Source organism: Miniopterus schreibersii, assembly GCF_964146895.1.
Source record: "Miniopterus schreibersii genome assembly, chromosome: 3".
NCBI classification, from domain to species: Eukaryota; Metazoa; Chordata; class Mammalia; order Chiroptera; family Miniopteridae; genus Miniopterus; species Miniopterus schreibersii.
This window is the reverse complement of record NC_138103.1, coordinates 23,401,048-23,468,804: the sequence shown is the minus strand read 5'-3', so window position 1 is coordinate 23,468,804 and position 67,757 is coordinate 23,401,048. Positions and strand designations below refer to the sequence as shown.

Here is a 67,757-nt window from a genome sequence, read left to right as displayed (position 1 = left end):
CCCAGGGAGCCCTCCTCTGCCCGCAGATGCTGACTAGTGATTCCAGTGCAAGCCAGGAACAGCTGCCAAGCCCAGTGACTTGTCCTGTACCCCACCTTTTAGACAGAGCTTACTCAGCCCCCTGTTACCTGATTCAGAAGAGCAATTTTCTCCAGTGACTTGGTTTCCCTCCCTAGTTAAAGAGACTGCAGAGGCTTCCAGATTCTAGCCACCCTTCCAGGTCCCTGTCCCAGGGCAAGCAGCTTCTATGAAGGATAGGCTACTCCCAGCAGGATCTGGGTGACTCCAGCACGTGAGATTTACCAACGTCCTGAACCAGGTACTATTCTAGGCACTAAGGACACAGCAGTGAACAAGTCAGTCCCTGCTGCACTGATGAGTTTATAGTTTAACGTAGAGCCTTGCATTTAATTACATCTGAAGGGGATCTGAATTCCCCACCTCAAAATATGCCACTGTGGTATAAGCATTCTTTTGAGCTGAAAGCAATTAAGAAATAGAAAACAGCATATATGCATGACCTATGGACACAGACAATAGTGTGGAGAAGGCCTGGGGAGGGGGGAGGGGGGATGCTGGATGGAGGGGATCAGTGGGGGGGGGCACATCTGTAATACTTTCAACAGTAAATAGAAATAAATAGAAATAAATAGAAATAGAAAACACAGGGGTTCTTTGTACCTTTTTCTGCCTGAAGCAAGGAATAAATTTCTCTTTTGTAGAAGACATTTCCATTTGAAAATTGGTGAAAGAAATATCAATAATTTAGATATCCATTCAAGCTGAGACTGCAGCCAAGAAATCAAGGGAAGGCTGAGACATGGAGGAATTAAAAAAGATTACCGAGAGCAAAAATGTGTCATTAGATACCAAAGCCGAAATCATCCACACCCTCATATTCCCAATTATTATGTACAGATGCAAGAGTTGGACAGTGAAGAGAGCCGATAAGAAGAAAAAAAGATTCATTTGAAATACGGAGTTGAAAGAGAGCTCTACAGATACTCTGGAACAACAGAAAGACAAGTAAGTCCTAGAGCAAATTAAGCCTGAAACCTCGCTGTAGGCAAAAATGACAAAACTGATGTGATTTTACTTGAGGCCCATCATAACAAGGCAGGGTTCTTTGGCAAAAACAATAATGCTGGGGAAAATAGGAAGCAGCAGGAAAAGAGGAATACCAAATATGAGATGGGTTGACTCCATAAAAGAAGCCATAGGCTTGAGTCTGCAGAAGCTGAACAGACTGTTGAGGACAGGACACTGTGGACATCGCTCAGACTCACCAGCAGTCACCTCAATGGCAGGTAGCACAGAGGTGCCCCTCCCCACCAGGAAGAGGAGAACAACTTGGAGATAACTTTACCAGCTTAATATGACTTAAATCTGCTTAACAAACTGTGGACAAAAAAAGGGGCCACATACTAAACCTGACAAGCTCCAGGGAGGCCTGCGTGGTGGCCTTACAAACTCAGAGACCTAAAGTAACCACATAGGATGGTCTGAAATTAAAACTTCCTAACTGAAAGCTAGTCATGCCCCAGGCCAGAATCTTCCCTGACAAAAATCAATCTTTACCTTAGTGAGACTGTCTATTGTCTTTTTGCATCTCAATAGCATACCTTTGGAGTGTCAGAATAATCCCCCTTTCAGGCCCCTCACGGCACAACCTCCCACCAGAACTTGAGACCATGAACCCCTCACTGTTACCTTGTTCCCCTGAATACCACCTCTATGCACTGGAAGTGTTAACTGTTAACTATCCTATGCCCACCAATGTAAAAGAAGTGTGTATCTATCCATTTTACTTTTTCTCTAATCTCAGAGATTCGCCCAGTTTCGCTTTCTCCCACCTCTCAAATCTATCACCAAGTGGATTTCATGTAACCGGCTTACGTCTTCCCCTTTGATTCTGATATATAAAATAAGTGGTAAAACCCATTTTTCCAGAGCATTTTCTGAATCTGTTGAGATTTTGCTTCCTGGCAGTTGTCATTATGAAACCAGACACAAGGGGTCCGAGGCCGCCTGTCACTACTTGAGCCAAATTAAGCAGAGGCAGGGTTGAATCATATGTGAGCATTTAGTGCACTACGGCCAGCAAAAATGGGAGAGCAGTCGGTTACCCTAGAAGTTCTGCTCTGACTCCCCTCGCCAGTTGGCTGATTATATATATCAGTGAGGGAGAAGATAACTACATGCAGATGCCAGCTGCAAGTGCAACAGAAAGGGGAGGGGAGGGTCTGCAGTCTGGCCTTCAAGAGCCCAAAGTCCGATAACCAGGTGGCTAACCTTCTATGATGTTACAAACAGCTCAGCCCATTCCTGGGACCAGAGAACGGTCAGTGTTCCTGAGGCAAACTCCTGGAGGGTGTCAGGGTCCAGGCACAGCAACCAAATCAAAGCGTATCCTGTCCTTGGTCTGTTCTCAAAATTTCTTTTCTGAGTAATGGATCCACTGAGGCATCTTATCCTTTTACAGCCTTGTCTCATCCGCCAGTTTCCAGGGGTCTGTAAGAAAACTCCTTATCTATAGTTAGTAATGTGAATAATTATTAAACATCTGTGGCTCTATTCTTACTACATGCCCTTCCCCACTATCAATTAGTTTGGCTCAAATAAACTCATAAACATTCTCTACAGATTTGGGACATTTCTTACATCGACAAAACCTTACTAAATAACCCTTATCTTCCATCAGTTTCCCACATATATTTAATTTACCACACTTTACCACCCCAAGAAGCCCAAAACCTTCCCCTCCCTTTCTCCTATTAAGTTAGGGATATAAACCTTTAACTCTAACCACTTATGGAGCCAGCTACTTCCTTTGTTGGTTCCTTTCTGTGTGCCTGGGCAATAAATCTTTTCTCTGCAAATCTGCTATTTTTCAGTTTCTCAGGCCCGGAATGCTGAACCTAAGGGTAGAAGACAAGTGTTGCCTTCCCTACGTGTACTAAACAAAAACACTTGAGGCAACGAAGACTTGCTCACCGCTCAGTGAGCCCAGCTTTCCACTTCTGTTCCTTGGGGCTTTCCACCTGCCAACTTTCACCTCACACTGCAAATGCCAACTCCACCCAGAAGGATCTCATCTCTGTGACTGTTATGGCCTGTGCCCTGTTCACACCTTTCTTAAGGCACTTCTCCCAATCTACTTCCATTCCCATTCTTTGTGTATCCACCTGTTTTTCGTTCCTCACCCCCAGCAGACAGGAGGCTGCTTAGGTGGGAAGGGCATTTTACTTCCTGCACATTCTTCGAGCACCCAACAGTATTCTGGGCCCATAAGAGGCTTTGGAATGTTCGTTCAGATGGATTCATTTGAATGGTGGGGAAAAAATCATCAGTTCACTTTGTTCTACATCTCTGTATCCCACAGAAAGAAAAAGCCCTATGGGTTTGATTTTTTTAAACTTTATTTTGAAAATTTTTAAATAATAGGAAAAAATGGTGAGAATAGTACAATTAACCTCAATATATGTACCTTTCACCAAGTGTCCAACCATTGATTCAACAATTGTTAACATTTGCTTAATCAATAGATAGATAGATGATAGATGATAGATATAGATAGATAGATGATAGATAGATGATAGATGATAGATAGATATAGATAGATAGATGATAGATAGATAGATAGATAGATAGATAGATAGATAGATAGATAGGTAGATGATAGGTAGATAGATACATAGATGATAGATAGATGATAGATGATAGATGATAGATAGATAGATAGATAGATAGATAGATAGAATTATCATTATTGTTATCAAACCATTTGAGAATAAATTACAGATGTTGTGTCTTTTGTGTCTTTTGTCCCTTTGCCCCTAAATATTTCATTGGTATCTCTTAAAAACAAGGACACTCTTTTATACAATGATCCGATGAAGGCAATTTAACACCGATATGATACTATTGTCTAATATACCATCCGTATTCAAATATCCCAAATTGTCCCAATTGTTCTTTCCAGCTATTTTTTTCCTTTGAAACTGTATGTTGCATTTAGTTGTCATATCCTGTCATTTTAGTCTCTTTCAGTCTGGACTACTTCCTCAATCTTTCTTTCGCTCTTGCGGCATACTTGTCATTGTAAACCAGCCTTCAGCTTGCGTTTGTCTGCTGCCTCAGGGTCTGCATCTGGGAGGCAGTCATGCCCCAGGAGTGATGCTGTGCCTTTCTCAGTGCATCACAGCCGGAGGCACACAGGTCACTTCGACCCATCACCAATAGGCGGTCATTTTGATCATCTGGTTAGGGTTGTGTCCATCAGTTTCTCCACGAAGTTACCATTTTCCCCCTTGTAACTTGTAAGTAATCCGTTGAAAGCACTTAGTATTTTCAGCAGATTACTTATAGGACTGTGGAAACATTCTGTTCCCTATCTGATGATGATTCCTGCCTGGCCCTGCTGCGCTTGCCAGTCAAGGAAAGTGGAGCTGGCCTGCGTCTAGGGGCTGAGGCATGGAGATCCCAGAGCCAGGTTGGACAAAGAAGGAAAAGCAACTGGCACAGAAAACTGCAGAGAGCAGAGAAGTCAGTCTGAATGCCACGCTGGAAGCTGACCTGCAGCTTACTGAGCTGTGGGCAGCAGGCACCCCACACCCCTTCAATGCCACCAGGAACCTCAGGGCTGCCCCAGGAGGGCTGGGCCTTCACCAGGATCATGCTCTGAGGAAGGACCAGTTTGCAGGAAACAGGACTTTCCTTTTCTTCTAATTCCCTGGTTGCCTCTGATGATAGGCGTGGGGTGGAAATTGGGGGATGCCTCAGAGGCACTATTTCCAGAATATTTTTAGGGGTCCCGGAAATCTGAAGGGTTCCAGACCTCAGGGCCTGACTTAGCCCTTCTGGCCAGGCTCCCCCACATTCCTCCTGCCTGTTTGCTCTGCTCCCTGCAAGTATCTTCTGTGCTGTTGGACACACCACCCTGGGCAGGCAATCAAGGTGAAATGTTGAAGGCTCACGCCCACAGGACACGCGCAGCCCTGGGCAAATTGGCCATGAGTTCTTGAATGCCTGACAGAAGGTATATTAGTTTCCTGAGGCTGTCATAACAAATGACCACAAACTGGGTGGCTTAAAATAACATTAATTTCTTCTCTTACATTTCTGGAGGTCAGAGTCTGAAATTGAAGCATCAGCAGGGCCGTGCTCCTTCGGCAGGCTCTAGGGAGAATCCTTTCTCACCTCTCCCAGCTTCTGGTGGCTGCGGCATTTCTTGCCTTCATTGGCAGCATTCTCTAATTTCTGTCACTGTGGTCACACTGCCTCCTCCTCCCTCTTATAAGGAAACGTGTAAGGATCCTGGTGACACCCAGATTATCCAGGATGACCTCATAGTGAGCTCCTTAACTTAATCATATCTGCAAAGGCCCTTTTTCCAAATAAGGTTATATTCGCAGGTTCTGGGGGTTAGTACGTATCCTTTGGGGGACCACCATTCAACCCACTACAGAAAGTCTTCCATTCTGCACAAATGTTCATTGTTCACATATTTCTCTGAATAAATTCTAATTGGATATTTAGAAGTCATTCAAGTAGTCCCTGACGGCTGTTTGGCCCTACCCAGGTATTCTTGTTTTCCCCTGCCACACACACACAAAATATAGCACATCTACACACCACAGAAATGTGCGTGTATGAAATATTCATTCATTCGACACACATTTATTGAGTGCCCACCACATGATAGCATGGCATTATCTACCAAAACTGGCATGCACACTAGTGTGCTGGTTGTGTGGTGTGGTAGCTTGGCCAGGCTACAGACCCCAGAGTTTCCTTCACAGCATGATTCTGTTGGGTTGGCAGCAACGACACCGGGTGTTAGACTAGTAGGGTGAGGCCAGGCCTGGCTTCAGCAACCTCGATACTTGAGTTCCGGCAAAAAAAGAACTCAGAGCTAAGACTCCAACAATAAGAGAACATTTATTTAGAAAACCACCGAGGTAGAAGAAGTAATTTATAGAAGAAATGGGCCTAGGAAACAAGTTGTAGAGGCAAAGGAAGGGCCCTAGGAGCTTAGAAGTGAGGCAGTAAAGGTGACGCACCTGGGGGGCTGAGAAGGGAAAGGTGCAGACGTGCTTCCAGGAGGGACAGCAGCTGGGTCCCCCATCCTAAGAGTTTTAAGGGTGAAGATTTTAGGGAGGTCTAAGGAAAAGACCTCAATAGACTATTCAGCAGCTCTCCAGGTGTGTCCTTTCAGGGTCTAGGTCTCCCCTGATTGATTGGATGGCCTCAGGGCAGGGGGGTCCTTATCCAATGCAGCTGGTCCTGAGGTCAACCTGGGTTCTCTTGCCTGGTTTTGCTGCTTTTTTGGGCCCGGAGCTGAAATACAGCTTAGGCCTAGATGTTACCTCTAGGGAGGAAAGGTCAGGGGGCCCAAACCTCATGACCATCGACATGCGAGGGGAGGAAAGGCCACCCTGGGGACGAGGTCCCCCCCTACAATTGTCCATTGATAGGCACCCAGGGCTTTCCACCCTGGCGGCCTGGCCCATCCTCCCTGCTCCGCTCATGTCTGCCTAACTGGCCACCACAATTCCAGCCAGGGTGGGCTGCAAGAGGTACCCTCTCATGGGAGTGAGAGCATGGGAGGGTGGCAGCAGCGTTTGGTAGCATAGCACAGCTCCCGCCAGTGAGCCATGTGACTGTCCTCTCGTCGCCGGGCCCTTCCTTCCCGAGCGCCTGTGAACAAGCTCCCGCCTGTGCCTGCGGGGCTCCAGTCGGCTTGTGACCTTCCCGCCCTGACTCCCTGCCCCTCTGTGGACTGTTCAGCCAGCCCCCACAATCACACAAAACAATTCCTTATAAATACGTTATTTTTAAACATATGTATATTTTTAGAGAGCGAGAGATAGGCTGAACTATGACAAATACAACTAGTATTTTACAAGCTGTTAGGAAATCAAATGGCTTTTAAAAATCCAACTACATAAATACATTTCAAGTACAGAAGTTTGTAATCATATTACAAAACATCAAATAAAATATCAACAGTAATTATACATTATATTTATTCTGTAAGTTATTAGCAAATTAATGTAATGAAAATTAAGTATTATCTTAAAAGATCAACTTGGTACAAGAGAGAAGATAGAAGTTTAATCATGAAACACTGATCATGAAATAACGCGATTTGTCTTTTAATAGTTTTTATTGATTTTTAGAGAGAAACTTTGATGTGAGAGGAAAACATTGATTAGCTGCCTCCTGCACCACCCCCTACTGGGGACTGAGCCCCAAACCCGGGCATGTGCCCTGGCTGGGAATCTAACCGGCAACCTTTCAGCGCACAGGTTGACATCCAACCAACTGAACCACACTGGCCAGAGCTCTTTCTAACTTTTAAAAAGTGACATCTTGAGTGAGTAAGGAGTGGATCACTTCATAGACCAGAGTTTCCAGTAGAGGCCAGTATCTTAGCGATTCTTGGCCCTTTGCACTTTCATGTAAATTTAGAATCGGCTTGTCAAGATCTTTTAAGAAACATGTTGAGCCCTGGCCGGTGTGGCTCAGCAGTTAGAGCACTGGCCCACTTGCCAAAGTGTATCAGGTCCAATTCCTGTTCAGGGGCAGGTACTTGGGTTGCAGGTTTGATCCCTGGCCCAGGTCGGGGCAAGTGATGGAAGTAACCAATCAGTGTGTCTCTCTCACATGGATGTTTCTCTCTCTCTCTCTCTCTCCATCTCTCCCTCCCTTCCACTCTCTAAAAATCAATGGAAAAATGTCCTCAGGTAAGGATTAAAAAAAAAAAGAAAAAGAAACATTGAGATTTAATAAGAAGTATATATAATCTATAAATAAATTTGGGGACAATTAATCTTTATAATATTGATTTTTCCAATCCATGAACAAAGTATATTTCTCCAGACTCACACATAGATTAATGAATGAAAAAGAAGGCATGGGAATGACTGGCTGGCACTACTCACCTTCTAGCCGCTGCCCTGTGCCTTGCTTCCTGCTTCCAAACTGCCAGGTTATCCTGTGACTTTGGCCCCTGCCCACAGCTGAGTGATTCAAGGGAAGACCCCAAGCTGTTCCAATGAGAACCTTCTCATGGGTTTTTGGACCAGAGGTTGAAAAAGAGTTGAAATAGTCTCTCTTTGGTATCCAAAGTTGTTAAAATATAAAATATAGGAGCTCTCTACAACCATGTTTCAGTTCATATGGACCAGAGGATTGGAAGCAGATGCATTGCTGAGAAAAAGGGGTGAAGCTCAGAGAAGAACCAAGACAAGACAGAGAGGCTGGTGGTGTTTGAGTCTCTGACTCCATATAATTTCTGAGGCTCATGGGTTCCAAGAGACACACAATCCAAGAGACACATGGGTTCCAGGAATTCGTCATTTCTAATAATAAATCCATCTTTAGGCTTAAACTAGTTTGAGTTGGGTTTCTTTTTTTTTTTTCCCCCAACATATGTTTTTATTGATTTTAGAGAGAGAGGAAAGGAGAAAGATAGAGAGATAGAAACATCAACTGACTGCATGGGTCGATGCTCAACCAAGGAGCCACTCAGGCTGGGCTGGAGTTGGATTTCTATCACTCACAACCAAGAGGCCTAACTAATGCAGTTGAGTAGACTTAACACCAGTATTCTCCAATAGATTTTGAGCTTTAGCTGACTCACAGTTTGGATTACACTCCACTCCCTTTGGTGCCCCTAGACAGAGCCTTCCCTAACACGGGCCAGCAGCTGGCAGATCTTTGTTCCCTTTCTCTGCGGGAATTTTATCTGCTTGGGATACATAATGTGAAGTGGTCTCCCTTGTCCTTTTTTTAAATACAGGATTTATCTAATGTAAATACTTGTCTTATTTTTATGTTTGGATTCCAAACTTTGGTTAGAATTTAATTACCATATGTGTCATTAAAATTACCCAAATGATCACTCTAAGGCTGTTAGAGGACTAATTGGCAAGTACTACATATGTCAAGAGCTCCTCAGAATAAGGCGCAAGCACAAGATACTGAAAATCTTCACCACTTCTGCCTCTCTTTAAAAATACCATGAAGCAGGGGATGTTATCGTGATAGGGGGGAATGCTCTGAGTTTTTAGGAGAATAGAAGATTTTTGAAAATACTGTGACACAGACAGTCCTCAGCTTTGCAAACTTCAAGTCTTGAACAGTCTGCACTTTCATACATTTCATAAACTGTACAACGCCAGACCCAGGGCACTTTGCTTGCGTTTGTGTGTCGTTTGTGTGTTTTTTAGTTTTCTTCTAATAGTTGATTTCTAGTTTCATACCATTGTGACCAGAGAAGATGCTCGATATGATTTCAATCTTCTTAAATTTATTGAGACTTGTTTTGGGTCCTAACATGTGGTATATCCTGAAGAATGTTCCATACACACTGGAAAAGAATGTATATTCTGTTGCTTTGAAGTGAAATGTTCTAAAAATATCAACTAACTCCATCTGGTCGAATGTGTCATTTAAGGTCACTGTTTCCTCGTTGATTTTCCGTCTGGATGATCTATTCATTGATGTCAATGGGATGCTAAAGTCTCCCATTATAACTGTATTACTATATCTCCCTTTATGTTAGTCAACATTTGCTTTGTATTTTTAGATGCAAATATTTACAAAGATTACATCCTCCTGTTGAATTAATCCCTTTATCATTAGGTAATGTCTTCTTTGTCTCTTAGTGTAGCCTTTGTTTTAAAGTCTATTTTGTTACTTTCAACAATAAAGATAAATTAAAAAATAAAGTCCCTGAGAAAATTGCTCCCACTCTGAGCATCTGCTGGGCATGTTACGCTTATGGTCATTAGGGACAGGCATGTGACAAAGCTTCTGCTGACTGCTTATAAACACAAACAGTACGTTTCTGTTCTGTACAAGAGGTTTGGATGGTGGGCCCTCCTCTGAGCCGCCTCCCAGGCCTCCCTTAATCATCCGTGCGCGTCTCCTGGTTCCAGGAGCCTGGGTTTCACTCAGCCGCCTGCTCACCAAGCTGCAAAACCCAGACGCAAACAGGAAAGTTAAACTCTGCTGCGTGTTACGCCTTCACTCTATTGATCTAGTCACATAAATTATTTTTGCTATTCACCTGAAATAACCTTTTAAAGGAATGAAAAATAAATAAAGTCTGTTTGGTCTGGCCCTGGCCGGTGTGGCTCAGTTTGTCGGAGCACCGTCCCGGACACCAAAAGGTGGTGGGCCCAGTTCCCTCTGAGGGCACATACCCAGGTTGTGGGTTTGATTCCTGCTCAGGGTGTGTGCTGGAGGCAACCGATCAATGTTTCTCTCTCACATCGAAGTCCCCCCTCTTTTTTTCTTTCTCCCTTCCTCTCTCTAAAATCAGTTTTTTAAAAAAGTCTATTTTGTCTGATATAAGTATTGCTACCCCAGCTTTTTTGTTTCCATTTGCATGAAATGTCTTTTTCCATCCCTTTTCTTTCCCAACGCACTTTTCAAAGACCGAATTTGAACTTTTAACTCTCAGCCAACTCAGGATGATTTCAGGCTAACTCATGGGAGTGCTGTGTAGCTGCCAACGGTCCCACTTGAGTAATCATCAATTGTCATCATTATCAGTATAGCGATTGATGTCATTATTTAAATATTTAATTGAATAGAATATATGCAAATGAAAGTGCTGATCAGTGATAAGAAACAAAGGTCTCATAAACTTAACAAAGTTGAGACAAAAATGGGAATGATTAGCTGGGCACGAAGTGGTGAATCTTTAGCTTTAAGTTAGATATTCATCACACTGAAACTAGTTAATTTTATAGTTCTTTGTGAAGGAAAAAGCAACTTATGTAGGACAATGGAGGCCCCTGTAGATTCTAGGAAAGTGTGTTCCTTTGAACGAGGCCTGAAATGTCTATGGCCTGCCTCCGTGGCCCTGAGAGCATAAGAGAGCCAGTCAAGTTTCCTAAGATTCTACAAGGCAGCCTGTTCTTGGCCTTTTCTATGTTACCCTGACAACTTAAGAATGTCCTCACCACTAAACTTTAACAGGATTGTAAAAGCTTTATTATGTTCCAAACTTTCTAAATCAAGGTTATATTTCTTTGTAATATAAATATCTCTACAACATCTATCTATATCTAGATGATGATAGAGAGGTGATGATGATAAATGATGGATATTAGATGATGATAGATGATAGATAGATAGATAGATAGATAGATAGATAGATAGATAGATAGATAGATAGATGATAGATAGATGATAGATAGATGATAGATAGATAGATAGATAGATAGATAGATAGATAGATAGATAGATAGATAGATAGATGATAGATAGATAGAGAGATAGATATTCTATAGGTCTTATAGAACCCTCTAGTCAGTGGTGCCTGGGTCTGATTCTTCAGGGAAAAAAGGATTTAAACCTCAAGAACTGAGGGAGGAACTATAGAATTTCTGAACATTGAGTTAGAATAGCTTAGGAATGTGCCCTGTTGGGAAATAGCCACACGAGGACACATTTTAATCATTAATGCTGATGCAGGCCAGATTGCTTTCCAAGAAACCCTGCCCTGTCACTTTTTCCAGCCATTCTTGTTTGAGGATACAGAGACAAATAAGCAAGCTTGGGTATTCTTAAAAGGAAAGCCATGACTGAGCCTGGTGATCAGAGCCCCAGCAGGGATGAGTGCAATGCAGGGTGTGAAGCAAGAAAGAGCAGCTCCAGGCGAGAGAGGGGGAGTCAGCAACTGGCCGCTCCCAGAGACCACACTCCTCCAGGTTCGGAGGCCACAGAATAGAATCCACCTCCAGAGTGCAAATATGACTCCATTTCCCCTGGGCTTCTGAAACAGGGCCAGGCTTACTTCTTACTCCAATTACTCTATCAGGAGATTTTACAATTTGAATAATTGATCTGGTATGAGGCAGCTAAGTACCCAGTACTGTTAGATCAAGCGTCCTTAACTGGGAGCACATCACCTTGAGAGACAGTTCAAAATTCATAGGCCCTAGACCCCCATTCTGGACCCACAGAATCAGAAAGACTGAGGCCTAGACCCATGTAGGTTAAGAAAGTTCATGGAGATTCTAGTGCAAGCCCTGAGTTAAGGGCCAGTGCAAAAGAACATGGTGTCAATAAGGCCAGACCATGGCCTTGCTATTTTTTCTTTTTATGTTAAAAGTCCAGTTTTACCTGAATCACCAAAGTACATTTGAGGCTACCTTTTACAGGGGGTGCTAGACCAGGCCTCTCATTTTAATGAGTATACAACTCACATCTTGTGAAAATGCAGATTCTGATTCAGCAGGTCTGGGGTGGAGGCTGACTATTTACATTTCTAACAATTTCCCAGGTGATCCTACGCTGCTGGCCCATTATTCATACTTTGAGTAGCATGGAGGCTAGGTCACTGATACTAACCTGGAGTTCTGCCACCACCACCCGGAGGAAACATTTGGCACGGGGAAAAGTCCGGGAACACATTTGGTTGTCAAGTGGGGAAGGGGAAAGTGTAACCATACAATCAGTAGAGGCCAGCCATCCTACAATGCACAGGAGAGCTGCCCCCACAACAAATAATTATCCAGCCCAAAATGTCTGTGGCCCTGAGGTTGAGAAACCCTGAATTTAGACCAAATGCAGAATTTATAAGTTTTCTGAAAAGTAGTTACTTGTGTCTCAAGTCCTTGCCCCCAACAAAGGTATAAAAAGGCTGGCAACTGGATTTAAGGAGATAGGTTTTGGGAGAGAATTTTATAGAAGGATATGTGCATTTGCAACACCCAGCTCCATACTGAAGCATTCTTTTATCAGCACAGTTCTCCAGCCTCAGAGCTTGGATTGGACTAGTCCACTCAAGGCTCTGGGGGAAGCCAAAGGCCCAACACATAGGAGCAATTGAGCAGAAGTCTCTTCAAGTGGATGCTGAAGACAAGAGATGGACTGGATGCTATTTGTGGCCCTCTGCATATCTAACAACCCAGGAGGGTGCGAGGAAGACGAGAGAAAGAGGCCACTTAGATTTTATTGCACTTCTCAGCTTCACTATTCTGGAAAATTCAATCCCTGGAAAGCAACCAGCCTTCCAGCTGTAGATCAGTTTTAGTTCTTCCTTTCTTCCCTCCCTCCCTTCTTTCTCTCCCCTCTCTCTCTCTCTCTTCCTTCCTTCTTAATTTTTTCCAATGATAAAAATATATATATTTACCATGAACAGTTTAGAACACACAGCAAAGTATTAAAATAAAAAATACCTCAAAGAGAATCACTACTATTAACATTTTTATTTCACTTATATGTGGAATCTAAAGAACAAAATAAATGAACAAACAACATTGAAACAGACTCATGGTTGCCGGAGGGGAGGAGGGTTGGGTGAAAGAGGCGAAGGGATTAAGAAGTACAAATTGGTAGTGACAGAATAGTCCCAGAGACGCAAAGTATAACATAAAGCATATAGTCAATAATATTGTAATAATTTTGTGTGGTGCCAGGTGGGTACAGGAAATATCACGGGGAATACCTTGTAAAGTATGTAATTGTCTAACCACTATGCTGTACACCTGAAACTAATACAAAATAATATTGAAAGTAAACTGTCATTGAAAATAAATAAACATTAATAAAAGAACATTTTGATAGTTCTTTTTGGCCTTATTAATGTAGTTTTTAAAAATCATAAGAATAAACATATTGGAGGTAGATTCCTGCAGCAAAGGCCTCTGGTTTGCTGACCTCTCCTCCATCCCAGCGATTTGCAACCCGTGTGCCACAAGAATTTTTAAAATCTGCAATACCTGGCTATTTAGTCAGGGGCACTGACCTCTTTTCCCTTAGAATATAAAATTTAAAAATGACAACAGCCAACACAACAATAGCCAGCCGTCTGATGTGAATGAATAAAAATTATACCTATATTTTGGTCAGATCAGCAAAAAATGTATTTTTTTAGCGTGCCGCAGGATTTTAGTAATTAGTTTATGTGTGCCATGCGATGGAAAAGGTGGCGAGTTGCTGCTCTCTCCACGCTTCTGTCTAATGCCCTCCGGGCTTGGTCATCCTGACTCGCTTTGGCCAATGTGACATTAGCAAACGTGAGATAAGCACAGGCTTGAAAAACAAGCACCTTAATGCTTGTTTTTGCTGCTCTTTGGAACCATGAAGCTGCTATGAGAAGCCTGGGCTGGCCTTTTGGAGGATGAGAGATCACAGGAAACAGAGATAAACTGTCCCAGATGAGGCCCCTTTAACCAATTAGCCTGGCAATCCACAGACATGTCAGTGAGGACATCCAGGGCCAGCCAGGCCCAGCAGCAAAACATCCAGACACACAGAACGAGGGAAATAATCAGTGCTTATTGCCTAACCGACTAACTTGGGAGTGGTTAGTTACACGGCAAAGCCCACATATGCTAATTTATATAAAATCCTGTGACCTATTTTTTTGCACTCGATATTTTAACATAAGCACTTTGTCATAGATTACAACTCCTTATAAACATCTGTTTTTAACAGCCACGTTAAATCCCATGAGGAATATATCTAGTTTAGAAAATGTTTCCCCTATTAGGTTGTTCTTAATTTTGGCACTCATAATATTGTTGAGATTGATATCTTTATGCTTAAATATTTTCCTGTATTTCAGATTATTTTCTAAGAATGCACCCTTGGGTGTAGAATGACAGAGTCAAAATAGAAGTCTTTCTATTTTATTTAGCTTCTTGCTACAAAAATTTAAACAAACAAAACATTGAAGAGTATAATGCATCTTATGTACCAGCACCCACTCTCAGCAAGTATCATATTTTGCCATTTTTATTTCATGTATCTATTCTCCACCCTCACTTTCTTCCTGAAGCATTTTAATCTATTATTTAACCTACACATTTTTAGTATGTATTTCTAACTGATATGGATTAAAAAACAGCATAAGCACAATTCCATTTTTCACCTAACAGCATTTGTAATAATATATCCATTCTTCCACCATTTAGTCCATATCCATTTTCCCTGATTGTCTGAAATTATATTGATTTATTTAAATTGGGATGCAAAGTAGGTCTTGGTTGATATATGTCTTAACTTATTGCTCCCATAAATGCCTCATAACCTGGGTTTAGTTGATTACATCCTTATGATGACATTTTACACATTCCTCTAGCCTCCGTATTTCCTGATATTCCAGACAGATGCTTGATTAAATTAACACTTGATTTTTTTTTTTTGGAAGGTGGGGACATGTCGGGGCAAGAATATTTCATTGGGGATGGATGCTTCTCATTACATCACATCAAAAGGCTCAGAACATCTGTCTGCCCCTTGGACAGTTGACCAGCGGGTTCAGAAGCTGTCAGCTTGGTTTATCCATGATAAAGCTCCCGTCAACATCTCACCTAACGCTTTCAGCAGCCACTGATGACCACTGACTAAATCTATTATTTCATCGGGGATTGCAAATAGAGATTTTTCTAATCCTATAATTCCTTTGCTGTAATTCTTTTAAAAGGAGAACTTTTCTTGAAAGCATTTGAGAGCTTGCTCCCCGGCATATGTGGTCAGTTTGGCTCAAATAAACTCGTACAAAAATTCAAAAGATAAAAAAAGAAAAGCTTTGTTTCATCAAAACTTTGAGTATCCTAAAATATAGTTAATAAGAAAAGGCAGAATAAATGCCAATATTTTCCTTCCTTTACCAGTTTTCAGAATGCTATGGTATCCAGAAAATTCAAAAGATGACCTTTTACTTTTGTTTCTTAGTATTATTAATGCTTAGATTACTATAGTCTTGATACGTTTCAATCCACTGCAGTCATTCTTTCAAAAGCCCAAACTGTGCCCTCTTTTGCCCCTAGGGCTATTTCATACAAGCAGTGTGTGAAAATATCCATTTCTTTCTTCTCTCGTCAACACTGGACATTCTTGTTAAAAATTTATATCAATCTATCACTAGATTTGTTTTGAATCTTTTAAAAAATTTAGTTTTACTTATAGTTGACATACAAGAATATATTAGTTTCAGGTGTGCAACATAGTGATTCAACATTTATATACCTTACAGAGTGACCACCACAGTAAGTCTAGTAAGCATCTGCCACCGGGCACAGTTATTACGGTCTTATTGACTCTATTCCCTGTGCTGTGCATTATGTCCCCGTGACTTGGTTTACATGTGGAAGTTTGTGCTTCTTAATCCCCTCCCCTCCGGCGACCATCAGTTTGTTTCTGTATCTATGGGTTTGTTTCTGTTTCTATCAATAAATTTTTTTAAAAGTGATATCCGTGTGATTCGCTTTGTTCCCTCATTCCTAATGAGGTGTCCTACATGTCTTTAGTGATTTGTACTTGCCTAGTGATATCTACCCTTTACCTTGTTTATCTGTTGGTTCTTAGCAGTTTTTCAAATCCATTTATGTGAATTTTTATATATTAAAATATTACCTCTGTCTCTGTTGTATTTATTTCACATTTCCCCATTTGACCATCTTTGATTTTACTTAAGTATGTAAAATTCTATGTGTTATGAAAGTAAAGCTGTTTTTTTATTCGTGAATTATTCCAGTGTTGTTAAATTTAGAATGTTCCCTTCCGCCATGACATTTGATAAATATTTTTCTCTATTTTATTATAGTGTTTTAATGGATAAAAAAATCAATGTAACTCCGTAATCTATTGGTTATTAATTTTTATGTAAAGTGTGAGTACTGGATCCTTCCTCCCCCCCCAAAAACATGTATGTATATTTTCCATATAAGCAGGAAAGTCTCTATTATTATTATTTATAGATTTCTAAGCAGTTATTGTTTATTCTCTCATTGAACAGTGTACTGGTCATGTTTTGGAGGTGCCTTTTTGGAGCATTTTCTGCCTTATGACTCCTGTTCCTCCCTCATCCCCCAAGAGAGAAGCCAGAAAAATGCAATTTACCAGCCTCCCTTGCAGCTAAAGAATAGGCATGTGACCTGGGCTCCAGCAACCCAGCATACTTCTGTGAAACTTTAGTTTAGAAAGAAACGTGAGAAAGTGGGCTCCGAAAGGCCTTTGTTTGCCGGGAGGGTGACAAGAGACAACAGCTTTGGGGGCTGGTAACAGCGGCGAGGTTGAGCTCCAGGCACACGCAGAGCATTGGTGTTGGTGGCAGTCGCGGGCACCGCTGGTTTGCATCCCTGGCATCAGCGCGGATGGGCTCAGTGCCTAGCAGCTGGAATACTGGCTCCCTCGTTAGGTCAACTTTACAATGTGGTCTGGTCACTGTTCCTGGGAGCTCAGCTCCAAGAGTTCCTGAGTGTTCCCCAATGCACATTAAGAAACACCTTTTCTGTGCAGAATCGCTAGAGTGTGTTCTGATGTTTGTAACTGAGGATCCTGACTGATACTCCAGGCAAAACTAAATTAGGGAAGACAGGTATTGTATCTAGAATCAATTGTAGGTGTTGCCTGGAGTCTAGACTGACCCTTGGGGCAGTGTGGCCCGTGCAGACCAGCAGCCCCAGCAGCGACTGGGAACTTGTTAGAAACGCTTAATCGCAGCTTCACCCGAGTCCTGCTGAATCCAAACTGCATTTTAACAAGATCCCCAGGAGATTTGTAAACAAACTGAGAAGCACTGGTCTAGTGATTCCCAACCCTGGCTGTGCTTTAAAATCACTTGGGGACCATTTTTAAAAATACTGATGTTCATTTACATCCTCTATGACAACAATTGATTCAGGAAAGAATCACCAAGAGAGCCTAAAACATGAGGGCAAAGGTTGTTGGAAAACAGGTTATTCGTACAGCTCAAAGAATTTCCCCACAGATCACTTATTAATGGCAAAGGGGAAAATGACCTTTACAGCAGAGAAGTTTGGCAGACACCACATAAACGAGTGACAAAACATCACAAATAATTGGGCAAAATGACATCATGAGCCTCCTGATAATCAGAGCACAACATCACCTTTGTAGAATTTTTGCCAGAAATGATTAACCCGAATCTAACACTGAGGGGCAAAACACAGACCAGGCCAAGCTGAGCGGCTGCCCTGGGCTCTTCAAAAATGTTTGTTTCATGAGAGTCTAAAAAGATGAGGAACTGTTCTAAAGTAAAGGCAACTGAAGAGACATGAGAACTAAATACTTTTAAAAGCTTTAATTACATACTGAATTGAAAGGGAAATGGCTATGAAGGACATTTGCAGGGCAATTTGGGGGAAGTCTGATTCTCAGTTAATAGAACTGTATTAATGTTCAGTGCTTTGGGTGTGATCATTATAATGTGATTTATGGAGAAGGGTACACGTTCTTAGGAGATAGACACGTGCTAAAATATATAGAGAAAAAAGTGTCATGATATCTATATTTTAAATTTTAAATCGTTTAGAAAAAATCCATATATAAAAGAGAGAGAAATAAAACGAAAGTGACAAAATGCCAAATGTTAACATTTAGTAGACCTGTATCAAGGGTCAGCAAACTCTGCGGAGCCGGAGAGTAAACACGTTAGCTATTAGTCTCTGTTGCGATACTCGACTCTGCTGTTAGTGCAACAGCGGCTGTAAACAACAAATAACAAGCCTGGCTGTGTTTCGATACAGCTTTATTTATGGAAAATTATGTACTAGTTTTATCACATTAAATTAAGAAAACAGGCATTTCACAAATTCCCTTCTCTGGAAGGATCTGCACCAAAATGTGATCAATGAGGACTCCTGAAGGAGCAGCCAGTTGGTCCAGGGGAACGTTATGTTTTGCTTTATATACTTCTGTACTACTTAAATGTTCAAGAGTGCCTCTTTGGGTTTTTGTCTGCTTTTCATTAAGTTGCTTCTTAAGTTAGCTTTTGTTGCGGTAACAAACAGGCCTAAATCTATCTCAGTGGCTTATAACACAAATATTTGTTTCCCGCGTTACTCGAGGGCTGAGGGCAGGCTGCCCTTTGGCTCCGCGTGTTTTCTCACTCTGAGAAGCAGGCCAAAGGAACAGACCTAGCTGGACATATTGTCCCCATAGCGGAGGGCAGAGCTACTAGAGATCAAGCCGAACCACGCAGTTGCATTTAAAGCGTCTGCTCCGACAGGACTGAGCCACACCTGCTCACATGCCGAAGGCGGAGAAGTCCCACAGCCAAGCCTCACAGGGAAAGGCTCAGTGCTGCTGGGACGTATACCCACCTTATAGGGAAGGAAATGAGTAATCGTAGAACAATGATATACTTTACTACAGTTTTGTTGAAGTAAGTAAATTTACTTTGAGGAAATACAATTTTTGTTCTTATATAATTTTTCTTATTGACTCACTATTTTCCTTTCAGTTTTTAATTCCCTATTTAAGTCCAGAGATACAAGTCTTTAACAGTACTTTTCAAATGTGGGTGGTAACTCATTAGTGAGTCATAAAATTAATTCCGTGGAGACACAATCAGCATTTTTGTTTAAAAGAAATAGAATACAGCCCTGGTCAGTTTGGTTCAGTGGTTAGAGCATCAGCCTGCAGACTAAAGGCTCCTGGGTTCGATTCCTGCCAAGGGCACATACCTCAGTTGCAGGCTCCATCCCCTGCCCTGGTTGGGGTGTGTGGGGGAGGCAACCAATCAATGTCTCTCTCTCCGAAAAGCAATGGAAAAAATATCCTCAGGCGAAGATTAAAACAACAAACCAACAAAAACACACAGAGAAAGAAATAGAGTACAATGAATTAGAATATAATAAAAGATTGTAAGAGAACATTGCACATGGTAAAGATAATGATGTTATGAAACTTTTGTTTCAATTACATATAAATGTTCATATACTGATAGAAGCTGTACTTTTTGCTATGAGTTTCAGTTAAAAAAAAAAAAAAATTAAACCTTGATCTAGAGGACAGGCTAGATTGAGCGAATGACTGCTCTCAATTCCCATTTGGACTCCAGGGTGCTGATGTGACGCGTGAAGGGACGCTGGTTATAGAATCTGATCATTAGCGCATGACTGAATGCTGAGAGCCTGTGGTGCATACGGCATGTACACTGCCTCTCCCTCCTTCCAGTGCCCCACCTCCTATTGCTGCAGAGACTAGAAATCCTAAAATTGCATTTCCCAGGCCTCACTGCAGTGGGGTTCCAGGTGGGTTTAGCTTGCATTCATCAGATGCTGGGGTTGATTAAAGACTGCACACATCTTTGCTACTCCCCCCACTGAAAGTTGGAATCGAATTCCCTCTCCTAGAAACCGATCTAGCTTTGTAGACCTGTTTGTCCAAAAGAATGCAGCAGAAGTTATGCTTTTGAACTTTGAGCGTCGTCCGCAAGAGTCTTGCCGCTTCTGCCTGAGCGTCTTGGAATGCTCACTCTGGAGAAGCCAGTTGCCAAGTGAAGCCTGACAGCCCTTGGGTGAGAAGCCCAAGCATCCTGAAGGCCCCGGAGGGTGAGACCGCGTACAAAGGTGCTGTGCATGGAGAGGAGAAGCTATTGTACAGGTGGGCCCTCCAGCCCCAGCTTCCCCAGCGTGGACTGGGGATGGACCACCCAACCAAGCCCTCTCCTGCCTCACAAAAGCATGATCAAAATAAAATAGCGATTTTAAGCCACCAAGTTTGAAGTACTTTGTTACATAATAAAAGAAGACATGCCTTTTCTTGAGACTTGCATTTGGAACTGAGTGAAGCAGAAAGACAGTGTCACGCAAGGATCCCCAGAGGTAGAAGGCTGCTTCTTTTGGGTATCTTGAAGCAGAGGTTTGATATGCAGGGTACTTTCTTTTTAGGATTCCACCCTTAGCAGGTGTAAGAGTAGGGCAAGCTCTAGGACAGGACATTTGGGAACCAAGAGCCATTGTGCCAAGAATCCAGAGACTAACACGAAGGACCACAGAAAAGACAAGAAGAACTGGGGGTACAGAATCAGAAATGAGCAAGACAGAGTGATAAATTCAGACCGTTAACATTTGTTGGGCACTTACTGTGTACCAGGAATGCATGAGCACTCTATGAACATGATTTCATTTGATCTCCCAGCTATTCCAGGGGGTAGCTACTATTATAATTCACATTTTGTAGATTTTAGAAATAACTCAAGACACAAAGAAGGTAAGTCATTTCAAGGTCCCACAGCTAGTGAATGGCAGAATCTGGACTCATCTGACCTAGGGCTTGTGTTCCTACCAGCCACTCACACTGGTGTGGCTTCCAAAAGCAAGGGCCAAGTCACTCAAATGAGGCTGAAACCACAGCAAACATTAAAGGGCATGTGAGGTGGTTGTATGTTCTTGCACAAAAGCAGACAGGATTTGGCCACACAGAACAGCCCTACTCAGTTGTCCTTTACCCAAGGTAACTCACGGGGGTGCTGCTACCCTTCATTCTCTAAGACATATGTAGCCTCCATCACTGTTCTCGCACTAGTGCCCAGAAAGTTCCTGTTGGGACCCTAAGGCTCTTTCCATTCATGGTAACCAGAGACTGAGTTAGCCTTGGCATTGCTCAGAGCCCCAAACAGTTCAGAATTCTCATCCTGGGCTGGCCAGGACAACTGCTAGGAGGGCTGGGAATTTTAAGATGGCCCCTATAACCTTACTCCCCTGGTGTTACTCCCATGATTATATTGTTATATGGCAAAAGGGACATTATCCAGGAGGGCCTACCCATGCTCTTTGAGCCTCTTCTCAAGAGGGCATTAACCTTGGACTATAAAGACTTGAACAAACACTAACAGTTTCTAACAGCTCAAGGCCACATCCATAGGTTTACCCTGGCCCCCCTTAAAGTGCCTGCCCAAGAAAGCTCAAGGCTGCCAAAAGAATTAACTATTTGTTCCAGCCAATATCTCAGAGTAGAGCCCCTCTCTCCTAGTCTTTCTGGAAGAATAGAATCTTAACTTCAATAATTGCTGCCTGGCCTAACTGCATTTACACTAACCCACCCTTTGCAATTTTTCACTCCCCTGACTCTACCTGAACCCCACTTATCCCTTCACTTCACCATTATTCCAGCTCATTCTCTCTTTAAAAACCAGTCACCTCACCTGGCTGGCGTGGCTCAGTGGGTGAGCATTGACCTAGGATCCAGGAGATCGAGGTTTGATTCCCAGTCAGGGCACATGCCCAGGTTGCAGGCTCCATCCCCAGTCGGGGGCCTACAGGAGGCAGTCAATCAATGACTCTCTCATTATTGATGTTTCTATCTCTCTCTCCCTCTCCCTTCTTCTCTCTCTGAAACAAAAATATATTTAAAAAAAAAAAAAAAGTCATCTCTGCACAAATTGAAGTTGAGTTCAGTTCAGGTTAGAAGAGTCCAACCTATTGCAATAGTTGTTACTGATTAAAATTTGCCCTTAACATAGTTTAACTAGTGTCCACCTTTGTTTATCTTTTTTTTAACTTTTTTTTTTAACATGTCTTTATTGATTTCAGAGAGAGGAAGGAAGGAGAGAGATATAAACATCAAGGATGAGTCATTGATTGGTTGCCTCCTACATGCCCCCTACTGAGGATCAAGCCCACAACCCAGGCATGTGCCCTGACCAGGAAATGAACCGATACCTCCTGGATCACAGGTTGATACTCAACCGCTGAGCCACACCAGCCAGGCGCCTCCTTTGCTCATCTTCGGCAGAAGTTGGAGAGATTTGAAGAGAGGATGATCTGACACACTGTGGCTGGTTTGAAGATGGAGGGTACCATGTGGCAAGGAAAGTGGGGCAGCCACTAGAAGCTGAGAGCCCACACAAAATGGAGACCTCAGTCCTAGGAATTGAATTCTGGCACTGAATTTTCTTGGAAGTGAATTCTTTCCACAGCCTTGCGGTAAGAGCCCAGCCAACATCTTGATTTTGTCCCTATGATATTTTGAGCAGAGAACTGGGAAAAGCCCACCTAGACTCCTGACTTACTAGACTGTGAGCTAGTGGCTATAAATTGGAGGTTCCCATGACCCCCTCCTCAGGTTTGATTAATCTGCTAGAGTAGCTCACAGAACTCAGAGAAACATGCGTTTACCAGTTCATTACAAAGGATATTATAAAGGATACAGACGAAGAGTCAGGTGAGAGGTATATAGAGTGAGGTCCAGAAGGGTTCCAAGCACAGGCACTTAAGTTCCATGGTGTGCAGTGCACCACCCTCCTGGCATGTGGATACATTCACGAACTGCAAGCTCAACAAATCTCAATATTCAAGAGGTCTAATCACTTGGTCTTTCTGGGGACCCATCCTGAGTCTATCTAAGTCACCTCATTAGCATAAACTCGGGTGTGCTAAAGAAGGGGCTCCTATTTTCTGATTTATCCTTTTTATGTTTTATTTTGTAATGTTTAGCAGTTATAATGTGTATTTTTATTTTCCATTCTTTCTCATGCAAAAGATAGCATACTATTATATGCATGGTATAATAAGAAATCTATTTGGTCTTTGTCCCCAGTTCCTGGCCTAGAGCCCCTTGAAACTTTGGAATTTCCTGAGGGATGGGAATGTTTGAGCATCGACCTATGACCCAGGAGACTGAGGTTTGATTTCCAGTCAAGGGCGCATGCCTGGGTTGCAGGCTCGACCCCCAGTAGGGGCATGCAGGAGGCAGCCAATTAATGACTCTCTCATCATTGATGTTCCTCTCTCTCTCTCCCCCTCTCTCTTCCTCTCTGAAATCAATAAAGACATATTTACTTAAAAAAAAAAAACAAAAAAAAACCACATGGCTATCTGTCTTCCACATATGCAAATATAAAATTAAATCAATAAGGATGGAAAGAAGGCCATAGCCGGTTTGGTTCAGTGGTCAGAGCATCGACCCGTGGACTGAAGGGTCCCAGGTTCAATTCCAGCCAAGGGCATGTACCTCGGTCGCAGGCTCGCCCCTGGCCCTGGTCAGGGTGTGTGCAAGAGGCAACCAATCGACGTGTCTCTTTCACATCGGTGTTTTTCTCTCTCTTCCACTCCCTCCGAAAAGCAATGGAAAAATATACTCGGGTGAGAATTAAAAAAAAAAAAGAATGGAAAGGAGGTATATTCAAACGGAAAGCAAACTGAAACAATGAAACCAATTATATTTCAAAGGAAAAAAGAAAGAACTAATCCGAATAAATTTAACACAGTAGTTGATGACACCCTCAGTGGGGGCAGAGCTGTGGTGAGAAGGGGAAGAGTGACAAACAAATCCTGAACTCTTTTTAGTAGGTCTGCTGCTTGTAACGGTGTGGGCAGAACAACTCGGAAACCATTTTAGATATAACCAACTACTTCAATGTACTATGGGACTGAGCAAATATACCAGCATGGTTGGGAGCCGGGATTCTCACTGAGGGAGAAGAGGCATAAAACTGTGGAATGGGGAAGGCAAGAGCTAACACTGTGAGGAGGAATCAGTGTAAATTCAGGGTTTCTAAAAGATGCATATGCCTGTGTATACGCGTTTATGGCACGTCTATTTATGAATATGCAAATACATGTACATATGCATATGTGTGTATTGATGCATATTTCCTAGCTCTGTCCATTGGAAGAGCCAAGAAGCATAGACACTTCAGTAGCAGTAAGGACACCTAGTGCTGCGAACTCGATCTCTAATACCTTCACCACTGAAAGGAATCGGGCTCCTTAGAGGAATGACTGGGTCTGGGGTTGGTACAAGATATGCTTGGAATGCCTTGTTATACCAGAAAGTAAGAAAGTGCTAAAAAGGGAAGGAAGGAGGGAAGGAAGGAAGGAAGGAAGGAAGGAAGGAAGGAAGGGAGGGAGGGAGGGAGGGAGGGAGGGAGGGAGGGAGGGAGGGAGGGAGGGAGGAGGGGAGGGGAGGGGAGGGGAGGGGGGGGAGGGGAGGGGAGGGGAGGGGAGGGGAGGGAGGGGAGGGGAGGGGAGGGAGGGGAGGGGAGGGGAGGGGAGGGAAGGAAGGAAAGGAGAAGGGGAACAGGAAGGGGAAGGAAAAGGGAAAGGGGAAGGGAAGAGAAAGAAAGGTCGCCTGGCTGGTGTGGCTCAGTGGCTGAGTGTCAACCTATGAACCAGGAGGTCACAGTTTGATTCCCAGTCAGGGCACATGCCTGGGTTTCAAGCTCAACCCCCAGTAGGGGGCGTGGAGGAGATAGCTGATCAATGACTCTCTCTCTCCCCCTCTCTCTCTGAAATAAAAAAAAAGAATTTTTTTTAAAAGGAGAAAGGTCAAAGGAGTTCCAACTAGCAAATCTGAGACAATGTGAACACCAAAATAATTATTAAATTGTAAATAGGAATTCATGAGTCCATAAATACATAAATGGGAGACGCTCTCTCGTTCACAGGGGAATGCCGAGGGCAGAATGGAAGGAGTGCTGGAGTTAGCAAATCACTATTTTGCAACCATCACGGTAAAGACTGGCATAGGCAAGAATCATCAGTGGATGCTAAACCTAGGGGGCAATTTTGATGAACATATATTTGCATTGTCTCCCCACATTGCTCATTAGTTGCAAGGGAGAAAAAAATAGCAATAATTAGACAGTGAAGTATTTAGGGGTAAAGAAAGGGCCATGATGTACTTAACCTACTTTTAAGATGGTTCAGGGAAAAATGTGTATTTTTATACTGTGTTGCTTTTATTTTTGCAACTTTTTGTAAGTTTGAAATTATTTCCAGATAGTTTAGAGAAAAGAGCCATTATATGGAAAGTCTCTGAGAGTAGAGCTCTTGAAGAATGCAGTTTTCATCCAAAGAGGGGGGTGGGGCCTGACTAATAATCACAGCGATGAGGCACTGAGCTGGGTGAGTCCAGCTGTTAGGACGCAGAGCTGAACCCCTAGGTAGCTGAGGCGGGTACAGACCTGAGGGGCGTTAGAGATGTCCTATTGTAACTGAAGAGGTGGTGTCCACCACAAAGCCTGAGCCAGGAGGGCATCTGCAACTAGTGCACACTCCTGGCTTTGTACATTCCCAGCCTGGGCCAGTCTCTCAGGCATAGGCCACTGTCAGCCCTGGAGAATAAGCCTCCAGAACTGGAGCTCTCTAGGCACAGGGTCAGAGCCCCCTATAGCAGCCCTCAGTGATCCTGACCTGCTGGAGCTTGTTCCGGACTCCAGTCCTGAGGAGTCCCCTCCTGTGACCTTGCCTGCATCTGGTGACTTCTCCCTCCTCCCAGCATTCAGACCATGGCTTTCATCCAGGTTTTCTGGCTCAGTGTGTCTTGCCCTGGCCCTGACTCTTTGGTCTCCCTATGACTCAGGGCTCTGGCTCCCAGCCCTGGGACCCCACCCTGCCTATGTTCTGGTCCTCTCAGCTAAGGCCCCACAAGAGGGAAGAATGGGGATGTTTAACCCAGAACCTGCCGGGTTACCAAGACCTTCCATCCTCTGCTCTGTGAAAGAACAGCTTGGAGCTTCCAGTTCTGCAAACCCAGCTACTGACCCAGCCATACCTGCAGGGTACTGTCGATACATAGTGACACATGAAGCTGCAAATGGGATCAGTCTGAGTAGCTGGTACTCTACTTGGGGAATTGCCTTCTGACTGCAGAACACACCCAGCATGTCACAGCCCTGAAGTGCGCCTGCCCTACTCCAAGTCAGGGGATGTTTGGAAAGCGCAAGGAACATCAGAAACAGACTTGCTCAATAGTCCTGCTGCTTGGAATCCTGAGTTTCCAGCTAACATTTGGTTCCCAACCTGCAGCATGTGAGCTTGAGACAATCCTGGAGTACACTCCCGTTTCCACAGCTTGCTAGCTGTGAGTCCTTGTGCCAGTTTCACCCCTTAGGCTTCAGTTTCCTAATCTGTGACACAGAAATGATAACATGCTAAGCACCTACAGCAGCAGCTGGAACATTGGTTGGTGCTAAAAAATAGTAGCTGTTGATTTGAGAAAGAATCATCAATAAATGCTTAAACTAGTAAGTGAAAGTTTGATGAGGAAGAGGGTATTTTATAATCAATCAATTCCACTCTGAGATATATACTCAAAAGAAATGAAAGCAGGGACTCAGATATGTGTATACCAATGTTCATAGCAGCATGATTACAGTAGCCAAAACATGGAAGCAACCAAGTGTCCCATGAACAGATGAATGGATTAGCAAAATGTGGTATATACATACAGTGGAATATTATTCAGCCATAACAAGGAATGCAATTCTGATGATGCTACAACACGGATGATCTTGAAAACATGTTTGCCTGGCAGGCGTGGCTCAGCGGTTGAGCATCAACCTATGATCCAGGAGATTGAGGTTCGATTCCCAGTCAGGGCACATGCCCAGGTTGTGGGCTCGATCAATGACTCTCTCATCATTGATGTTTCCTTCTCTCTCTCTCCTTCTCCTTTCCTCTCTCTGAAATCAATAAAGATATATATATTTAAAAAAAAAAAAAACCATAAGTTTTAGGTTATATATACTTTACTACAATTTTTAAAATGTGAGCAAGGAGTGCTAAGGTCTGAAACAATATAATTCCTTGTGAACTCTCCAAATTGACTGGTGGGGGATCACTTCTACAACAGTGCCCCCCACTGAGAAGACACTGCTAGGAGTAAAATCAAAATTGAGCAGGACAGAAAACAGAGACAAAGACAAGAACGGAGACAAAGGGGGAAAAAAGTCTAAATCAGGGGTCATAAAGGGCTAGACAGTAAATATGTTTTGGCTTGTAGACTACATAGTACATGTTGCAACTCTGCTGATTTCGCCTGAGAGAAGCTATAAACAATATGTAAATGAATAGGCAATGCTGTGTCCCAATAAAACATTATTTACAAAAACAGGCAGCCTTTAGTCTAATTCTTGGTTTAAATAAAAGTATGGGAGGGGAACAGTCATTAAGCCACCATATTTTTTAACATTATATGAAAACAACAAAAGAGGGAGCTCTGTAAAGTTAGAAAAACCATCCTTAACCATACAATTCCTTTTAAAAATTCCAGAAAACTAATTTCATATAAAAATAAATACTAGAAAATTATCGAGGTCAAATTCCATATAAAATTATTAGGAAAAAAAGAACAGAATATTTCTATAAGATAACAATAGCACGCCAGAAATATACGGCCACAAACAGCTCAAATTACAATTCTTAAAATCAGCTAAAAATCATTCAAAACATGAAAGACACAGTCAATGAAATTAGAAAAACTCAGAAATGAGTAAAGAATTAGAAATAAAAGGGAAAAAACAAAGACTACATTAGAAGACACACGATAAAATGTCTTCAGGGAAATAGGAGGAAGAAAATTAATGGCACATAAATCATAGAAGTAATTTAAATGAAAATGACAATGTAATTTACCATTTTAACCATTTTTAAGTGTAGAGGTCAGTGTACATTCACACTGTTGTGTAACCATCACCACCATCATCTCCAGAACCTTTTCATCTTCCCAAACTGAAATTCTGTACCCATGAAGCAGTACAGTAACTCCCCATTTCTCTCTCTGCCTAGCCCCTGGCACCCACCATTTTACCCTCTGCCTTTGTGACTTTGACTACTCCTGGTATTTCCTTTAAGTGGAATCACACGTGTCCTTTTTTATCTGCTCATTTCACTTAGCATAATTCAAGGTTCAATAATGTACCATCTGTTAGAACTTCATTCTTTTTAAGGCTCAATAATATTCTGTGTGTACACAAATATCTGTTTGAGTTTTTAATTTCAATTATTTGGGGGTATATACCCAGAAGTAGAATTGCTGGATCATATAATACTCTATGTAACCTTTTGAGGAACTATTGTGTTATTTTCCAGAGTGAATGCACCATTTTATGCTCCCACAAGCAATGCACAAGGATTCCGATTTCTCCACATTCTAAGCAACACTTGTTTACTTTCTGTTTTATTTTATAACAGCCATCCTAATGGGTGTGGATCTCATAGTTGTTTTGATTTGCATTTCCCTAATGACTAGTGATATTCAGCATGTTTTCACAAGCACATGGAACACTTGTATATCTTCTTTGAAAAAATGTTTATTCAAAGTCCTATGCCCATTTCTGAATTAGGTATAGTTTGCATTTTTTTCTTGTTGAGTTGTAGGCATTCTTAATATATAAAGAACTCCTAGAGTTTATTCCACCCTCATTTCCATTGTCTTGGTTCATAAACTAATCATTTCACTCCTGAGTTAGTCTCCCAGACTCCCCAGTTCCCCTCCTAGATGTGATGCTGGTTGAGTTTCTTGCGTAGTTATGACTTTTTCTTTCTAAAATGTTTATTATTTATGTAACAGGAATAATACACAGAATATGGTTCTGGTGAAAGATAAGTACTCCAGAGTCTGTGTGGTTTAATCAGAAACTGAGGCTATGTTCAGATCCTAAATATAGAAACTAAAAATCTTCCTGAAATCTAACACAGAATTTAGATCTAAGTAGATTCAATTTTTAAAAATCATATTTTAAACTTTAAGTCAGATTTCACTTGATTTCTTCCTATCCATGGCAAGACAAACCCTTCAAAGATCTATAAAATAACACAAGTTGGCAGTCACCTGGAAACAATTTATTATTAAATGAATTAAGCTCTAATCCATCAAGCAAAAGAATCTAACACACTCAGCATTGAGATGAAACAATACATAGGCACACAATGATTTGACTAATAAATCAACAGCCCCTGGTAAAATTCCCAATACTCAAGAAAGATTTAAAAATAAATGTCCTGTTCAACAGCTGCCTATAAGCAGGTGTCCCTTGATCCTTAGATAAGGTTAAGACTGACAAAATCACAACTGGGAGAGGAGAGGAGGTAGAAAAGGAAAGCCTGGAAATCACAAGGGAGTGGGAAGTAATCCAATTAACAGTCAGCACTGAAAATATACAATCTTAGAACAAAATAAGTGCGAATTTGGAAAATTAATGTCTATGGGCATTTTATTCCCCAAATAGGGAGCAGAGTAAATGTGGGAAATTAGATATTTTTCAATATTCCTAGAACCAAAGGCAACCACAGATTGGGAGCTACTAAACTCTCTAATGCTTAAATATTAACAAGCTCTTCACCTGGTAATTACCTTAATACTTAAATTTTTAAAAACTGAAACAACCCCGCAACAGCCAGTAAGTTCAAATTCTTATTAATCAACCTCTAGTTCTTACATATTCTGACTATGAAAAGAGGTACATAATTGTGCCCTTTTTAAAGATGCAAATAATTTGCCCATTGTGTAAATGAAGCTCACCTGGTCTCAACAGGAGGAACCTGCCCAGGGTAAGAAATTGAGGGCAGTCAGAAAGGCAACCAACACTGCATTTCTGTTGCCAGTCATTCAGTCTGCAGTGCCTCTTTACAACGGGAATAAGCTGTGCCCAAACACAAAGCCCAGGCCATAGAGGAAAAGGGCCTTTAGACCGGATGAAGAGTTAGCAGACCTGTTCTTGTCTTATCTCTGTTCTCGAGGAAAAGATTCCTCTAAGGTGAGCCAAGTTCAGTGGCTCATTTTAACCTAGAGCTGCTTCGGGAGTTTCTAGCTATCTAACTGGATTCTACTAACTCGGTTCTCATCCCAACAGCACTCTACGCCCCGGCTTGGAAAGTTCCTCGGGAAGGAGATGAAACTAATTAGTAGGACACAGCCCTACTAATCAAAGGCAACCCAAGTATTTTACTAGCTGTGTATAAAAGACTTTCCCACAACTGTGGCAAAGGCCACAGCAGAAATATCTGTACCGCAGGCGGCTCCGCAGTCACTGTTCTCTTTGACTCTGCCCTCCTCTCTTTAGCTCTCTGCCCTGGCAACCTCAGCCTGTCTTCACCATGTTTCTTCTCCCGGAGGCAAAGTATTTCTTTTCAGCTGATTTTTGAGAAAGGCTTATTTTTGTGATTTACCCAACTAACCATGAAATCAGGTCTGGTGGGGTAGAGAGTAAAACTAAACAAACAATCCTCTATGTCTGAAAAACAGCTTCATAAGCTGCTTGGCCGAGCTGTGCTCGTCTATGCTGGGTCTTCTTCCTCCATTACCACGTCATAGTCGGTAGTTTTCTTCTGCTCAGCCTCTGGTCCTGCAGGCAGAATGCTTGTGACAGTGTGGAGAAGCGCTTCGATCTGCTCCTCTGTGAGCCGTTCTTCACTCTCTTCCACCATCTGCAGAAGAAAGAAAACCCTCAGGGTTACAAATGAGCCTCATAGGCCTGGCCACCCCACGATGTTCTCAGTCCCAGCCCAGCCTCTTAGCACAGAGCTCAGGGCCTGGCTTCGAAGCCACCCCAGGTCTCTAGGTCCTCCCCACATTGGCTCCACAGGTGGGAGAAGCTAGCTCAAATTTCAGGGTAAGCCAGTGGGACTATTCAAAATAGGTCAATGGAAAAAAAAGAGGGTTGCAGGTTAGCATTTTTCTTTAAAGAAAAAGAAAACCCTAATAGTTCTATCCCTAAATATGTGTGTGAATATGTTGTATATGCAAAGAAAACTCACCTCTGGGGAGTGAAATGGTGCTTTATATACTTTTGTACTTCACAACAAGCTCACCTGTAACTTATAAACTGTAGCAACAACTCATCTGGTCATTGCCCACTATGTGCCAAATGGTTTATATATTTTTTCTAATCCTCATTAAACCTACCACTAACAACAGCTCTTTTGGGAGCTTATGTGCCTGGTGCTGCACCTTACACTTTAGATCTATTATTTCTTTTAACCCTCACAACAATCCTGACAAGGGGCAAAACTAGAATTCTAAGCCAGGCCTACCTAACTCAAACACACGCCACTTGGCCTTAGTCACTTCCTGAGAAAGCAGAACAGGAGTCTGATGAGTGATGGCTGGAAAACAATCCCACACTGCCTCAAAGGTCTACTTAAAGCCTGGTTTCTGACACAGTCCAGGAAATCCGAACACACAGATGATACCTACAATCATGAGCCAGTTTCCTAAGCCTCACCTCTAATTCTCAATATGCTAATGAGTACAGATATAATATACAGTCAGCCCCCTTTAAAAGTACGCAGGCAGCCAAGGTGTTTAACCACTTTCAGTTGGTGGACAGCTTCTTCAGGAAAGGTATCCAGGGTCCTATCCTATGGCATTTTCCACAGCACTCTCTAACATCTGGCAACTAAGACCAAAGGGAAATCTAGAAAGAAATCCAGCAGACTTAAGTAAAGAAAGATGACAAGCTAGGCTTACAATCCTGAAATCAGTCTACTGCCTCACTTTACAAATAACATTACAGAAACAAAAGACGTCAGGTGACACATCCAAGGTCATACTGCAAACTCCTGACAAAATATTGGTCTCTTCATTTATCTTAGTCCAAAAATGCTCCACACTAAAGAATAACCCTGGGTGTTCTAGGGTGAACCAATGAAGCTACTTCCCATCACACTGTGAAATAAAATGTTTGTTTTCTAAAGATTCAAAGGTTCAATAAAATGTAGCTTCTCTAATGAACAAGAAACAATCCCCAAAAGCCCATTTTTAAAACCAGATATACAAAACTAGGGTCTGTGAAAGGCAGTAATCTAACCTAGACTGTCTCCAAAGAATGAAGGAAGAGGAAGGAGGGATACATCCACTCTGACCTAATCCTGAGAAAAGATGATCTCCATGTGAGAGAAGCATGTCTCCAAGTGTATGAGTTAACTGGCATATGCAGTTGATGTTGAACTGTTTCCTGCCTGAGGAAAGAGAGTGAAGGAGATCTGAACCATTGTTAGAACAGTGACAACCTCCCACCAGTATCTGTACTAGCTCCAGTTTCTGTGGGGCTTTCCCAGAATCACTGCCACCAGAGCTTTCTCAAGAACGCTGCACATAAAGTCAGGACAATTTACAGGTGAGTAGGGGCTCAACATTATAAGGAAACTTGATCTGGGTCTCACACCAAGTAGGGGCAAAGTCTTTTGACTTTGCATCCCAGTTTTTTCTAGAGGACCATGTCCTCCACTAGGAGGTTTCTATTATTTCTTCTCTCAGAGATGCTGCACAGCAGACTCGAGTCCACCAGTTTAAGAGTTAGGTTATATGCCCTCTAAGAGGCCTTACTTTTCAGAAAACCAAACAGAGAACTTCAACAGGCCACCTTCTTGCATCCCAATCTCTGGGTTTGGCAGATGCAACACTAAGATTAGGTGTCAGGGAAGTGTGCTCTTGGAAAAAGTGTCAATGAGCTATTTTGCCAAATTGGCCAAGAGCAGCTTTGGTTAGCACACAACCCTCAGGGATAATTATAGTCAGGAGCTTTTCTTTTCAACCCAAGATTCCAGGTCACAGAAAGTAAACCTAAGCCACATTAAGTTTAATGAAATACACACAGAAAGAAACTTACTAGCCCATCTTAGATCACTAGGGTAAATGACAGTAACTATGTTTATTCTTCACCTTGTCTTCCCATCACATAAGAAAGAGCCCAAATAAAGATGAGCAAAACACATCTCAACATTCTGATACCAGAGGTTTCAAGTTGTTCAGAATATAAAAGCAAATGAAATTTTAAAATCCAAAGTATTTGCAGATGAGTCAACATAAATGAAAAATGTTTTAAATCATATACAAAGATTGTATCAATACCCAGGGGCTGTCAAATTGAGCTGCTGAACTATTAAAATGGTTGTTTCTCATTTTAAGCTGCTAGGCTTAACCTCCTACTTTCCTCAAACATCTCAAAATCTATTAGTCACTGACACTTTTAGCTATTTGACCCAGAACAGTTCACTTAACGTCTGTAAATATATATTTTTTTAGACTAATCATCTTTAACCTTTGTAAATTTCAATTTTCTCTAATACAAAATGAAAGTAATGCGTATAGTAAGGACCAAATGAAAACATACATTATAGTGTTTTATAAACCATAAAACTATGTAATTCAAGACATTTTATAATCACTACATTATAACAGGCATAGATGGCAGTGCTGTTCAAGACAGTGGCCTGTGAGGTCATGGGTTCACTGTCCTATCTTCAGACCAGAGGACTCAAAGGGGGGATGGCTTCCTCTTCTTCACAGACAGCAGGCAGTAGTCGCCTGTGGGTGTGAGGATTGCAACAAATCACGGCTGAGGTGTAAGTGAAAAAGAGAAGCTTCAGCCTCAAAAACTTAATACTGCAAAATGTTAGGTGCTGGGATTATTTCTGGACCCAGAGAGCATAAACAGCTGTAAGGTTAACATGGGGAAATTCTCAAGTCCCTTGTAGTTTTCACTCCACATGCAAACCTAATTTCTTATTCCACTCTGTTGAGAAGATACTGCTGCAAGCCTTGGTAAATGATGTGCTATCTTTTACAGCCAAATCCCAGGATGGGAAAAATCTGGCTATAAAATGGTCCAACTACTGGGAAACCACACAAGCAATTTTGACCAAGGAAAGGAGAAGAAAACGAACAGTCTGAAGAGATGCAAAAGCACATGACTTGGAGGAACATAGTAAGACTTCTGAATCAGACAGACCCAAATCAGCCACTCACTAGCCAAGACTATCATGAGGGCATTACTGACATATACAAAGCCCCTGGCACCACGTCTGACATATAGCAGGCACTCCTAATAGCAGCTAATCTTACCAAGTACTGATAGAGCTTTCTAGAGGCTCTAGGATGAGGTCACACTAATCCTCCTCATCTCTTCTCCATCTGTCATTAAACCATGAATAACATATGTTGCTGATTAAAGTTGGAGGAGACATGGCATGTGATCTTTAACCCAGAGGGAAAGGGATTAGTTTCCTGCTGTTCTGTTTTTTTTCTCTTTCCTAAGTTGAATCTCCAACACACACAGTCAAATGCATATGAATGAGGGTTTAAAAAGGAATCTTTATGTATCCTAAAGGCCAGTTACCAAGAAAGGCACCCTTTGTGGAAGGAATTTTTCTAACTTAATTTTGAATACATTTTGAAGGGCAGAAACACCACCACAAAGAAATAAGTTTCTGTCAAAAATTAAATACTCCATGACCCTTTAATGAAAGGTGTTTGTTTTTAAAACAACTCTAAAGATCATAGGTATTATTGGCCATTTTTTCCACACTTTTCTGACAAAGTGTGGAAATTTGACAAAGACCTAAATACTTCTAACACTGACTTTGGAAACAGTTTGTGTGTTTTTTAATGTCAGGATATTGCTTAAAGAACTTTTGTGAGTAAAACGTATTACAATGGAGAAAGGACACAGGGCCTGCCCTCCCAAAACTGCATCCGTGTATGTGGCTAAACTTTGTGTTGTGATACAATGAGTTAAAATAAACTACAAAGCAAAACTGTAGTCATTGCATATGTGAGATAAAGGAAGGGCCAAAGGAAGAGGCCATGGTTATTTCAAGGGCAGGGTAATAGGGGGAAGTGAACACACCTTGGCAACAAATGAACACACAGAAAAGCAGCCTGCTTGCCAGTTAGCTCGAAGCAGAGGTCAGTGAAATGCAAGCGGCCTAGGTCCTGCTTGGGTGTAGAATTTCTGGGGCCCCGAGCCCATGTCTGGCACCAGGTCCACCTCGGGCCACCTCCCAGCTCCCCAGGGGGCCTGTCTGGGGTGGGGCAGCTGGCACTGAGCTGCTCCTGGAACAGGTCTCCCTCGAGTCCATATGGCCATCTGCTAGCTCCCACCAGGCAGCTATAACTGCTTCCCAGGGGTGGTATGAAGTGCAGGTTCACCAAGTGAACAAGAGCAAGTTAGGGATCCATGAGTGACAGCCACGGTGACCGGTGGGGACTACCAGGGCCAACGTGTGCCTTGAGCCATTGGTCAGAACCAGGGATCTCTCAGGCTGAGTTAAGATAAAGTAAGCCCTCTGTTCTGAAACCTGCCCCAACACAGGTTAATTGGTGCTCCATGGCAGGCTAAAGGGAAACTAAAGTAAAAAGTCACTGTTCACGTTCAGTCAGCAATGAAGGATGAATTGCAAATCTGCTGAAAGAGAATTCTAGAAAAGACTCACCCCCCTACTGATGTACCCTCCCTATGACAGGACTCGAGAGGCCCAGTGAATAAGACACGGGGCCCTGACCGGGGTTCTGGCTGTGGGGTGATCAGTGAGACCATGCACAGGTTGCATCGGGTGTCCACAGGGCTGTCTGCTGCTGCGTCTCCAGCTCAGCCCCATGAGGGTGCCCTGGGCTGCTGGCTGCACAGGGGTATTTTCATAGGACCAAGGCCTTGTATACAGGAACAAGTGAGATCACTGAGCAGATAACGCCCAGCAGGAAGCTATGCTCAGGGCTGGCCACTGTGGAAGACCTGGCAGGGCCTCGAGGGCCACAGGTTTCGCCAAGCCCCTCTTCCTCCTCCTTGTCCAATGTTGGAAAGCCAAGCACTTCTGAAGGCTCATCAGGGGACAGGTCGGGGAGAGTGGGCTTAAAGGTGGCAGCATCACTGTTGTCTCCGAAAACAGAATCTTCAGCAGATCTTCCTCCAGCTTGATGGGGGTGCTGGGGGCAGCAGGGTGCTCTGGAGGACTGCCATCTTTCTGCTCTCTGCTCTCATCCAGACTCTCTGCGGGGCCCTTGTGCTTGTACTCCACCTCCCTACAGTATTCCTCCAGCTCCCGGCAGTGAGCGTGTTGAAGGGGTTGGGGTCCGTGGCGCTCACAATGACATGGGGCTAGTACTCTTTCTCAATAATGGCTTTGGAGGCTGTCACCAGCTCCCCCTGGATGAGGCTCCTGTCCATCACTACACTACACAAAACCTGGGACTGGGGGCCAGCCGTCTTAATGTCCTTTAAGTTCTGCTCTTGGATCCTATTCATCTCCTGGACCTCTTTCGGGTTTGTGTTCAACCGAACAAACAGGTTAGGGACAACAGAGGTGAAGGCTCTATGTCCATCCTCTTTAGTCCACTTAGTCTTTGACTTGGGGCTGCTTCTATTTTGCCCTTCCTGAGGCATCATCACCCTGGCCAGAGTTCAGCCATCTTGTCTTGTCTAATTGCTGCTTCTGAAAACTGTGAGAGGAGAGCAAGTGCCTGAATCACAGTCACTAGCAAAGGAGTAACCTGTGACACTAGCAGGAACCTCCACATTGCTGTATTTTTAAGACTTCTCTCTCAGAGCCGGGTATTGATAAGGGTAGCCAGTCCTGAAACGCAGGTTATCGAGCATCCGCATGAGGGCTTCAAACTCCTGCTCATAGGTGGATCAGCCACTTGGGAGGCGACCCAGTGCCCTCCCCTGCTGGAGGCCCCGGGGAACAAGATTTGGCTTTGTACTTCCCAGGATCCAGGAGGACTAAGTTGTCTGGCCCTCCTGCACTGGCCAGAGTTTGAACCTGGATCTCACAGGCCACCACGGGGTTGTGGACGTAATAGAAGGCCTCTTCAACGCTCTCTCCGACAGACACCAGCCCATGATTCTGGAGAATGAGAACCTTGCTTTTAGGCCCCCAATTTTTCTGAATTAAAACCTTTTCCTCTTCATCAACCAAAACCCCATGTAATCACAGTAAGCCACTTCTCCAAGGGAACGTGCCTCCAGGGAGATGGGCAAGAGGCCACATTTCATCACAGAGACCACGGCCCCTGCTGGCATGTGACTATGGACCACACACTTCATATCCGGCTGTGCAGCATAATCTCAGAGCATAGCATGAAGCCAGCTTGATTTACTCCTAGATTAGTGCTTCCACAGTCCATAACATCTCCTTGCAGATCGATTTTCACCAGAAGTCACTTCACTATAGAGAAGCCTGAAAGGTACAATGAGGAAGTGTTCCGGCTTGGAGCTCACTCTGGTTGTGGTATGATTGTAGATAAGCTCAGACCACCCAAAGAGATCTGCCGGTCTGTAAAATGCTGCCAATTTACACCGCAATAACTTTCCCCCTTTGTCATAGGCAATTGCATCAGATCCTCTAAGGTCGTTCACAGGCGTTACCATACCAACGAAGACTCATGTTCAAGGCAGCCATCCCTTCTTGTGGGGCTGACCGGTAGACATTCGGAACATTCGTGGTCATAAACTCTGCAATCTGCTGCAACGCCAGCAGGCCAGTGGGATTCTTCCCCTTCTTAAATTGTTCCTGTATCATTGATTCCAACTCTTCATAGAAAGTGGGACTCCGCAGAATCATGGACACCCTCTTTTTCTGTTCCATCATGTTGAAGTCCTGGCGAAGGTCAGGTGCCATGTTCCCCTCTTGCAGGTATTCCAAACTGTTTTCATCTACCCTAAGTACCTCTCTTTGTGAGGGGCTGTGGTCAGGGGTGGTGAGGTCACCACTGAGGCCTGATTATCACCACTCATGGCACAATCTTTCTAGGTTCCTCAGGGGAGGCACGCGGGATCCCAAGTCCAAGTGTGGCTGCCACCTGTCCTGCTCAGAGCCAGACTCGGGCCTGGGCTCTGCCTCCTGCCCACAGCCCGCACCCGGCCCACAGCTCCCTCCTGCCACAGGGCCTCTCCACCCCCTCATACTCTGGTGCTGCCCTGGCCACTCTGGAAACAGTTTTATTCCCAGTTTATTAATTCTCCAGCCGAAGTTTACTGGCAATTAAATGGCCTGCCTAATGTTTTAACTTAACGATGCTCTTTGCTTTGTACAACTGAAGGAAATGGCCAGTGTGCCAATACAGCAATCACTCAGCTGTATCACTGGACCTCATTTTCACATGTTCCTTATGCCATCGCAGCTTCCTACTCCAGCTGCCTCCCACAATTCTGAAGGTTTATGCTGTGACTGCAATTTAGTCTTTCTAAGTGATGAGGCTCCTGTGAATGGTTTTATACAGGAAAATAAGATAATTAAACTTGTGGTTTTAGATAGTAAACTATATAGTGATGTAGAAGATAGACTGGAGGGGGGGACTGGAGGCAGAGAGAATGGTGAGAGGACAACTGCAAGAGCAGAGCTGAGAAATGATGACAAAAAGTAATGCAGTGCAGTAGGGGAAGGAAGAGTCAGAGGAGACAGAAGCAAGAGAGCCTGGGGACTAACTGAATGTGAGATCAAAGGAAGAGAATGACTTCCAGGTTTCTCGCTTAGGAAATTGGGCCAGGAGGGGTGAGAGTGAGAGAGCATGTGGGAAAGTACACATATGCTCCATTAACCAAGAAAAGAAATTCAGGAAGAGCAAGTCAAAGGGTAGGAGTAGGGGGAGATGAATTCCAGCAGAGGCATGTCAAGTGTGATGCTTGTATGCAACATCTGGGTTGGGAATAACCCTACAGGGAAGCAATGGCCAGAATCCCGTAGGACATCAGGTGTGACAAAGACACACCAACTCATAGGCCTAAATCCTGTAGACGGAAGTAAATTTCCTCCAATCTTCTACTTTACCTTAGTCCATACTAACTAGGATCAAATTAGTGAGGTTTCCTTTCACTTATAACATGGAGTGGTGTGACAGTCTTTCCAAGATATGTCAGTTCCTAGTTTGTCTGTTGTCAACCTTTATATCACCCTTTCTACATCTCATACCTAGAAAACAAACTCCCCCACCCCCACCCCAGTTCAGGCCTCCTTCACTCACCAGCTGGATCTCAACGGCAGTCACAGGCCTATGATTCAGCAGCTGAAGTTTTTCAGCTCTGTCAAAAAAAAAGTACAAAGCACTTAAAACTCTCATATCCCTAAGGATCTTGATTCTTTACCAAGCTGCTGAGAGAACAGTTTGCAAGATAATAAATGGGAGAACCACTTGGAACATGGCCCTCAGCTTCTTCAACTGTAAAATGAAATTCAAGAGTACAAATGTGTATTAGAATCCTACAAGGTATAGAGGCTTGGATTTTAAGAAATATAGCAAATAGAAGAGATGTAGGTTTAATAACTTTTATTTGGAAAATGTAAAAAAAAATTAATGTTTTCTTAATTCAAATTGTAGAAAGTAAAGATTAACAAAATCATCTTGGTTGGTCATTACTTGAGAATTCCTTTTTGAGATTAAGATTAAATGTTAACTCAGGTTTGACCTATTATCTTAGTAAACAAAAGCAACTCTAAGGGAGCAGGAGTTAATACACAGTAGTACAAGGTAGTTTTCTGTCCTCAAAAAGCTTACAGTTCAGTTGGGGAAAGAAGACAAACACAAGCAAATTTTATAAAAGATTTAAGTAACAGTTGAAGATAATAACTGCTGTCTGTCAGAAGGCAATATATAGCTCACTGCTGAACTCCCAAAGACAAAAGAACTTAAAAGAGAACAGCTTCAATTACCACCCCTGTGCAGGTAACAATTCATAAATTTCCCAATCTGGAGCTCCAGATTCATCTTTAAATTCAATTCTATAAATACTAACACAGTTTAAAGATATTACACAATAAAAAGATAAGCAAGCTACAATTCCCACAGTCATGTGTTTGGGGAAGCAATACAAGTTACCCAGACTCCCTAAGCCTCGATTTCATCATTTGTAAAACATGCATGATGATATATTTACTATCGCACAAGGGGTGAGGAGGGATGAAAACTTTACCATTTATAGTGGCAGCAACTACCATTTATTGCTTACTTTCCATTAGACAAGCACATATAACTGTCGGACTTAACTGATGCTGAGATGGTAAATAACCTGTCCAAGGTTACGCAACTAGTAAATGGCAGAGCTGGGACTCTACCATCAAAGCTCATGTTCTTAACCATCTGCTTCTAGTGTTCATAGTGCTCATAATAGTGACTGTCAAACAGTAATTTCTCCATAAATGGTAGGCATTACTAAAGAAGTTGTAGTCAAGTTCTACTCCTCATAATCCCCCAAACATTTCCTCTAGACTTTAAGAGGAAGACTTCACAGAGAAGACCCTTGCACTGGGCTCTGCAGGATTTTATAGGCAGAAAGTATAAACAGAATGGACAGTCAAGGCAGGAACAGCACAAGTAAATGCCCAGAAGTACAAAAATTCATGGAGCTTTAGGAAATGGCTCCTAGAGAGAATGTGGGACATAAGGATGAAAGAGTCATCTGGGATAAGGGCCGTGACTACCAAGAGGCTGAATGTTACTTTGTACTCTCTGGAAAGCAACCAAGGAAAGGACTAACATGCTCAAGCAGATCCTCAAAGCAATTCTGGAAGACCTGAGAAAATGGAGGCAAAGACACTGTAATACTCCCAGCTGAGAGAACACAAAGTCATGAACCTAGACAGCAGCAGCAGTAGCAGCAGCAGGGATGGCAATGAGAGTCTGGACATGTGAAATGCTCTTGATCACCCTCAGGTATAATTAGTCAAGAGACCTAACAACTGCCTAGGTTTGGTGGGGATGGGGTAAAGGAAAGGAAAGAGTCAAAGTTTACTGTTAGGTTTTTAGCCTGTTTGGAAAAAATATATTACTTGAAATTTGAATTTGAGTTTGTGGTACTTTTATTAATCCACTTATTAAAGCTGATGGTGTATGGGTCCTGAGCCAGGGACTTAATAGTCATCTGCTTGTTGAAACATCATGGTGGCCCATGAGGAAATGAGTCACAGAGAGCTGATTGACTGATTTAGAGAGAAAGAGAAAGAGCAAGAGAGAAGAGAGAGAGAAACACTGATTTGCTGTTCCACTTATTTATGCATTCATTGGTTGATTCTTGTATGTGCCCTGACTGGGGATCAAACCCACAACCTTGGTGTATCAGGATGACACTAACCAACCAAGCTACCTGGCCAGGGCTAAGTTTGTGGCACTATGAGAACACAATAAGAAGGATTCTATCAAGCAAAGTGTCTAGTTTTAGTTCTAGTGTGGTCTAAAACAAAAGATCAGAGCTGAATTTATTAGCAAGGAGTTATGTGAGAGCATGACAGTGGATAGCATAGCCCAGAGACCAACTGCAGAGTAAATAAAGACCCAGGACACCATAAAGCACCTCCATTTGAAGGGACCAGGAGAGAATGCGGCAAAGGAGAATGAGAAGGAGGAAAAAACATAGTACATACAGAGTTCGGTACCCCAGTCATCCACTGGGGTCTTGGAATGTATGCTCCAAGGATAAAGCAGGACTACTGTAAACAAAACTGCAAACACTACACAGGAAAGCATCGGGCTACTTCCTGATTCCAGGACTCAGCACTTCATGATCCTTCTACTTAGACAGCATTAACTCACCTGCATCTGGCAACTCTTCCTTTACATTAAACACAGTGCAACCTCCTACAGACAAAATGTTATATTCAAATTCTGACACTTTACACATGATCTTACTCATATGTGCAATCTAATGAACAAAACAGATCCAGAGACATAGAAGCACAGAAGCAGGGAAGGCGGGGGTGGGTGGGGGGAGATTAATATAAGAATTTATACGCCTAACCTATGGACAAAGACAATAGGGCAGTAAAGGCCTAGCAGGAAGGGTACAGGGTGGAGGGGATCAATGGGGGAAAAAGAGGGACAATTGTAATATTTTCAACAATAAAGATAAAATCAAAATGAAAAAATATTTTTTTAGAAAAAAAAGAAAAAAAAATTCTGACACTTCAGTATCTATGTCCCTACTACCATAGCAGTTACACTGCATTCATATCTTTGTATTCCCAACAACTGAGACAAAGCAGGCATGAGATAAATGTTAAGGATAAATTAAAGAAAAGGCTAGGGTAGCACTGACTTCCAGAAGTAGTTCAAGGGAGAGACAACTGCTGAACACTGGGGAGACATGAGGCAGGATTCCATGGCTGAATGCAGACAGGGTAACCACACTTCAGATACTTGGGAAACCTGACCACCTTTCCACTCCGAGCTTTGCTGGCCCCAGAGGTACATGTCCCAAATATGATGTCAAATCCCAAGAGTAATCTGTGCACAAAAGAGTCCCTTTTAGGGACCCAAAATTATTTACAGACTGGCCTACGCTGGGTCCTGAAAGCAAGTCCTTCCTCTATTCCTGGTAGTCACAGCTGTACATCTTTGGGAGGAGACCTGGGGCTGCAAGCCAGGCTACAGTTCTTAAGAATTAAATGCCTTAAGCAAAAAATTAAAATGATTAAAGAACCAAATGCTTTGGGGAATTAACATGCTAAAGAAAAAATGACATGGCATTTAGTGTCAACGTGAATTCAAGTTGAGTCAGTACTACCATTTTGCTGAATAAAGTTGTAAAGTCAGATAAAACATGGTTCCTACAATACTTTCTAGAACTCTAGTAATGGAGGTATTTAACCAAATTAATGAAACTCCAGTTTGCACTACTCAAACTGGACCAGTTAAGGGCTGGGATCTTTAACCTCTTTTCCCTGAGAGAATAGTAGAGAAAAACTATTGAGATATTCAGATACTATGTAAGGATTAAAGAGCACTTCAGTAGTTTCTATTATAAACGCGATTCCTGCCTTGAACTGCACTAGCTAGCAAAAGATGGTCCAAGTCTTGACGGTATATGGCAAGCAGCCTCCTGGATCACCAGGAACTGAGGACAAATGAATTCCAATGGGCTGCAATGGTTGACCACCTCCAAGAGGAGCCAAGCCCCAGCCACAGTGAAAGAAGCCTGTCTGCTCCCTCTAGTGGTTAATTTTAGAAAAACACTGTCTGTAGCTTTTGCTTCTGACAGTCATGAATAGCCTATGTATATGTTAATCTGCTCCAGAAATCAACCATTTAATTAAAAGTAGACATGAAATTGTTAAAAGATTTTGCTTACTTTGGTTGAATCGCCAATTCAAATGGAGATTACAGCCAAGAAATCAGGAGAAGGCTGAAACTAAGGAGGACAGCAATGGAAGAATTAGGAAAGGCTTTGAGTCAAGAAGGCAGAGTAAATGCTGTACTTGCCTCCTCCCATGACCACCTCATAATTACAATTAAACTACAGAACAACCATCATTGAAAATGGCCTGAAGTCTAGCTAACAGGAAGTCCTATAATTAAGGATATAAAGCAGCAGCCATGTAAAGGCTGGTAGGAGGTGCAGAGACATGGAACAAGCTGGTCCCACACCCACCTGTGGCAGTTAAAAATTGGGAGAGGTATCTCAGCTGTGGAGGTCCCCCAAAGAGTGAGGAGTCCCAGACCCACACCATGCCCCCTAGCCCAGGGTTCCAGTGCCTGGAAGAGAAGTCCCCATAACTTCTGGCTGTGAAAACAAGCAGGGGTTATGGCTAAGTGAGATAGAGGGCTGCTGGAGTCCCAGGCATTCCTCTTAAAGGGCCCACAGGGACATACTGGCTCTCAGCTGCAGTGCTGGGGAAACCAGCTCGAAAGGCACCAGGAACATACTGGGAGGAACTGAATTGTCTGGTTTTGGGGCAAGGGCTGGCATAAAGTTTTAGAATCATTCAGCAAAGGATTTGTAAAGGCCACTTAAATTCTGTATATGGCTGTGAGATGAAGTCAATCCAAAAGAGTTATTATAAAATGGCTTTGTCCAACATGCCAGCAACTGACCATATATGGCTATTAATACTTAAATTTAATTAAAATTAAATAAAACTAAAAATGCAGTTCCTTTGTAACATTTAAATGATCAACACTACATGTGGCTAGAAGCTACTGTGTAGGACAGAGCAGAGAAATATTGCCATTGCCACAGAAAGTTCTACTGGACAGAACTGCTCCACTGAGTCTACAGAAGAACGGCAGATTGAAAGAGAATACTGTCACATGAGAAGATGCAGACCAGCTGAAACTGCATGCAACCTCTGTAGTCTGAGATCTGTATCTTTGTGACAGTCAAAACAGATCTAGAGGAAAGGTGATGAATGATTTTCTTCCTCTGCTCCCTTCCCCAAGTCCTGATCCTCTACTTGTGTTTCTATTAGCCAAAGCTTTTTGTATCAATGTGATCACACATGCTCCAATTAAGGACTGAGAGTAATAGGCATATAGGTTTGGGAAATGTTAATAAAAAGTTTCCTTGTTTACAAACAAAAAGAGAGAACAGAGCCCTGGGGACCTATAGAACAATTATCAAAGTTCTAACAGTTGTGCTTTTGGAGCTTGGAAAGAAAGGAGAATGAGATTGGAGCAGAACTAATATTTCAAAAAATAATGGCCCCAAACTTCACAGATTTGGTAAGAAATAAAAATTTACATACTTAAGAAGTTCAGCAAAAATAAAATTTTAAAAAATCAAAATTTCAGAGACCAAAGACAAGAAAAAATACTGAAAGCAGCCAGAGGAAAACAACACATTACATATTTGCCTGACCACAGATTACTCATCAGAAAGCATGGCAGTCAGGAGCCACTGAAATAACATCTTTAAAGGGCTGAAAGAAAAGATCCTTCAGTAATTAAAGAAAATAACATTCTCTGTTGAAAGAACACTAAGAAAATTTGCAGCCAGCTGACCTGTTCTAAAAGAAGTGCTAAAGGAAGTTCTTCAGGCTGAAGTAAACAGTAAAAAGTAAACACGGAACTTCAGGAATAAATGAAGAGCAAAAGAAATGGTAAAATTCTAGGGAAACATAAAAGACTATTTTTGTACTCTTAAGTTCTTTAAAATATATAAAATTAGCCCGGCCAGGCATGGCTCAGCGGTTGAGCGTCGACCTAGGATCCAGGCAATCGGGATTCGATTCCCAGTCAGGGCAAATGCCCGGGCTTCGGGCTCGATCCCCAGTCAGGGGCGTGCAGGAGGCAGCCAATCAATGACTCTCTCATCATTGACGTTTCTATCTCTCTCTCCCCCTCTCTTTTCCTCCCTCTGAAATCAATAAAGATATATTTTAAAATAAATAAATAAAATAAAATATTTAAAATTATAGAACATAAATGTTAAAACACTGCTAAATACTATTTCAATGTATGACCTACCCAACCATGGCTAAGATGATAAATTTAATGTTCTGTGTATTTTACAATTAAAAAATAAGACAGCCCTACCAGGCATGGCTCAGTGGTTGAGCACTGACCTAGGATCCAGGAGATCACAGTTCGATTCCCGGTCAGGGCACATACAAGAATCAACCAATGAATGCCTAAATAAGTGGAACAACAAATCAATGTTTCTCTTTCTCTCTCTCTCTCTAAAATCAATTTTTTAAAAACGAACACACTGAGTGTTAATTAGAATTAACAACTAAATATAAATACAAAGTTGCTGAGGGTGGCTTTTGTAAGTTATTTGATTGTGTGTCACTCTTCCTACTTAAGATAATTTTTACTTACTTGGTCAACTTGTGGCTTTTCATTGCTGTGAGAAATTCCCTGACAATCTCAGGACTCTGGTGACTGCATGGTGTTTTTGATATGTATTTTAATGTCTACAAAAAAAAAAAGGAAAAAGCAAATCTGAATGAGAAAAAGGGAAGGCAGTGACTGTAATTTAGTATGCTATAATTTTGTCTCCAAAATCTTTATAAAACAAATGCCTTCAGGAGAGTCAATCTTCAATAATAAGAATTCCTCAAAAAGAAAACCAGGAGCTAGTATAGGAAGAATAACTACTGAAATTTTAGAAGAAAACTTTTCTGATCTTAAAAAGAAAAAATTCAATCTGAATTGCATTATCATGTTTCAGATAATTTCTTTAAATACAGGAAACCCAAAGAATAAAACAAATAGCCATGAATCCATATGGACATAAATGACTGAATAAATAGATGAGAATTAACAACCATTTCTTACAGAATTCTAACTAGTAAACATAAAAGAAATGAGGGAAATAAATCACCATTAGGCAGCTCTACCACAGTAATAATTACTGCAGGAAAGACCGACCAATAAATGCTAACATTAGTGGGCAAAAGATTAAGGAAAAATGGGATATATGCATAGCTTCAAAGCATCTTCCCCAAAATATTTATTAATTACTGTGATGGTTTTAACATATGTCCTCAAATTCATTGGTATCCCTCCCTGCAAGAAGTGAAGCGTACTCCTCTTCCCCTTGAATGAGCTGGACTTGGCAACTCCTTTCTAATAGAATATGGAAATGGAAAAACAGCAACTTTCCAGTGGAGAAACCAGGCAGAAAGCACCTTAACCAAATGATCAAAGTTAACAGAATCAGTAATAAGACACTGATATCATGTACTCTGTATCACCTATATGGTATTCTTTCCCCAAAGCCATTAACTTCAGTCTAGTCATGAGCAGATATCATACATAACAGAATCGAGGGACATTCTACAAAATATCTGACCAGTACTCTTCATAAGTGTTAAGGTCATGGATGACTAGGAAAGACTAAGGAGCACAGATCAGAAGATATTGAGGAGACATGTTAACTAAATACAAAATGATGTCCTGGACTAGATCCTTGAACAGAAAAGGAAAAGAAAAAAAAAAGCCATCTGTGGGAAAACTGGGAAATAGCAAATAAAATATATAGTTTAGCTTAACAATATGTACCAAAGTTAATGTCTTAGTTTTAATAATTGTACCATGGTTATGTAAGATTTACATAGGGAAAACTAGGGGAAGGGTACAAGGGAACTCTCAGCACTATCTTTATAACTCTTCTGTAAAATTATTTCAAAATAAAAGGGTTTTATTTGTTTTTTAAAGGGAACCCCACCTAGACATAATTTGGAAAGAAATTCAAACCTGAAAAATAAACAGTACCATCAGCACCTAAGTCAAGTCTCTCTCAAAAGTGCAAACATCAGGTTGGTCTCACACTCCTCCATAATAACAAATACTAATAGATGAAGTAATATGTATAGAGCCCTGCAGAATAAAAGTTGAAGCCAAAAACTCCATATTCAGATGAGTTGTCATTCACATTAAGAACTCCCTCCCAGGAGCGCACCCATGCCTTCCTGACCTCTCAGCCATGCATCTCCTAAACTCTAAGGGTCCCCGCGAGAATTGCAACCAGGGGAGCAATAGGCGGCAGCAGCTGTCTAGGGCTAAACCCCTGAACCTGTCTCAAAGGCTCCCTTTTCTGTGACTTTTCAGTGAGCCAATAGCAACCCCATCTTGGCTCACTTCTGTCACTGGAACTTTTCTCAGAAAGCCAAAGCAGCCCCACCTAGGCTCTCTCCTGTTGCTTCTTCTACCCTAAGCCCTTCCTTGTTTCACTGACCCCAGCTTTAATAACCACATTCTCAAAATAAAACTAAAAAAAAACACTTGAAATATATTCAGGTATAAAAAGTCTCAAAATATTTAGTACCACTATAGCTTTCCTTAAGGTACCACAAATTAATAGCAAAAACTTGAGTGGCAATGAGCTTAAACTGATTAAATGTGTAGTTAAAAGCACTTAAGTTTTAAAATTTGTTTATAAAACTAATTACCAAATGTTTTTTTCTTCTTTAAAGAGATGAACTATATAATGTTAAAGAACATGAATGAATGACAGGGTTTTAAATATATGATTAAATGAGCCAAATTGAGGAGGAATGGTGACAAAAATAAACCCTTTATTTTCCTTAAAGGGATTATGATAAATTAATTCAAGTTTAATAATATCTTTGAAAAGATAAGTTAAAGAAATGAAAAACAAATCCTCTAGAGATGAAATTAGAACTGGAATAGCAAAAAAAAAAAAACCCACATTAAAATGACAGATACAAAACTGAACATCACCTATAACAAATATAATGGCTTAAACTTTCTTTTTTAAGGACAAAGCATAAGGCTGGGACAGAATGCAGCAAAATGTCCACTAGATATCAAGATTATGAATTACTTTTGCTGTCTTCTTTACACTTTTTGGGGCGTTCTAAATTTTCTAGAATATCAAGTATCACTATTTATGTAATAAAAAATTTGGCACTGCCCAAAGAAAAGGTCTGGCCTTTGACTTCAGCTTCTGGGAGGTAATCTCCAGACTCTTGGAATATTATAGCTAATAGGAGTTCTTTGTCTTGGGCCTTAGATCATACTGGATAGCCTCAACAATGTGACTTAGTATAGGGGCTTGGGGTCATACAATATCACTCAGCCTGGAAGCTGAGATGAGCTACATGGGCAATTAATCCTTCAATCATGCCTGTGTAATAGAGCCCCAATAAAATCTCCAGACACTGAAGTTCAGCTGAGCTTCCCTGGTTGACAACATTCTGTGCATACTGTCACATACGGCCACATTAAGACAACAATGGAAGTTCTGTATCTGATATTTCTCCTGAAATCTGCCCCATTTGCTTCTTCCCTTAGCCAATTTTACTCTGTACCCTTTTCCTGTAATTAACAGTAACTGTGAATATGACAGTTTTCGGTAAGTTCTGTGAGTACTTCTAGAAAATAACTGAATCTGAGGGTGATCTTGGGACCCGACTTGAAATTAGTGTTAGGAGTGAGCGCAGTCTTATAGGCTATTCCCTCTAATTTTGTAGTTGGATAACCCTTGCAATTAGCCAAACTCTTTCCACCTTTATAAAGAGAATAAAAACGGGGTTATAGCACAGTTATTCAAATCAAATAATAGGCAATCTTGGTGGCTAGTCATCAGAAGAATAAACCAATGCCTCTCAACCAGAAGTCTAGGCTTACTTCATAGGTGATAGTATTCAAGTTCTGTTGCCCAGAACTGTGTTTATTCTTTCCACTCTCTTTACGCTGTTCTTTCAGATCAGTTAGTAACTGGAACACCTAGGAAAAGATATATAAAAGATTCTTATAGAGAAGTTTGAAAAATATATCTATTACAAGGTCAGTGATTTTGAAGATAAATAAAATAGTACCCCCCAACTCTTTCATTAGAGCAAATAGAAATCCAAGTAGTATGTGACATTTTAAAAATGCTCTTTTATCTAAGTCAAATAATTCAAATTCATTAGTTTACTTAAAATATTTCAAATGTTTCCTACCAATATATACCATATCTCTGATCATCTCTGATCTCAAAAATATTCTGAGTATTTAAAAGTATATTTTTCTAGCCCAGCCGGGTGTGACTCAGTGGTTGAGCATCGACCTAGGATCCAGGAGATCAGAGTTCGATTCCGGGTCAGGGGCACATGCCCGGGTTGCGGGCTGCAGCCGATCAATGACTTTCTCATCATTGATGTTTCTACCTCTCTCTCTTCCTCTCCCTTCCTCTCTCTGAAATCAATAAAGATATCTTAAAAAAAAAAAAAAAAAGTATATTTTTCTAAAATAAGTAATTTTTTAATCCTCACCTGAGGATATTTTTTCCATTGCTTTTCAGAGAGAATGGAAGGGAAAGAGAGAGAGAGAGAGAGAGAGAGAGGGAAGAGAGGGGAACATCGATGTGAGAGAGATACATCAACTGGTTGTCTCCCGCACATGCCCTGACTGGGGCCAGGGGTTGAGCCTGCAATGGAGGTATGTGCGCCCTTGGCTGGAATCAAACCCAGGACCCTTCAATCCGCAAGCCGACACAATCACTACTGAGCCAAACCGGCTAGGACTAAAATAAATAATTTTTATTAAAAAATAGATTCTACTGCTCCAATATGAAAATCTAGTAAAATTTATTTTGGGAAAGAGAAATTATGAGGCAAGTGCTAAAATACAGTTTACCAAAAAGGAGAAACATGTATTAATGTTAAGGAGGATGTGGGGAGTATATCTCTTTGCTGTTTTAAAGATTATACCAGAAAATTGAGGGAAATATAGATTCACAGATCATTACTAGATACAAGGCAACTCCTCGCCTGCCTGTTATTTTCAGAAATAGTGGCATGAGACTCAATTAATGCAATGTTTTTCCAGTGGATAAAACACCCAAACATTTAGCAAACTCCAAACTGGACAAGGAGGTTCCTAAAATCCAATGGCTTGACCAGCAACCATTTCTTCTGCAGAGACAGATATGGCCAACTGTATTAATTCTACTACCTTCTATATATATTACACATTGGAGACCCAAATCTCTTACAGGTCTTTATGAGTTTAGACTCTAGCATATGAAAAACTAACAATGAATATACGAGTAGTTCTTTCTACACCTGAAATTAACCTATCAGATAGCTTTGCTAGTACCAAAGAAGATCCAGGCAAAATGGAAGGTAGGCAAAAATAATGCTGCATCTCCCCCCTCACCAACCTCTTTTCCTTCTTTCCTCCCTTTCCCCAAAGACCCAACCCTCAGGCCCCCAAATCCCCAATCTGTTAGTTTTTACTAAATTATTCATAATGGTGAGTCAACTAAGCTCTCACTTTCAAAATGAAGATTTTAATATTTATGAGGCTATTATGAGGATATCAAAATAATGACATAAAAGTATCTTATAGGTAAAGAATGATAATTAAGAAAAGGCATATATATTTTAATAAAAACTTCTGCTGATAGAAACAGTTCCAAAATAGACACTTCCATCCCTCATGAAGGCATCCCAAATGAAGATCTAAAATTTTCAGATTTGCCCGGCCAGGCATGGCTCAGCGGTTGAGCATCGACCTATGATCCAGGAGATGGGGGTTCAATTCCTGGTTGGGGCACATACCCGGGTTGTGGGCTTGATTCCCAGCGGGGGTCATGCAGGAGGCAGCTGATCAATGACTCTCATCATTGATGTTTCTATCTCTCTCTCCCTCTCCTTTCCTCTCTCTGAAATTAAGAGAGACATATTTAAAAAAAAAAAAAGTAAAATAAAATTTTCAGATTTGGGAAAGGTTGCCTACTGTACACTAAAGTCTTTCCAGCTTTCCTGAATTACTGTAATTTACCAAGCTTAGATTATCTCAAGGTCCACCAGATGGTGCCATCTGTTCTATTTTAAAATGGAAAATTCAAATCAATTCAGTCATTTCTAACCACAACTAATTCAATAATCTTCAAAAGCAAAGAACAAACTATCAGAGAGGAAAATACTTCAAAGCTATTTACCTCATAGTTACTGAGAAGTGCAGAATTGGCATCCTTCCTGCAAAAGAAAAGTAAATTATCATAGTCTGGGTTTGTATCCTTTTGTATGAATTAAATATCTGTGCAATAATTCCTCTGTCAAAATTCAGTAAGTCCAGTTCAGGAATTTAGGGACTACAATCTTTAGGAGATATGTCCTAAATCCTACTGGTTTATCTGGTAATGGACAATTTCAGAACATATCTTCCTTTTTACAGCCATAGTATATCACCCATCCATCACCAAATAGGTGAGTAAAATATTCTACTTATCCCTAATCTATGTAGGTAGAAGTTAAGAGAAGTCAGACATCAGAGGAAAGTTACAGGAAGAACACCGGGGTGGGGGATCAATAAACAGTATGACAGTGCCAGAATTATCCGGAGAAACAGTGCTGTCTCATCCCACAGCCATGACCTCTTCCCAGTACTATCTGCCTTCCATCAGCTATTGACATCTTGGGCAGCCAAGTCCTCCTGCTGAATCACCAGAAATGGGATCCTTAACACTAGCTTCACCACTGGGAATTCCAGCAATGTCAGAAATCTTGCCAGATACCCACAAAACTATGACAATGATGTTCACCTTCTATATCAGTTCAACAGGTACAGTTCATGTACCGAGCTGTGGAGAAAAGACTGACACCCCTGTGTAACAGTCAATCAACACAAAATGTCATCTTTTATTTAAGAATGAGCACAGCAATGTGACTTGCATTAAATTGTAATTGATCCATTCTATAATATCAGAAAGCATTTATTGTTTTCAATAGTCTGAAGGAAGTCTAGTATAATAATTATAAGCACAGTTTTGAAATCAGACAAATATCTGGGTTCACATTATGACCCAGCTACTTATAACGTATACGAGTTTTAATGAGTTAATTAACCCCTTTAAGCTTCCTTATCTAAAACAAACAAACAAACAAAAAATGGGGATAAACTGGTACCTAGAAGTGTAGCCTGGGTTCTAAACCCAGTTCCACTGTACATTAGCTATGCAATTTAGGCAAGTTATTGAGCCTCTCTGTGCTTAAATTTCCTCATTTATAAAATAGCAATTATAGCCCTACCTGTTTTGGCTCAGTGGTTAGAGCGTCAGCCTGCGGACTGAAGGGTCCTGGATTTTATTCCAGCCAACGATATGTACCTCAGTTGTAGGCTCCAACCCACATGTGGGAGGCAACCAACTGATGTGTCTCCCTCACATCAATATTTCTCCCCCATCCCCAACCCCTCTCTGAAAAGCAATGAAAAAAATATACTCGGGTGAGGATTAAAAAAAAAAAAAGGCAATTATAGTACCAATATCATATCCTGTTTATAGGATTAAATTGAAATATGTAAAGCACCTGGAACACAGGCACTTTATGCCATCTATTATCACTGCTACCTGTGCTACTATCACTACCACAACTTCTTCCTACCCCATAAAGCTGTTATAAGGATGAAAAGAGACAACAAATTTTTAAAGCATAGCATAGCTCTGGAACTTATTAAGACCTCCCTAAATGGAGGCTATTATTTTTAAAAGATATCATCTCACTTAATTCTCACTAAAAATCTTGTAATGTAGGAGCTATTATTTCTTCTTTATAGATTAAACTGAGGCTCGAAGATTTTAAAACTTGCTTAAGGTCACACAGTAATAAGCCTAACTGAAGTGGACAATAACTATGGAACTGTGAAAAGTAAGGCTGGACTGGACAAATGGAAATTGGTAATGTAGAATCCTAACTCAGGAAGGAGTTTGGACTTGACATAATGTGCAACAAAGACTATTGCATGTTCTTAAACCAGGAGTGAAGCTATATGATGAAAAAGATACAAAATTTCAAATTCATGGGTCAAACAGATGGGTGATTTCCCCAGTCAATAAATAAAGCAAAACTAGTAGGTGGTTAACAAAAGGATACGACCTAGGCCTTCGTCATCAGCACAGTGATGTCAGCACTGTAATCAAATGAGCATGTGAAGCTTACCAAATGCTACCAGTCATTCAACAAATATTCAGGATTTCACAAAAGTGCTGCTTTGCCCAAATAACCACAACTGCACTCGAGTCATATAGAACATCATATTTAAAAGGAACTGACCATAGGAAGGACAATACATAATTAGTGTATGTGATGTGGCTCATTTAAAATTGAAAATGACAAATCAAATCATGTCATCTTTGCCTAATTAATCAGGAAGCCAACCCACATAGCTTCCTCCTATCTTGGCTTGAAATTGAGTTACTACTCCCTGTGTGCAATAAAATACACAGCAACTAAGACACTGCCTGGAACAAACCAGGCTGAGGAAAAATACAAATGTTATTTTTCCTCAAGGCTAATGGAGCCATCGCAGGTACCACTGTTACAACTTCATTTCCAAATCATGGCCCCTCCCAGAAGAGTCCATGCCCTGGGAAATCTGTCCCTGGCTCTTCCAAGTTATTGCCTCATTGCCCAAGTCAATATTGTTAATGCAAGAACCCAAAGAACATCATCGGCCTGTTCTAAAGCCAATATCCAAAGGAGGGAAACTCTCTCTCATGTTTATTTTAATGAACCTCTGTTTTGGTACCAGTAGCACAATGGATGCTTAAACAGGTATTGTATCCTGCAGACTAGTTGGAAGAAGCTGATTTACTCATTGATTCCTTCATTAGTAAGATTTTTTTAACTTTTTAATTTTTTTTAAAGGCATAAAATTTCCTTTATAGACAACTTGCCATTTATCCATCACGTAAAGTCAAATGCACCCATACTTAAATTAAGTATGATTCTTTTGAGGAAAAAGAGCCAGATCAAAAACATCTTTAAGGAAACGCATGCATACTAGACTATGAAGTCTACTGAGGACAAAGGCCATTATTTTACATATTTTTTAATTCCCCAGTTCCTGGTGGGGTTCTCAGAATATAGTTTCCAGCTGAGGAGTAGCAAATTGATTTATTGGTTAAATTAGCAACTATGGAGTTATATATGTCAGTTATACTGAGAACAGTATAAAATAAGTGGATAATTCACCAGAAACTGGCTTCTAGATTTAATTTTAATGACCCTGAAACAACATTACTTAGTACCAAATACTTAAACACCCATTATAATTAACCTATGAAATCTGTATTATTTATATCTGATCAGCTATACAAAACTCATCAATTTTTTTTTAAAAAGGCAGTAGAGCCCGCCGGGCGTCGCTCAGCGGTTGAGCATCGACCTAGGATCCAGGTGATCGGGGTTCGATTCCTGGTCAGGGCACGCGCTGGGGTTGTGGGCTTCATCCCTAGTCGGGGGCGTGAAGGGGGCGGCCAATCAATGACTCTCTCATCATTGATGTTTCTATCTCTGTCTCTCCCTCTCCTTTCCTCAATCTGAAATCAATAATTAAAAAAAAAAAAAAAAAAAAAGGCAGTAGAAATCACAAAGAATAAGGGAGAGACCACTAATTAAAGATCACATTTACTAATCTAGCACCATAATTCCGGTTTTAGGCCCTCCCAAGCAGCTGGAAGGAGGAAGGGAGGAGGTGAGGATGTTGGAAAAGTAAGGACAGTTCTTAACTTGTGGCCCCATTTGGGCTCTAAGCAATGCAGGGTCTGGCAAAGGCTGAGGCAGAGGAGACAAGACAGAAGTTTTTGGTTCAGATGTAATGGAGGCCCTGGAGAAGAGTAGAGTCAGGATTTCCTGGAGGCAGTGCTGGAACTGGCCTCATGAACTAGGTGGTTTCTTCTTGGCATTCAAGTCCTTTTTAATTTCTTCAAGTTTTTAAGCCAAGTTTGGTATGTCATAATTCTGAGCCAGAAACATTCCAACCAAGTTGCCAAAAGTAAATCCAAGCTAATTTCTAATTTCATAAATTCGAACTGGCATCTGATTTTTTTTCATCATTTTATTTCATCAGTGTTATTCCTATTCAACACACAACCGAGGTTAACCAGGAACTGGAGAGTGATGTCGGCAAAGCAGTAAGATAATTTTTTAAAATTCAGCTAATAGAGTAAATAAATATCAATATACGTTAGGCCTTCCTTATTCAATAAATTTTCAATGAGTGTATAATATCTACCTTTTATAAAGTCCTAAATGAACTATGTACTGGGAAAATTTTTTAAGGCAGTTTTATCCTGAAAAAGTTATTGTAACCACCACTAAGTGACAGGTTGTTGGGAAGAGGGTATAGTGAGATTTGACAAACATCAACTTTATCAAGTTATCCTATTTAACAGCACCAATAATGATGATGTGATGCACTGAGAAAGACACATCCCTTATAGCAATCCTGTCAAAAAATGTTTAAGTTGAATATAGCCATGAAGATATAATTAGAAAAATCCAAATTGAGGAATAGACTTCAAAACAACTGGCCTAAATCCTTCAAATATCAATGTCATTTGTCACAATGCCAATGTCACACACACAGAAAGGCTAGGAAATTATTTTTTGAGTAAAGGAGATTAAAGAAACATGACAACTAAACGCAGTGTGTGATTCTTGACTGGATCATGAATTGGTAAAAACAAACAAACATTATTGGGACAACTGGAAAAATGTGAACATAGATTGTATTTTAATAATTGTAAGACTGGGTAAAATGACCAAGACATCAATAACTCTCAAATGGTTAAGAATTTCAGTGTGTGACTGGGGGGGGGGGGGGGGGGAGCCTGCACATACAAGAGAGATAAGGTAAATGTTAACAAATGCTGACTCTATGTAAAGAATACAAAGGTAATTGTGGTGCTCTTTTTGCAACTATTCCATAGGTTTTAAAATTTTCAAAACACGTTTTTAAAATTTTCAAAAATTAACATGTTGAGCAAAGTGAAAATGTAAAACTAAAGAATTCCATAAGGTTAAAAAAGACATTAGTATGACTTATAATTGAAGACATAAAATGCATTTCCCCCCAATTTTTTTAGGGCTAGAACCCGTCAATTGGCACACCTGTCAATTATATTTACAAGCTGTTGATCCCTACTGAGCAGGAACTGTCTGCTCTACAGCTCAGCCCTTCAGTATTACATAATACATTCACAAGCATTCAGACTTCTAGAAACTGCCCATCTACACAAAACTTTATATTCTCCTATAGGACTAAGAATATTACTGATTTTATTTACAGGCGTTTAAAGCAAATATTCCTAGTGAATTTTAAAGACTGTCTAAAGCTATACTAACAGGCAGGCAGTCACTTAATTTCCTTAAGTAATGAATTAATTGACTGAAGTTGACTTGCTGTTTGAAATTTAACCTGTAAATAAATTTTGCTTAACTTGCTGAGTCAATTTAATAGATGTAAACAACTACTTTGGAAAACCAAGTTCTGACAAACAGAACAAAATGATCTACTGGCAGACTACCCTTAGAAACACACACAAAAAGCCCATGCAAACAGTGCCTATTAATTGCCACATAGTTAACTCTTACGAAAGCAGTGACGAATGGAATTGCTCAAATTCTCTTATGTTCAACCTATGTTACTGATTCAAGTCATGTTCTGGAAAACTGAAGTCTGGTACAAGAAAACTGGGTAGCCATCCAGGTCTATGAACAATTTAACCTGTAGCATTCTCTTGGAAGCTAACAAACAACTATCCTCTTTCCAGTCCTGTTACTGAATTGTTATAGGGCCTATTAGCTAACTTCTTTAAACCTCAGTATTTCCAGCTATAAAATGAAGGAAATTCTAACACTATCTCAAAAAGGTGGTACAGAGATAAATACAGTCCATTTTCCTAACTATGTAGAGTAAGTTCAAGAATAAAAGAGTGAACACAAAGCTTTCCAAGTATATAAATACCTTATATACAGTATATAAATACTTAATTTTGCTATGAAATTTTTGTATCCTTTTACCTAAGTTTCCAAATGATGCTCAAGAAGATTTTATTTTTTAAATCTGTCATTCAAAAGTGGTGATGGAAGGAGACTTCACTTGGGGTGGTGAACACAGTATACGATATACAGATAATGTATATAGAATTATACACCTGAAACCTACATAATTTTATTAACCAATAAATTCAGTAAAAAAAGAAAAGAAGTAGTTAGCAATTTTATGGATATTTTGTTACTGATGTCTTATTTAATTCTTTTGTCGTCAGAGAACATGGGGTATATTATTTCAGTTCTTTGAAATTTATTGGGAATTATTTGGTAGCCCTGAAAATTGTAAAATACAATGCTCCATGTGCACTAAAAAGAATGTGTACTGTGCAGTAATTGGATATAGTATCCCATAAACCTCAACCAGGTCAAATGATTTACATTGTGATACAAATCTATATTTTTGCTTATTTTTGTCCATTAATCCTATCAATCATAAGAGAAGGGTATTAAATTCTCTAACAATGAAAAAAATTGTCATTCAACCAAATAAAAGCATAAATATTCCTCACCTTTAAAGAATTTCTAGTGTATGTCTATTATGTTTTATTCACTCAGTAGGTATTTACTCAGTGATTGAAGAAAAAATAGTAGTAATAACTCAGGGAAGTTTACCATTCGTGTCTTCTTGCTTCAGGTACTAGAAGTGCCTGACAGAGGTACAGTATGTTTGCCCTCTCAGAGACTCAGGGTTCCACTGAAGATCCCAAGAAACATTCTGCCAGAAGTCATACCTCATACTGGAGGCCAGGGAGGAACTAGAAGCTAGGCCTCCAGACCTTCCCATTTCAGGGGCCCTTCTACTCCCAAATTACATGCCTGCCTCAGAAAACTCAGTTTTCCCATAAACTGCTAGCTTCAAAATTCTTGATTAGCTTCAATAAGTCAAGGACACCTTGAGAGAAATAAGAGAAGATGCTACAAGAGCAGAAACTCTTGATTCAAACCATTTCACTTAGGAAAATCGGAAAATCAATATGCCTAGCAAGTGGGAAGCTAGCCAATTAATTTATATTTATTACACTAATGAAGTATTATTATATTATTTCATTCAACAAGTATCTGCTGAATGCCTACTCTGTGCCAAATGTCATGCTAAGCACTAGGTGAACAGACACTGGCTCCTGCCTTCATAGCACTTACACTCTCATGAGGAAGACATGGCACTAAACAAGTAAACATACATCTATTATTATAATTGATAACTATTTAAGGGAAAAGTGTCATAAGAGACAAAAAGGAGGATTATTTTGGTTTGAACGAAGAAGAAACACAACATTGAAAAGGGACACTGAACTTGAGCTATCAAAAGGATAAGAGAGCAGGACAAGGGGGAAAGTATACCAGGCAAAGAAAACAGCAACGCAAAGGCCCTGAGGCAGCAAAGGGCTTGGAAGGTTACAGAAACTACCTGACTGCCAATGGAAAGTGTGTGTCTTTTGCCAGGCTGGGCGTGGCTCTGCGGTTGAGCATCGACCTGTGATCCAGGAGATTGAGGTTGGATTCCTGCTCAGGGCACATGCCTGGGTTGCGGGCTTGATCCCCAGCAGGAGCTTGTGGGAGGCAGCCAATAAATGACTCTCTCATCATTGATGTTCCTCTCTCCCCCTCTCCCTTCCTCTCTCTGAAATCAATAAAGATATATTTTAAAAAGTGTGTGTGTTTAGGGGCTGAGGACAGTGGCAAAAGACACAGTTGGTGAGTATGTGAGGTTATACAGGGTCTTAAGGTCCTAGTAAGGAAACTGAATTTCCTCTAAGTACAGCAGAAAGCCAATAAAGGGTTTTATGGGGTGGGGGAGGGAGAGGAGTTGATTCAACTAACATTTAAAGACCACTCTGGCTGCTGTGTGGAGAACAGAACAGTGGGGAATCTTCACAGACCCCTTTCTGTAGATAAGTGAGGATGAAGGCCCAACAGAATGACTAAGAGAATGAGGGGATAAACAACACTTCTAAAAAGTTCTGCTGTGACAGGAAGCAAAAATAGAGCAGTAGGTGGCATGAATGTGGGGGTGAAGAAGTTTTGTTGTTTTTTTAAACATATCTTTATTGATTTCAGAGAGAGGGAAAGAGAGCTAGAAACATCAATGATAAGAGAGAGCCAATGGTCAGCTGCCTCCTGCATGCCCCCCAATGAGACTGAGCCCGCAACCAGGGCATGTGCCCTGACCGAGAATCAAACCTCGATCTCCTGGATCATAGGCCAATGTTCAACAGCTAAGCCACGGCAGGGCAGGAAGTTTTTAATACGGATAAATTAAAGCAGGTTTGTATGCTGACTGGAAATGCTTTAGTGAAGAGAGGGAAATTGATCGTGATGGCTTGGGCTAGAGTAATAGGAATATTTTTCAAGTGGCAGATTAAACTCCATTAGTGGATTGCAAAATAAATTTAGTGGGTCAACGTTCAGGCAAAGTTTAAATGAGAAGAGACTGAAGAAAGAGTGAAGATAGGGAAAATATAAAATGAAGTAATTTAACCCAAATTACTAAATTATTAACATTATGAAGCTTAAGGCATGAGGAAACAATTCTTTTTCTTGTCTTAACTAGCCTGATAACTTAAACTCTGGAATTCTCCAGTCCTTCATCAATACCTAGACAGACACCAGTGTTTGAGCATCAGAGCTGAGACACATATCAAACAGGCAGATAACCCTGACTACCCCCTAAAGGACCTCCTGGTGCCCATCCTCTAGACCACCTGATATCCATCATCCAGAGGGCCTGACATCTGAGAACTGTTCCAGACCAATCCCAGGGCCAAGAATGCACGACTGACTATTCTCAAGGATATGACTTTTACTACAAGAACTCAACTTTCCCTTCTTCCTGGGAACACTTCTAGGTTTTTGCCTGTGTTTCCAGTTAGCAACCTCTAAGACCCTTGAATAAATCTCTGTCACTTATTTCTAGCCAAAGTCTCCTCTTTTTTAGTAGGTTTGACAAGACAATATCATAGAGTACTGCATACAGCAAGTACTGTTTTGTGAAGCTTTCATTTCAGGCACATAAACATATGATTTGTGTATTTTTAAGTCTGAAAAACAGTGGTACATATAACCATTAAACATGAGGCAAAAGAACATAAAGAAAAATGTATTATTATTATCCGCACCTGAGGTTATTTTTTCCACTGATTTTTTTTTTTTTTTTTTTTTAGAGAGTGGAAGGGAGGGGGGTGGAGAGAGAGAGAGAGAGGGAAACATCTATGTATTAAATCATCAGTGCCAAAGACGAACACAATTATAGGTATGCCTACGAATTAATGTCAGCCATGTAAAAACCCACATGCAGAGTAGCTGCAAAAACTCCCATGTGCATGCAGTACAACGAGCAAACACGGATAAGACTGGAGTTAAACTGCTAGAATGGCTGTTACCACACACACCCCCGTGCAGTTTCTGCAGTCACAATCCAGGCTCAAGCACTTCCCTCTTCCCAGAACACCTCCCTCGTCCCTTAAACGGCTCAGTGCTCCTCCTCAAACTTGGAGAGCCTCTTGAGAGTCAGGGCTCCCGGGAGCCCACGGCCCAGGCACAGTGTATCCCTCTCTCCTCCAGGTACCTCCAGGGCAGACCCAGGTTTTATTCCTTCTCAGTCCAGGCTCAGCCTCCGGAAACGCAAGCAAATGAACGAGGGACGAAGCAGGCACACGGAGAGGCGCGCGGCCCCGGGCCTAGGCACCGGGGGAAGCGCGGGCCGAGGTTCAGAGGAGCAGAACGAGTCCTCCTTTCCCGCCTCCCCGCCCGTCGCCCTCCCCACGCGGCCTGACGGGGGTCGCCCAGCGCCCACGCCTCTCAGCTCCCTACACCTAGTCGTCCCCCTCTGTGAGCCTCGGCCCACAGCCCGCACGCGCCCTGGGTGGCTTACACTTCCATGTCGAGCCCGACTCGTCGCCTCTGGCCGTGGGCGCGCAAAGATCCCACTCCCGCCGTCCGCCGCCGCCGCCGCGTCGCCGACGCCGCGCGCCGCGGTGCACGCCGGGATCGCCGCGCTGAACGCCGGGAGTCCGGCGGACCCCGCGGGATCCCCGTGCCGCCCGCCGAGGTCAGCGTCTGTACCCCGCGCTCTTTGCTCATGTTTTCGTGACCAAAATTTTAATAAGCTCAGGTTCCAAGGACGTGGTCGCGTTAGTAGTCCTTTGCGACGTTAAAAATCTCACCCCCCTGAGAGTAGTGATGCCCAGCAGGTGAGGCGGCTCCGGGCTGCTGGAAATGCTCCTTTTCATGATCTGCGTGCTGGACACGCGGTGAGTTTATCCGCGAAAGTTCAGCGAGCTATACACTCGTGTCCACTTTTATGTATGTATGTTTTAACAGACTCTTTTCGTTTTTTGGTTTTTTTTAAATATATCTTTATTGATTTCAGAGAGAGGAAAGGAGAGGGAGAGAGAGAAACATCAGTGATGAGAGAGTCAGGACCGGCGGCCTCCTGCCCGCCCCTGGCTGGGGACTGAGCCCGCCACCCGGGCATGTGCCCTGACTGGGAATCGAACCCCGATCGCCTGGATCCTAGGTCGACCCTCAACTACTGAGCCACGCCCCGCCGGGCATAACAGAGGTCTAAAAAACAGCCCCAGCCTACTTTCTCCCTGTTCCCATTCTTCCTTGAGAGCTATTTGGCAAAAAAAAGAAGTACTCATGAAGAGCCCTAAGGTGAGGCAGCCTCTGACCTTCCGGCCTGTCTAGGAATTTATCCAAAGGGAATCGTCAGGAGCTTTGAAAGATGATGTGTAGTGATGTTTTTTGCTGGGAGATAGCCTAAATGCCCAACAATGGGGAATTAATAAAATCTTTCAATCATACAGTATAATACAAGGCCATGAAAAGTCATGTAGCACATTTGGTATATTGGGGAAATGCTCAGGATAGGGTTTTTTAAAGATAGAAAATGATGTGGGGTAACTCTGATAGTCAAAGGAAAAATAATATATAGGGAATAAATTACCTAAGGGTTTGGGAAGTAGAGCCACCTGATCTACTACATTTTATGTATTTTTAAAAACAGGGGTGGAGGTTTGATGTCTGTTATCCTCTGGGGGTTTTTGGTGTGTTTGAAATATCCCCTAAAGACTGGAAGGAAATGTGCCTAAATGTTAAGTGGTGTGTTTCTTTAGATGGTGAGTCAATTGCTAATTTTTTTCTGCTTTTTTATGGTTCTATCAGTTATTATTTACTAAATTGATTCTCTTTACAAGGTCCTGGCTAAGCACTTCATTATTCCACGGTATTGGGAGGGCTATGCATTTGGTCTGCCTCTGATTCTGTTTACCTCCATCATTTTCTTAGGCGCTGTTTGACCTTCACCTCTCCAAACCTCAGTTCCCTAATCTAAAAATCATAGAGTTGTTAGGTAATCCTTATAACATGCCTGGCATATAGTTAAGTGCTCAACAAATATTAATTACTGTGATAATACAACCATGACACTCTGTGAGGTAAATTCCATTGTTGTTTAAAATTTACTGTCGAGGAAACAGAGGCAGGCTTAGAAAGATTATGATTTACCTAAGGTCACTCACCTAGGAACTTGTTCAGCAGGGATTCAAACTCAAACAGTCTGAAAATATACAGGAGTTGTATTAAACTGTTAATAGTGAATGGTGATTGGGTTAAAAAATTGTGCTATATTGATAAAATGGAATGCTATTTAGCAATAAAAAGGAATGGAGGACTGATACATGCTACGACATAGATGACCCTCAAAAACATGCTAAGTGAGAGAAGCCAGACACAAAAGACCACATAGTGTATGGGTCATTTATATGAATGTCCAACAATAGGCAAATCTATAGAGACAGGAAGATAATCAGTGGTTGCTCAGGGCTAAGGAGAAGGGTGGAGGTGGGAAGTGACAGTTAATAGAGTTTCTTTGGGGGGAAACAAAAATGTCCTAAAATTAAGTTGTATTAATGGTTGCACATCTGTAGGAATATATTAAAAAACACTAAACTGTACACTTTAAATGGGCGAATTGTATGGTATCTGAATTATATATCAATAAAGCTGTTAAAAAAATTTGATTGGTGTTTACCAGTGTATACTGGATTGGAAAAGAAGAGAGGGGGATTTTTAACATTTAACTTCACATATTCAGATTTTTTAAAATGTTTTTCAATGCACATATTATTTTTTAATTGTAAAAATATTATTTTAGCCTGGCAAGCATGGCTCAGCAGTTGAGCATTGACCTATGGTCCAAGAAGTTTCGATTCCCGGTCAGGGCACATGCCCGGGTTTCTGGCTCAGTCCCCAGTGAGGGGTGTGCAGGAGGCAGCTCATCAATGACTCCCTCATCATTGATGTTTCTATCTCTCTCTCTCTCTCCCTCTCCCTTCCTCTCTCTGAAATCAGTAAAGATATATTTTAAAATATATTATTTTTAAAACAACTAATTTACTTTAAAAACATTTTTTAATAAAATGCCACCCCAGGCCCTGCTGGCATGATTCATGTGGAGAGTTCCCTGTACCCCCCTTGAGGTGAGTGACCACCACAAAGAAGTGCTGAAAATGCTGGTGTGTCATTCACTCAGCAAACGTAGTGATGGCCCATTTGGTGTTGATACAAATGTAAATAATACACACTCCCTGCCTGGCTAGCTGACAGCCTAGTTGGAGAACCAGCTTTGGACATCAATAACTACAATATGTTGTGATGGAGCAGGAGGGAAATGACTAATGAGGTGGAGAGGCGTCACAAAGCCAAGGGTGTTTGAGCTGGGTGCAGGGAGGAGCACACAAAGCCAAAGCTTCGGAATGAGCTTCCATGGAAGAGAGGCCAGTGCCTCTGAGGGCCCCACAATAAAATGGCTGAGGTCAGGTTCTCCAAGGAAAGCCACCCTAAGACTTTGGGGGCCATATGCAGTCACCCAACTTATCTCCTAAGGGGCAGCTGCGTAGTCAGGAATGAGGTTTGTCTAGGAGGGAAGGCTGCCCAGTAGGAGCCTGAAGGACAAGATAACCCAGCCAACAAAGGTGGACTAGTCAAGGGCTGAAACTCCAGTGTGGCCTGACCCCATTCAGGGCCTCCCTGCAGCTTTTCTAACTTGAGGCTGCCTAATGAGTCTCTATTTTTTGCCACCCAAAATACACAAACCAAGCAAATGGCTTTTTTTCCCCTTAACAGCTGGCTTTTTAGGCAGAGCTATCAAATATACACAGAGGTCCAGAGCATGAACAACCCTTGGAAGACTTCCAAGTGGAAAGTCCTATTGCACATTGAAGTGATTAGGTCTATAGCTCAGAAGAAAATCAGCAGATAGAAATTAAGCCCTTAAAGTTAAATTACCCAGGAAGAGTCTAGAAGAGTAAGACTTGGTGCTTCCAGGTGCCAGGAGTTGATCAAGCTCTTCACGAGTGTGTACTTACTGAATCCTCACAAAGTTCCCGTAAGGATGTTCTCCAGGCACTGCACTAGCATAGTCCCATTTACTTCTCTCGGGACTTCTTGAAGTTAAGTACTATGATCAGCCCATTTCACAGAGAGGGATTAGGAAGTGGCAGAACCAGGGTTCTTACTCTTCTCTGGCCAACTCCAATATCCATGTGCACCCCAATTTTACCTCTCTCAGTTTTAGGGATTCCCAACAGGGGTACCTCCCTATTCTGCACTAGACCCTTCCTCAGTTATTTTGATGCACCAAGGTGGAAATTTCAGGGGAGAGAGGCCAGGCAAGGTTTTCACACTTTTGAGGTAGATAAATCCTGTGTAGCACTCAGCCCTCAGCTGAAAATAGGCATCATCCATTGTTGAACAGTCCTAGACCCCCAAGCAGGAAATGAGAATAGGCACTGAAAGTTTGCCTGTGATCATGGCCTGGAAGGAAGCATCAGCAGAGTAGAATGGGGTTGTGGTTCCTTTTTTATCATCCCAGGAGCAGAAATTGTAAACCCTTGGTGACATCTCCTCATGGGTCAAAGGACACACAAGAATGAGGCAGTCAGTGTGGTGGTTATAGATGTGGGCTCTGTAGCCAGACACCTGAATTAAATGCAGGCTCTATCACTCACTAGCTGTGTGGCCTTAGGCAAGTTTCTTAACAACCTTTCTGTGTCTTGGTTAATTCATCTATAAAACAATAATAGCAGTACCTCCCTTACAGAGCTGTTGTGCTTAGAATAGCACTTGGCATGGGGGAAGTAGGGGGGGGGGGATGTTAACTATTATTTTCCTATATATCCAAAGCAAGGAAATAAGATTTTGAATAAAGAAAGCTCTAAGTGTAAGGTGATATGTGCATATCATAGTTCTCACTGCAGATATACTGCCCATCTTCTTGGGGAAATCACGGAGACCTTCATTACCCACCTTACCTCAGAACAGTTGACATGAGCTGAGTTAGAGGTTTTCAGTGAGTAAGAAAATGTGGTACCTGGCAGCGAAGGGCTGGGGGGTGGGGGTGGGGGTGGGAACAAGTGGTCAGCCCCATTCAGGGGCATTTTCCTGGAGTCTCTCCATATGGTAGGCAGAATAATGGTTCCCCAAAGATACCCACACCCTAATCCAAAGGAACTCTGCAGATGTGATTAAGGTTATGAACCTTGAGATGGGGAGATTATCCTGGATCATTTGGACAGGCCCAATCTAATCACATGGATCCTTTAAAGAGGAGAATCTTTCCCTGCTGATGTCAGTCAGGGTGACTGTGGAGGAAGGGTCAGAGAGATACAATGTTGGAGGCTCTAAAGATGGAGGAAGGGGGCATGAGCCAAGGGATGTAGGTGGCCTCTAGAAACCAGAAAAGACAAGGAAATAAATTCTCCCTTAGAGCCTCCAGAAAGGACTGCAGCCCAGCCAACACCTTAATTTTAGCCCAGTAAAAGCCATGTAGGACCGCTAACCTATAGAATTGTGAGATAATAAATTTGTGGGGTTTTGTGTGCTAATTTGTTACAGCATCAATAGAAAACAGATACACTCCCATGCAAATCCTTTGTTTCATACAGACTGTACTCCTGCTCAGACGTTTGACAAAGGAAACCTTTGAAATGACCCCAGCCCTAGCCAGTGTGTGACTGCAACTGCATGAGAAACCCTAAGCCAGAACCTCCTAGCTGAACCCATTCAAACTCCAGAATGAGCAAAGGTAACAGTAATTATGACAGTTGTTTTACGGTTTGGGATGTTTTGTTCCATCCCCCCAAAAAAGCACTGAATAAATACTAGTCCTAATTATTATTTCAAACCAGCATATCCTGGTCCACTAGGGTTTCATTTATTAATAATAGCAACTACCATTTATTATTTACTTAGTATAAATCAGACATGGTGCATATACAATTTCTTCTTCACTCAATGCCCAGTACACAGGTATCATTATCCCTCTTTTTAATTAACCTCCAAAGGGTTAATCACTTACCTGAGATCACACCCACAGAGTGATGTGGCTGAGATTAAACCTCTGGCTCCTCTGACTCTCAGAGCCCATCATGAAGTGTACTCTAGTATGGTAACTGCCGCTTGAGTCCTTCCAAAGTGCTGCCAGTGGTGAGGCCTCTGCCCAGGCTGGTCACCAACAACTGTCTCCATTAATAACTCAGAGAACTGGGGGTCTTGCCATCCTCCACAGCATTCTCTCAGGCTGGGTTCTGCACTCTCAACACTATGTCCTGTCGATCATAATTCAGCATTTGAAGAGCACAGCAGCCCACAGGCCTCTAGACTCCTTGTCCAACTGTGTTTTCACCACAAGGGCTGTAAGGACAGTTGATTGCCATGTGAGATTCAGTAAGGATCCTATTAGCCAGTTGTTCTTAACTTGATCCCTCAGGTAATTAATTTCTGATAAATCAACCTCTTGGCATGCTCCTGAGGTAGACGTTATTGCTGCCCTGCACAGAATGACAGTTTTGTGGCCAGACTGCTGGGATTCAATTCCCAACTCTGTCATTTCCTAGCTGAGTGTTGTTGGGCAAGTCACTTAATCTCTCCCAGACTCAGCATTCTCATCAGTAGAATGGGAGTAATTAATAGCATTGACCACAAGGGGTACTTGTGAGGATTTAAGGACGTAACCAATACCTTATGTATAAGATGTTTGGCATAGTGCCTGGCTCACAGTTAGAACTCAAGAAATTGTTGATAGCTATCATTGCTATTTTACTTCCCTATTGATATAGAGAAAACACCTCAGCCTACCTCTAAATGTCTTCCTTAACTTTTCCTCCTTTTCTCAGGCAGGAGCCAGAGCTTGGGATTTCCTAGGATGATGCTCAGGACATGTAGCCAGGTAGGAGCCTCTTCCTTTCCTCCCTGTCTCCCCCTTCTCCTGAGAGCACACTTGTTATTATCAATAACAGCAATGGCAGCACACTTAATGGGTGCTGATTATGTAGCTGCCAGACCATGTTGAGGTTTTATATATGTCTCGTTAACTCAAATTCTCAAAACAAATCATACAAGTTAGGTATTTTTACTCATTGATTCATTTTTTTTTCATTTAACAAATACTTATTGTATTCTTTCAGT

At 41.7% G+C, this 67,757-nt stretch overlaps 1 protein-coding gene and 1 pseudogene across 4 annotated transcripts; both read right to left on the bottom strand.

Moving 5' to 3' along the window:
* Positions 1 to 29,326: 29,326 nt before the first annotated feature.
* Positions 29,327 to 61,382, bottom strand: CRCP (CGRP receptor component). 3 transcript variants are annotated; one of them, XM_081132681.1, is made up of 6 exons: positions 61,159 to 61,382; positions 51,389 to 51,425; positions 49,087 to 49,185; positions 45,811 to 45,905; positions 39,247 to 39,304; positions 29,327 to 30,932 (listed from the first exon to the last, which is right to left on the bottom strand). In XM_081132681.1, the coding sequence occupies exons 1-6, from the start codon at positions 61,365 to 61,367 to the stop codon at positions 30,783 to 30,785; spliced, it is 648 nt and encodes a 215-aa protein (XP_080988807.1). In that variant the 5' UTR covers positions 61,368 to 61,382; the 3' UTR covers positions 29,327 to 30,782. The 3 variants fall into 3 exon arrangements, with proteins under 3 accessions (XP_080988807.1, XP_080988808.1, XP_080988809.1); XM_081132682.1 differs by lacking the exon at positions 39,247 to 39,304; XM_081132683.1 differs by lacking the exons at positions 45,811 to 45,905; positions 61,159 to 61,382.
* Positions 35,923 to 38,020, bottom strand: LOC308554431 (alpha-adducin pseudogene; annotated as a pseudogene). Its single transcript has one exon. The product of its transcript is annotated as an alpha-adducin pseudogene (transcript).
* Positions 61,383 to 67,757: the final 6,375 nt, after the last annotated feature.

Bases quoted from the DNA above. Each gene is read 5' to 3' on its own strand.
- CRCP (XM_081132681.1), bottom strand. From the start codon at position 61,367: ATGAGCAAAGAGCGCGGGGTACAGACGCTGACCTCGGCGGGCGGCACG. The intron at 49,186-51,388 runs GTAAATAGCTTT...ATCTTTTCCTAG, and splicing joins CACTTCTCAGTAACTATGAG to GTGTTCCAGTTACTAACTGA. The intron at 39,305-45,810 runs GTAAGTAAAAAT...TTTTTTTGACAG, and splicing joins AAAAGCCACAAGTTGACCAA to AGCTGAAAAACTTCAGCTGC.